This window comes from Vicugna pacos, chromosome 11 (assembly GCF_048564905.1).
Source record: "Vicugna pacos chromosome 11, VicPac4, whole genome shotgun sequence".
NCBI lineage: Eukaryota > Metazoa > Chordata > Mammalia > Artiodactyla > Camelidae > Vicugna > Vicugna pacos.
Window position 1 is genome coordinate 16,876,608 of NC_132997.1, and position 72,089 is coordinate 16,948,696.

The 72,089-nt window shown below is 42.3% G+C and overlaps 1 protein-coding gene and 1 pseudogene across 1 annotated transcript; both read right to left on the minus strand.

The window, feature by feature from the left end:
* Window positions 1-11,020: 11,020 nt before the first annotated feature.
* Window positions 11,021-34,465, minus strand: LOC140699550 (acylphosphatase-1 pseudogene; annotated as a pseudogene).
* Window positions 33,824-53,175, minus strand: LOC107035183 (probable methyltransferase TARBP1). Its single transcript, XM_072972209.1, has 8 exons — window positions 52,242-53,175; window positions 49,071-49,168; window positions 47,576-47,645; window positions 45,322-45,470; window positions 44,271-44,323; window positions 41,738-41,873; window positions 39,395-39,484; window positions 33,824-34,765 (listed from the first exon to the last, which is right to left on the minus strand). The coding sequence occupies exons 1-6, from the start codon at window positions 53,173-53,175 to the stop codon at window positions 41,834-41,836; spliced, it is 1,344 nt and encodes a 447-aa protein (XP_072828310.1). The 3' UTR covers window positions 33,824-34,765; window positions 39,395-39,484; window positions 41,738-41,833.
* Between the last annotated feature and the right edge of the window lie 18,914 nt (window positions 53,176-72,089).

Below are 72,089 nucleotides of genomic sequence, written 5' to 3' on the forward strand. Positions count from 1 at the left end.
AAGAAATCAACTACTTGATGATCGTGAGCACATGGCCCCAGACCTTCTGGCACCTCGGGGTTGATAGCATTGACCACCCTTTTGCCCTGTTCCCTCTACACCAGCCAGTCAGGACTGTGCATGAGCTGATCGCACACCCTGCGGCCCACCTCCCTCACCTGGTCTTTAAATATGCTTTGCTGAAAGCCTTCGAGGACTTCTGGGTTTTCCTGGGCACGAGCCACCCACCCTCCTTGCTTGGCCCTGAGGTAAACCTTTCTCTGTGCCAAACTCAGTTGTTCCAGTTTGTTCAGCTTCACTGAGCGCTGGGCACGCAAATGCATTTGCTAACAAACACTTGAGATCCCTCCTACCTCAGAGGCTAGAGAGGCAGGAAAAGAGGCTTGGAAGGCTGCCTGGTCTGGCTTGCGAAGCGCCATTAAGGACTGCGAGAGCTCTGTGGCGTATCAGTCTCCTCGTGGCTTCTAGATGCTTCCTGGCTAAGGAAACATTTTCTAAGCATCACTCCCTCAGCCCCAGTAAAGCTCCTGGGACTTCATTTAAGGCAGATTCTTGTGAATTTAAATTTACAAAATTTAAAAATGACAACAAAAATTAAAATAACAGTTGAACAGTTGAGTGGTTCTTTTCACAATTTAACATGTCCCTTCCCGGGACTTTCTGGAGTTGTTGAACATGAGGTGCCCGGGGAGAAAGGCCCAGGGTGTGCCAACTTGTCCCCACAGAGCCAATAGCTTTATTAGCCTCAGGCAATGACAGGTTGGAGTGCGTCCTGCTGAACCGCTCTCAGTGGCAGATTGAAGCCAGCGGGCTGCGGCTTGGCTCCTGGGTACCCGGCGGCCTGCTGGTCTACAAAAGGCATGAAATTCCAAAAAGCAGCAATTCGCTGCTGAAGGGGCTTGTGAGCTGGTATGGAAGCAGTCTTGAAGCGTGACCTGTCTTACTGCTGATTTTCTTTTTAACAGACTTGCTCCCTACTCTCAGGAAATTTACAGTGCAACGTGTGGGGCAAGGCAGACACTGAACAAGCCAATAAATGACATAGTTACAAACTGTGATTGCCTGTGGACTTGGAGGAGGAGACCAGGTGCTTTGTCTAAGAATGGGAATAACCCGCTTTAAAATGAGGGGAGGGGTTTGGGAAGGCCCCTCCAAGGGCCCATTATGCATGACGAGAGATGGAGGTTGAGAAGGGTTCAAGCAAGCAAAATGTCTGTGAGAAGAGAATTTGGGCAAAGGAAAGGGTGTGAATCAGGATTAGGAAGCCCAGCAGTTTACTGATAAAAGCAACTGGTGAGGCAGTTTCTGGCCCCAGCATCTTTGACTTCCACAGCGCCTAAGTTCCTGGGAAGTCTCTTAACATTTTTTATTTCCACTTATCACTTATCTTCAATATAACAGAATGGAATATTAATTATTTAACATCTTTTAAAAACTAGCTGATCCTGAGATTATTTATGTAGCTCAGGGATGTGACAAACAATGGCACAGAATGGGGGCACAGGGGTGAGTGGAATCACCTTGGAGGCACCATCAAATGGACTCCCATCGTTACTATGATTCTGACAGGTATCCAGCCTCTGTCCTTTTTCTGTCCCGCAAACCACTGGAAAAGATCTATTTTAACCATCTCCGACCTCCTCCCTCACCATTTTACCATAATCAATCATCTCCCCTCCTTTCTTTAATATTACTTGCTCGAAGGAGCTTTTAGTGTGTAGGGAGAATTGACCTTAGAGAAAATGGATTCAAATCTTGACTTTACCATTTAACTTGAGTGATTTGGGGCAAATAATCTCTCTGAGGTTCAATGTCTCCATCTGTAAAATAAGTTTAATAACATCTATTTTATAAGATCATTGCTAGGGTTGAATTAGATATTGTATACAAGTGGCCTAGCATATATTAGGGGATCAATAAATGTTGAACAAAGGAAATAAAAGAGAGTTATGTAATCCAAACATCCCGAGACCTTTTACAACTTCTTCCAGGCATCCTAGAAACACAGCAAGGCAGAATTGTTAATTCACTGATACTGAGGAAGCCTGCCAGGCATGGGAAGCTGGACATCCTCAGGTTTTGTTGCTAGGTGTTCTGAACTGTTGTCATCTTGTCAACAAAGACCTTTTACTTATGCCACCCTCAGATGCGTACCAAGGGCTGAGTGTTTTTCTGATTGGCTCAGGGTTCTCCTGCCCCTAAATGCTGGATATTATCTACCGCAGCCTCAAAGGCATGGGTTAGGAGAGCCTGAGTCCTGAGTCAGTGTACCCAGGGCTCCTAACCAGAAGACAGTCTGAGCCAAGCTTTGAGTCCACACCAGGGGCAGAGTGTTTAACCAAGAATTTCCAACCGGACAGGACAGTACCCCAGATCTGACTACATCTGGGAGTTCTTTGGAATATATTTTCTGAGCTAGAATATATTTTTGTGATATAATAGTAAAAATGAATAGTTTTAGTAAATGGATAGACAAAAGTGGACTAGCCATACAATGGAATGCTTTTTGGCAATAAAAAGTAAGGAAGTACTGATACCTGTTAGCATATAAATGAACCTACAAAACATTATATTAAGTTAACAGCCAGACAAAAAGGCCACATTTTTCACAACTCCATTTATATGAAATGTCCAGAAAAGGCAGATTTGTAGAGACAGAAAAGTAGATTAGTGGTTGTCTGGGGCTGGGGAAAGGAATGGGGACTGACTGTAAATGGGGATGAGTTTTATTTTGAGGGGGATGAAAATGTTTTAAAATGATATTGTAGTGATGGTGACACAATTCTGTGACTATACTAATGTAATCAAGCAGGACCCTGTGGGACCTTCCAGGGTCAGACCCCTCCCCCATATCTTCTGCTGCAGCTCCTCTCTGAAGTACCCAGAAGATAATGGCTGATATATATTTCCTGAGTTTTTCAGATGCTAAAAACCACCACCAAAGGGAAGAAATTAACTATTTGATGATCAAAAGCACGTGGCCCCAGGCCTCTGGCTCCTAGGGGTTGATTGTGTTTTCCGCCCTGTTCCCTCCACATCAACCAATCAGAGCACTGTGAACGAGCTGGTCACATACCCTGAAGACCCCTCTCCCTCACCTGGCCTTTAACTGTGCTTGCTGAAAGCCTTCGGGGTTTGGGGTTTTCCTGGGCATGAGCCAAACAGTCCTCTTACTCAGCCCTGCAATAAGCCTTTCTCCGCTCCAGACTCAGATGTTTCAGTTTATTCAGACTCAGATGTTTCAGTTTATTCAGCCTCGGGTACACCAGGCACACAAACTTGCCTTCGGTAACACTGAGAAATCATTGAATTAAAATCGGTGAACTTATGGTACATACGTTACACTTCCACAAGCCATTAATAAAAAGTTAATTTAGAAAGTTCTCACTGTGGGCCACAGCTTAGAGGCAGTGATTTCCAGATAAGAAATGGCTTATGTCCCACGATTCTGCAGCCTTGCCCTGGGTCCCCAAATTCAACTCACCTCTCCTGTCCAAAAGGAACCTCACAGTGTGTTCCAGAGATAATGCTCCAAAGTCCTAAAGACCAAGGCGGCTGTGGGATGTGTTGTTTCACTTAACAAGCTAAGAAAGGACTCTAAGAAAAGGACCCTAGCTGGGTTTGTCATGTTATTGGCAGTGACAGGTTGGCTGGTTCACATGTTATGAATTTGATGTCCTCAGCTTCCAAATGCCATCATATTTCTTTTTAACAACAGCTGACCTAAAGAAAATAAAATGTTTTTTAAAAGTGCTCAAAATGGACTGAAATATGTGTTAACTGTCAGTGAGAGTGGCAGGAGCCATTGGACAGCTCAGTCCCCAGTGAGAGAACTTTTCTGAATCAGTTTTTAATTGTTTTCTTCACTGATCCCAAAGAGATACCGATCATAAGAAGAGAAAGAATAGGGGGCTTGGAAACTGTATTCAAGCCCAAGTTTTGTTTTCTAATCCCTGAATCAGTGCTTAGGAATGGCAATAAGTCATGAACATACAAATAGTCTCAGGGAACATGTTGTTGCAAGGAAACAAAATCTACCCGAGGTCCAGGTAAAAGGGCTTCTCTCAAAGACACGGGGGGCATCTGCATGGCCTTCTAAGGATGGGAAACAAAGCACCCTGGGCTGTGAACAGTGACTTCAAAGGCATCACGCAGCTGCTTTCTCTGTTTCCCTGCACTGTCTCTTGCCTCCACTTCTTTCTGTGTATCTGCAGTCTCCAGTTTCTTCTGCTTACTAAACAGCCCGCTCATGGCCTGAAATGGCTGAGCAGGGCCAGGTTCTACACAACCTACAGTTCAAGAGCTGAACAATGTTTGACGAACCCCCACCAGGGACTGTTCTAATATCAAGTGTCCATTTGATCCAGCCAGCAGAGGAGAGGAAGGTCACATGGTCTGTCCTGGTTACAGAGGCCCACTGCGGTAGGCAGCAGGGTGGCCCCCCGAGAGTCCATTTCCCAGTTCCCAGAACCTGTAAATATATTACATGTGGGGGGGGATTATGGTTGCTAATCAGCTAACTTTGAGATGAGGAGATCGCCTTGGATTGTCCAGGAGGGTCCAATGTCATCACAGTCAGCAACACAGAAAGAGATATGAAGACAGAAGCAGTGGTCAGAGTGACATGAGGAACGGGCCATGAAACAAGGAATGAAGGCAGCTGGAAAAGGCAAGGGAGTGAATTGTCTCCAGGAGCCTCCAGGAGGGATGAAGCCCTGCTGATTTTAGGACTTCTGACCTCTAGATCTGTAAATTAATACATCGATGCTATTTTAAGCCACTCAATTTGTGGTAATTTGTTACAACAGCAATTAGAAAACTAATGTAGTGTTTGAATAAATGAATTCCATATTGTGTGGATTATCCTCAGGAGGATTTAAAATTTAGCCTCCAAGACTTACTCATCTGCAAATTTTCTTTCTTTTCTAAAGTTTGATGTAGATTATTATTAATATTATTTTTTGTTGTTTTAAACCTGATTAGTTTATTTATCTATTGGTATATCTATTTTTTTATTGAAGTATAGGCAGTTTAAAATGTTGTGTCCATTTCTGGTATATAGAATAATACTTCAGTAATACAAGAATATACATATATTCATTTTCATATTCTTTTTCACCATAAGTTACTAAAAGATATTGAATATAATTCCCTGTGCTGTACACTATGAACTTATCTATTATATATATATCATATATATATATATATATAATATATGTATATCAGTATCTGTAATTCTCAAACTCCCAACTTATCCCTTCCCACCCTCTTTCCCCTAGTTTGTTTTCTATGTCAGTGAGTGTGTTTCTGTTTTGTAAATAAGTTCATTTATCTTTTTTTTTAAGATTCCACATATAAGTGATATCATATGGTATTTTTCTTTCTCTTTCTGGCTTACTTCACTTAGGATGACAGTCTCCAGGTCCATCCATGTCACTGCAAATGGCATTATTGTGTCCTTTTTATGGCTGAGTAGTATTCCATTACCCATAAATATACCACAACTTCTTTATCCAGTTATCTGTCAGTGGACATTTAGGTTGTTTCCATGTCTTGGCTATTGTAAATAGTGCTGCTGTGAACATTGGGGTGCATGTATCTTCTTGAATTAAGGTTCCCTCTGGATATATGCCCAGGAGTGGGATGGCTGGATCATATGGTAAGTCTATTTTTAGTCTTTTGAGGAATCTCCATACTGTTTCCCATAATGACTGCACAAACTACATTCCCACCAGCAGCATAGGAAGGCTCCCTTTTCTCCACACCATCTCCAGCATTTGTCATTTGTGGATGTCTGAGTGATGGCCATTCTGACAGGTGTGAGGTGATATCTCATGGTAGTTTTGATTTGCATTTCTCTGATAACTAGAGATGCAAATTTTATTTCTATAAATACTGAAAAAGAATAAAGTTAAGAGATAGACACTATCAGATTGCAAGACTTACTATAAACTATGGCCATTAAGACAGTGTGATATTGATTTTTTAAAAAGACATATGGATTATTGGAAAAGAAAAGAGTTCAACAATAGATCCATGTAAATATAGGCAACTGATCTTGGGCAAAGAAAAGAAACAAAGGCAATTCCGTGGAGAAAAATAGTCTTTTCAAAAATAGTCTTTTCAGTGTGCTGGAGCACTTGAACTTCCATATGCAAAAAAGGAAAAAAATGTAGACACAGACCTTACACCTGTCACAAAAATTAACCCAGAATGGATTATTGTAAAGAAACACAGTTTTCCTCTACTCATGCACAGAACATTTTTGCAACCAGATGTGTGGGTTTTCCACACCAAGCAATTCTCCAACACATGCTGGGTGTCCTCCTATTCAATTAATTCTGACACTAACCCAGACTTAGCCCAGATCCCATGAGATTGCCTGGCCCCACTTTAGATGCTAATTGCAAGTCCCAGTTGTCACCTGTGCTTCTGACCTACTGGCTCTAAATCAGTTTCCACACCTCTCTCCTAAGGTTCAGCCCCTTACTAGAGCAGCTCACAGAACTCAAGGAAGCACTTATGTTTACAGGTTTATTATATAATAAAGGATACAGGTGAGTAGCCAGGTGAAGAAATATGTAGTGTGAGGTCCAGAAGGGTCCTGAGCACAGGAGCCTCTGTCCACCTGGAGGTGGGATGTGTCACCCTCCAGGCATTTGGATATATTCACAGACCCAGAAGCTCCTCAGATCCCATATTTTGGGATTTTTGGAGACTTCATCACATAGACATGTTACATTGACTTCATTTCTGGTCCCTCTTCTCTCTCCAGAGAATGGGGGGGTGCACTGCAAATTCAAGCTTTTAGTTGTGGCTTTGCCTTTCTGGTGACAAGCCTCCCCATCCAGGAATCCACCAAGAGATTTCTCATTGAACAAAACATGTTCTTATTATCCAGGATAGTATAAAAGTCTCAAGAGCTCTGTACCAGAAACTGGGAAACTGGAGATTATAATATATCCCTAGTCTCCCCGGGTCTGTATTTAACAATTATAGACCTAAATATTAAGCACAATACTATAAAACTTCTGTAAGAAAATATAGGAGGAAATTTATGTGACCTTGGGTTTGGCCTTGAGTTTTTAGGTATAACCTCAAGAGTACATTCCATGCAAGAAAAAAATGATAAATTATACTTAATTAAAATTAAAAACTTCTTATTCAGTTAATTTATGATTAAGGAACCAAGAATATGCAATGGGAAAAGGATAGTCTAATAGAGAGTGCTGGAAAAATTAGACAGCCAGAAGCAAAAGAATGAAAGCGGGCCACAACCCTAACACCATGCACAAAGAATTAACTCGAAATGGAGTAAAGACTTGAACATGTGACCTCAAACCGTAAAAATCCTAGAAGAAAGCATATGCAATGAACTCCCTGACATGGGTCTTGGCAATGATTTTGGACCCTCACACCAAAAGCAAAACTAATAAGAGCAAAAAAAAAAAAAAAAAAGTAGTGGGACTACATCAAAGATTCTTCACAGCAAAGGAAACCATCAAACAAATGAAAAAGCAACCTACTGAATGGGAAAATATTTGCAAATCAAATATCTGATATGGTGCTAATATCCAAATTATATAAAGAATTCATATAACTAAACAGCAAAAAAACAATTTGACTAAAAAATGAGCAGAAGATATGAGTAGACATTTTCTCAGTGAAAACATACAGATGGCCAACACATACATGAAAACAATGCTCTCTACCATTAATCATCAGAGAAACACAACTCAAAGCCACAGTGAGATATCATCTCACACTTAGAATAGTCGGAATGTAAATTGGTGCCATCACTATGGAAAACAGTATGGAGTTTCCTCAGAAAATTAAAAATGGAAGTACCATACGATTGAGCGATTCTGCTTCTGGGTATTTATCTGAAGGAAATTTTTTTAAAATGGAAAAGATATAGGCAACCCCATGCTTATTGCAGCATTATTTACAATAGCCAAGATATAGAAACAGCCCAAGTATCCACCAGTGGATGAATGGATAAAGAATCTGTAGTGTGTAGTGTGTGTGGAATATTAGTCATTCATAAAAAATAAAACTTGCACAGACCTCAAGGGCATTACGCTAAGTGAAATAAGCCAGGCAGAGGAAGACAGATACCATGCGATCTCGCTTATATGTGGTACATAAAAAGAAAAACATAACTAAGCTCCTGGATACAGAGAACAGACTGGTGGTTGCCAGAGGTAGTGTGGAGGGAGGGAGAAATGGGTAAACTGTTTCTGTGGGTTCTTTTTTTTTTCTAATTTAAATAAATTGAATTATAAAATTTCAAAACTTTTACTCAGTGATTCAAGAGACATATCACAGCAAGAAAATACTTGCAAAATACACATTTGTTAAAGAGCTTTCATCAAAAAGTGCAAAGAACTCTTAAAACTCAACAAGTGGGAGAACAGGTAGCCCACTTAAAAAATGGGCAAAAGATCTGAACAGTCAGCTCACTAAGGAGGATGGCAAGTAAGTGTACGAAAAGATGCTCACCATCATCTGTCAGAAGGGAATTTCATACAACGAGATACCACTTCATGTCTCTTAGAATGGCTAAAATCCCAAACACTGGCCACGCCAAATGCTGGGAAGCTTGTAAAGCAATAGGCATTCTCATTCACTGCTGGTTGGGGATGCAAATGGCACAGGCCCTTTGGAGAACAGTTTGGCTGTCTCTTACAAAGCTAAAATAGTCTTACCATGCCAGACAATCCAGCGATCTTATTTTTCCAATTTATTTGAAAACGTAGGTTCACACGAAATCCTGCAAACAATTGTCTATACCAATTTAAGTCTTAATTTCCTAAAACTGGAAGCAACTAAGGTGTCCTTCAATAGGTGCATGGATAAACAGACTGTGATACAACCAGAAAATGGAATGTAATTCATCGTAAAAAAGAAGCTGTGAAAAGGCATGAAGAAATCGTAAATGAATATTGCTAGGTGAAAGAAGCCAGTGTGGAAAAGCTATGTATTGCCTTGTCCAAATGTATGCCTTTCTGGAAAACAAAAACTATATGGGTTGCAAAATGATCAGCTGTCCCCAGGGGTTCTGGGAGGGGAGGAATGAAGAAATAGGTGGAGCACAGAGGATTTTTAGGGGAAGGAATGGGTTTTATTTTACTGTAAGTCAAAATCCATAACCCTACCTTGTGCTTTACACACTAGAACAACCAAACTAACATCTTTGAGCATAAGCATTTTACGCTGTATCCGTTCACAATTCATGTATTTATTCATTTACCCAGGAAGTGATTATTGAGCACTATACAATAGGTTAGGCCAAAATATTCTGCATGCACTTGGACTTGCTTCATTCTTACTGGACTTTCCCCATCCGTTGCCAGGCATTTGCCTGTTTAACATTCTAAACTCTTGTCGGTCATCAAGTGCTCTGAACACGTACATAGTACCCCGGCCCACCAAGAGGCAGTACGTCCTCTGATATTCTCGTTTATGTGAGCTTCTTCTCTGCTTGAGTGTTGCACCATACAGACCATTATTTAGTTACACCTCTTCTCTGGAGGCTTTACAGTTGGGGGAGCGTTGTTACTAAATGACTGTAAATTCACCACCACCAGTCAGTGAAAACCTCGTGAAACACTGTGTTTAAAGAAGGATACTTTTAATATCTGTTTTCTGTGGGCCTGTAAAACATATAAAATGAAAATAATGCAGATTTTTAGTAAGTTTCAGAGATCTTTACATGTAAAGAAGAAACATTATCATATCTTAAAAGCCAAAATCATGCAAAATCCAATCAAGAGATCAACTTTCATGGACTGTAGAGTTCTGGACAAGACTCAAGGTTTAGGTGATGAGTATGACTTGGATCCAGAGACAAAGCCTACCTCTTGAAATTACAGTCATGGACATAACAACTACAAATGGGGTTGAGGATTGTGGACCAGAACGTAGCATCTCAACCAAAATCTTCTTTTAATAGAGATGGTAACTGTCTTTCTTTTATTTTTTAAAAAGTGAGTTAATAGATTATATTTTTTAGGGTGGTTAGATTCACAGCAAAATTGGGCAGAAAGTGTAGAGTTTTCTCATATATTCTTTGTCCCCAAACATACAGCTTCCCCCACTGTGGACATCCTGCTTCCACTGGTCCTTCTGTCACCACTGAGGACGCTGCCCTGCAATGCCAGGAGTGGTTGTTTTTCCTAGTAGGTAAGCATCTCCTTAGTTTCAGGAAGATTCTAAATATTTAAGATAATCAAAATCATAGCAATAATATTATTGTGTTAAAGAACATGTGTGCATTTTTAATGTAGAATATCTCTCATCAGAACTAAAACTAAAATGTGAGGTCGAGCAATTGATTTGAACTTGTGAACTTAAGTTGAAATCTTTCTGACTTGGGACATTTATGTGACTTGAAACTTCACTGTATTTACATTTGTAAGAATTATCTAGTACTTAGTCAGGTTTTGTTTCTTAGGTCAAAATACTTGTAAAGGAAATGGAGTGTATTAAATTTGCAAATGCAGTTAAAGGTATAAAAATGTGTATACAGATATAAAAGCATAAAATATGAAAACAGGGCCAGATTTAGCAGGAATAATAGCCCCTCTACAACTGACAGTTAATAATTGCTCAAAATAAAATGATTATTGTAATATGGACTTTAAAACTTCGGGAAGAACTAGGATTCTGAATCTGTGACTTTAATTATTTGAACATTTATTTTAAAAATCTCAATAGACTTTTTGGAATAGACGCAACTGCCTCTGAGGCAAAACAAAACAAACCTCTTGTATGTAACACCTTTTTTTCCCTAGAGTAAATCAACCTTCCTCTTATCTTTTTTTTTAAGTTTCCTACACAGAAGCTTCTCTGTTTCTATTGATTAGAACTGTGTACAGTTGTAACCCTTCCATCATACACATAACATACAGTAACTATCAAATATCTGATTGACCGATTCTAATATTGAACACAGAATAGCTCTATCTCTAATAACAATAAAAAAACAAAACCACTGGGTATCTTAGAAAATTTCAATTCAGACAATTATTTCACAATTTGGAAATCTGAGTAATCCAACTTTAAGGTGACTTTCTCATTGTTGAAGCTTGCGCTGTTGATGTGCGATCTGGGACTGCCTCTTGTCTCATGCCACGTCTGCATATGTTGTACCTGGGAGGTGGGATCTTGCAGTTGTGCTTGCACTGTGCCCTGGTCAGTGTTCTGGACCCAGCTAACTCATCCAAGCACCTCACCCTCAGCCTGAGTGTCCTTGCAGAAGAACACCCCACGCCCCTTCCCCAAAGCTTCACAATCCACTGATACCAGGGTGTCCCCTTCTGCCGTTCTCGTGCTCAAACCCTCCTCCTCCCAGGTGGCCGGGACCACTGGGAGACCACCAGGCCAACGGTTCCCCAAACTGCGTAACTGCCACGCCTGGAAGCCAACCCTTCCTTGAAACTTTCAACCTTCTGTAATTGTATCGATCAACAGATAGGCTTTGGGTTTTTTTTTTTTTTGCATTTACCTCTTTAATATGTTACAGAGAAATTCCAAAGCACAGGGAGAATGTCTCATTTATATTTGATTCTGTAGTGTCTGGCAGAATGCTTTGGCACACAGTAAGTGCTCAATATATGCTGAATGCAATACAAAGTTTCTGAAAAAGGTGGCAGAGTCTGACAAAATGACTCACATTTCTATTAATTCATTATTAAGATACTTGTATCAAAGCAATGCGCCTCACACTAAAAGTGCATCTGAGATGGCCTGAAGCATGGTTAGGATTTTGGTCAAGTGTCAAAGTGAAAACAACATGTAACAGCTCACCTGTCCTTCCCACCCATTCTTGCATCAGTTAGATTCCACGGGGCCTTTGTACGCCCTGTGCTTGAGTAACACTGAGGCTTCTGAATTCATGGGTTGTTTCTGCATCTTGATTTTACACATTATCTTTGCTGTAGTGAAAAGAAGTTGGAAAGAAGGAACTTGAGCTCAAGTCCTGATCCTGACATAAGCCAAACTCAGCTGAGCAGCTGTGCAGCCTGGGCCAGCTGCCCACCCTCTCTGAATGTCACTTTACTCATCAGTAGAAGAGGATGATGCCAGAATCTACCTCATGGCAGCTCTGTGCTTATAAAATACAATCACAACATGTAAATTTGGGGAGACTAAGCAGATGAAAGACACAGGCCATGTGCTCACAGGAACTATTTCTCTCTTTGGTCTTGACATTGCCTTCTGGATCCTTCCTACTCAGAGCGTGGTTCCCGGCCAAGCAGCCCCAGCCCCCTCTGGACACCTTCCAAAGGTGCAGAGTCCCAGCCTCACCACGCCAGACCCACTGAATCAGAGGCTGCATTTTAACAAGATCCCAGATGGCTGCACATTGCAGTTTGAGGAGCACTGTCTACATAAAATGGAAAGAGTGAGTGTGTTCATGTCTTATTGCTACTGTAATATATTACCACAAATTCAGGGCTTAAATCAACAAAAGCATATTATCTTACAGTTTAAGAGGTCAGAGGTCCTAAAACCAGTGTATGGGCAGGGCTGCTGCTTTGTCAAGCTCCAGGGGAGAGTTTGTTTCCTTGACTTCTCCAGCTTCTAGAGGCCACCTCCATTCCTTGGCTCATGGCCCCTTCCTCCATCCCTCCCACCACTGCTTCTGTCCTCGTGTCTTCTTCTCTGACTCTGACTGTGTGGCCTCCTGCTTTCACTAAGAAGGACCTTCATGGCTACACTGCACCACCTGAGTCATCCAGGATACTCTGCCCATCTCAAGTCCCTTAGACTTTAATCACTTATAAAAAAGTCCCTTTTGTCATGTGAAATACCATATTCACAGATTCTGGGATTCACATGGGCATCTTTGAGGGGCCATTATCCTGTCTGTAACAGATACTGTGTGACTCAACTTAGCTCAGTTTATCAGAAATCTGTTTCAAAACAGTGGCAAGTAACTGACATGCTCTCATTCGTTCTTTGATGCCATCATCTGTATCTTCAGTATTCCGGGGTCTAAATGCTGCCGAACCATTTATTTATGCTTTTTGTCCTCACTCTCTTCCACTCCCACCCTCCAAACTCCACTCCTTTCAATGTGCCCCCCCCCCACCATTTCATCTTTACTCTCAACAAATGCTTTGGCCTCCTAGTTCACAAAGAAATTACAACCCACCCAATGGAAATATCCCCAACTTCTTGACATTCTTTTCTTGACATTTATTTATTCAGCAAATATATATTGGATGTCACACTACGAGCTAAGCCCTGTAACCAGACTTGCAAGGTAAAGTGGCTCCTGCAAGGAACTGACATTCAAGCTGGGAAAAATCAACAGAGAAATAAGGAGATGAGAGGGAAGAGGAGGGAGGGAGGGAGGAAAATCAGACAGTAAAAAATGCTGTGCTGAGAATATACGACAATGGACTAGACAGCGACTTAAGAGGGAGTGGTCAGGGCAGCTCCTCTGTAGAGACGGCTTTTCAGTTGAGATGTGAACTCAAGGAAGAACCCTGCTTTGGGGGGAGTGTATAGCTCAGGGGCAGAGCACATGCTTAGTGTGTATGAGATCCTGGGTTCAATCCGCAGTCCCTCCATTAAGATAAATGAATAAATATATAAACCAAATTACATCCACCTCCTTCCCCCCCAAAAGTGAAAAATGACCTTATTTTAAAAATTTGAAAAAAAAAAAAAAAGAAGAAGAACCAGCCTGCTATGGAAAGCACAGCAGGCAGAGAAGACCATGACAGCTCAAATAGACATGCTGACTTGCAAGGACCCCCATGCTTTTCCGTTCTCTCTCCTCTGGCTTAAGGGAGCCCTCCACCTTTGCTCTAGATTAGTAGTCTTCATTGTGGCAGCCTGTCTTCGGGAATAACTGAAGACTTTCCAAAGGCTTCTGGGGCAAGTGCGTTTTTAGGAGCCATCTTCCTGATCTTAAACTTCCGTGTGTATTCCTCTCTAAGATTATCCGTCTGAGGCCACACTTTGGAGTCAGGATGTCCTCCCTTCCCCTCCACCTCCCTTTCACAGTTACCCTTTCCTCTCTTTACAAAAGACAGCAGAGCTCTTACCCAGCCTAAATCTTCATGTGTGGCTTTGCTCCCAGTGGGTAACAGCCTTGGCACGTCCAATGAGGGACAATTCCAGATGTGGCTGGTGGAGAAGTGAGTGTGAAGATAAAGAACATCTGAGATGCTGGTTTTGTGTCACCTTGACTGGGCTGGGGGACTGCCAGGCAGCTGGCAAACATTGCTGGTGTTTGTAGGGGTGTTTCAGGATGGGGTTAGCATTTGAATTAGTAGACTTTTGAGTAACGAAGATCACCGTCAGCAGTGAGGGTGGACATCATCCAAGCCTCTGAGGGCAAGAATAGGACAAAAACGGGCAAGGAAGGGTGAATTTACTCTCCCTGTTTAAGCTGGGACATCCATCCTCTCCTGCTGTGGGACCTCTGCACTCCTGGCTCTCACCTTTGGATGTGGATTAAAACTACACCACAGCTCTCCTGGGCATCCAGCTTGCAGACGGCACGTGGTAGGACTTAGCCTCCATGCCTGCATGATCCAATCCTTTATAATAAATCTCTTTCTATAGAGTTATGTATGTATCTCCTTTGGTTCTGTTTCACTGGAAAACTCTGACTAATACAGCATCCAAGTGAGAACACACAGGCTATTTTTTGAGAGCTTGCTCTGGCAAGGGACTCCGTCACATGACTTGCATTTGGTAGAGACTGGAAGTCAGACGAAGGAGAGGGAAAGCTTCGTGGTGGAAAAGGAAATCTTCAGGTGTGCTCTGATTAGAGGCTGTCGGCCCCAGGGACACTGGAGATGGGCATCTTATGGGACTGGTGTCAGGGGCAGACAACCACACCTCCTTCCATGGTGCTTCATTTTATTGTGCTCTGCAGATATTGCATTTTCTACAAATTAAATGTTTGTGGCAACCCTGCATTTAACAAGTGTCATTTTTTTCCAACAGCATTTGCTCACTTTGGGCATGGTGCCACATTTTGGTAATTCTTGCAATATCTCAAACTTTTTCATTATTTATGGTCATCTGTGATCAGTGATTTGTGGTTGCTGTGGTAATTCTTTTGACATCTTTGGCAATAAAGTATTTTTAAATGAAACTATGTGCTTTTTTAAAAGACATAATGCTATTGCACACTTAACAGACTACAGCATAGTCTAAACATAACTTTTATATGTACTGGGGAACAAAAAACTCGTGCAACTCACTCACTTTTTTTTGCTTTATTGAGGTGGTCTGGAATTCAATCCACAATATCTCTAAGGTATGCCTGTACCTGACTCTCCGGTTAGCCCTGAGTTGAAAGGTGAGCAGGGGTGGCAGGAATAGGGAAGCTGAAGTCGCTGGCCACTGCACAGTCCTGATTGTTCTGGGCCAGTTGCTACAGAGGTTGTGGTTTGGTTTCTTGGATGGGTTTCTGCAGAGGTTGTGGGTCAGAGTACTGTGGTCACATACGGTCTGGCCATTGTCTGTTTGTATACTCAAAATGTCATGAAAAATTCTGATAACCTCAGAGACTGAGTTGTAAATTCCATTGTAAGTCAGGGAATTTCTACTCCTTTGCTTTCAAAAGAATTGCAGAGGGGAGCTACAGCACTAAACATTTTTGATGCAAGGTTATTCTGTGATATTTTGGCACACATCCTGGAAAGAGTTCAGAACAGTTAGGCAGAATTTCTATAATAAAACTCATTTCATTACCTCTATTTATTATATGAATAGGGTGTTCGGGTTTTTTTTTAATTTGCATTAGAAAAAGTCAGATATGAATTGAACTGATGCTGACGTTTGTCTTACTAATATGTCACATTTATCTATAGATACATGAATTAAACTGTAAAGTTCTACTCATCTCATTAAGAGATATGTTTCAATAATGTTTTACTTATTATGTTTAATAGTTACTATCAAAATTATAAAAGGTTATGCTCTTTTATCAACTACATAATAAAACAGTTATATCTAGATTGAGGATGAATATTTTATTACAGTCATATTTTTGTTGCAGATTAGTATAGTAGATTGACTAACAGAATGTAGTATAAAACTCGGAAATTAAAAGGGTATGAATGTTCGAGGAATGAAGCATTTTGAAGTTGCTAAATTGTTTAAAAAAAGAGCTTGTTCATTTCTTGTTTTAGCTGTTTACCTTCTCAGTGTGTGGAGGTGGGCACCAAACTGCTACAGTATTTTGATTTCATTGACTGTATTTAAAAGATACAATATTTTTAATATGATGGAAATTACATCCTTTGCAACTACTATACTTAAAAAGAAAACATCTGGATATCAAATTTAAAATACATCAATTGTACATATTTTTGCAAACATTTTTCAGGATCCTGAGCAAAATAGTTGGAAGGCCCATGAGCTAAAACATTGCTTTTCAAACGTAAGCGTGCATCAGGATCACCTGACCTTGTGAGACACAGAGCACTGGTCCCCTCCCCACAGATTGCTCATTCTCCTGGTCTGGAGTCAAGCCGGGGAATTTGCATTTTCCATCAGCGCCCAGGTGGTGCGAATGCTGCTGGCCCACACCTGAGGACTCCAGCACTGCTCTAGGATTGTAAGCCTACATCCAGTTGACTAAGCTGTAAATGAGGGTACCCTCTTGACCCGCCTCCTTCCCCCATATCCTGCACAGATAAGTGCACCATCTTTTCCACTTACGCCACATGCTGCATAAGAAGCGAGTGAAACCAATTCTCTCCAGGCCCCACCATTACCCAGTGCAGGCCTGCCTGCTTTCCCCAGGGCCGCTGCCACCCCTGCCGGGCCTCCCTCCATCCACCTCCCCACAGTGCAGCCACAATCGATCGATCGTCACACACTAGCTTAGAACCTCTCCCAACCCTCCCTTCTCCTGAAGATGCCAGACCAAATTTCTTCTTGTGTCTCTTGGCCTCTGCTCATTTCTTAGAATGTCATTCCCCATGTCCAATCCACACCGCCTCTACAGACTCCAAATATACTGAAGTATTTATTGTTCCTGTAATGAAACTTACTGCCTGTCACACCAGTAAACAAAGGATGCTGCAGCCATCAAGCCATCAGCCACTCTCAGCGCCCCTGAGGGTGAAGCAGAGGGAACGCAGGATGGAGACAAGCAGGCCACATGCTGTCATGCTGTCGGCCACTGCAGCAGCCCACAAGGTGCTCCCTCAGGAAACGCAGGATGGGAAGCTCGGGACACTAGTCCTGGATGGCTAAGGTGTACATCAAAGGGATGGTTTCAATGAGCCCAGACTCTTGCGCCTTCCCATATATGGATAAGTTAAATTCCTTAACTTGAGATATCTGGTTTCCTTTAACTAACAGTAATTCTTTGATGTTCCAAACCTGGTCTTAGTGGCAAAACTCCTGGCTCCTCCCCTGCCTCTTCAGAGCAATCTCTTAGAGTGATCTGAGAGGCACCCTTCTGGGCTTAAGTCCTCAGAAATGGCTGCCTAGTAATACATCATTCTCAGCTTTTAGGTAGTGCATTTTTTTCCCAGTCAACATTCCTTTAATGTGCTCTGTTCTTTCTCACCCCTGCGATGCAAGTTAAACTCTCTGGAAAAGTCCTCTGCTTCCCCCAGCCCTTGTTTACTGAGCTAAGTCTTCCTCATCTCCAGATGCTTCTTAGAAGTCACTTCATCCAGAGCTCATCCTGGACTCTTTCCAACGTCACTGAACCAAGCTCGGGACCACCCGCCCGCGTGCAGTAAAGTCCATCTACTGACGCGGGGCAGCGGTGAGGGAAGGTGCCGTGTTTGCGGGAAAGGCCCCGGTACAAGGAGCAGGGGCGGCCCCTGCTCTGAAGCCATGAAATCCCCAAAGGGTTTCACTAAAACATTGTTAAAGGCCGGATGAGGGAGGTCACAGGGCAAGTGATCAGCTTGTGCACAGTCCTCTGATTGGTTGCTGGTGAGGTCACAGAGCGGGGTCACCGGGGTTAACATCATCCATTCTTAGGCTCCAGGAGGCCAGGGGGTCATGTGCTCATGGTTGTCAAGTAGTTAGTGTCTTCCATTTAGTGGGAGGGGGGGATTTCAGTCTGTAAAATGCCTCAGGGAAGCATCAGAGACTATTCCCTGGGTCTTCCGAGAGGAGCTACAGAGGGCAGATGGGGAGGATCTCGCTTGGTTACACGACCAGCTCAGACCCCTCTGAACGTGCCTTAGGCCCCCGCGCTGCTGCAGTGGTCACACACCACATCTTAAGCTTGCCTGTTAGCTTGCCTGTCTGTCTCCCTCTAGATTTCAGTTCTCTGGGAGCAGGACCTTGTCTTGTTCAGTGCTGTGTCTGTAGTTACAGTGCCTGGAGCATAGGAGATATGAAGCAGTTTTTTGTTGAACAAATTCACGTGCCTCCCATCTGCACTGCACTGATGTCCTGGTCCCTGCACCCAGCAATGCACATAAAACTGTGGCAGGAAGACACAGAGAAAGAAAAGACTGTGCAGTGAACTGCGTGAGTGTGACTGAGTGTCATGCAACTGAAGTTTAAAGAGGGGAGATCATGCTTGATGGAATATTTGAGGAGACAAAATGAAGACCTTGAAACCCCACATTTTCTTTTCATGATTTTTGTAGTTGAGGACAAAGGGCCTTTTTTGAGACTTTAGGCAATGCAGTGAACTACTTATTTAGCATCAATCTTTTCCAAGACTGGGAGCTATCATACGTCAAGAGCTTCGGCAGCCTGCCTTAGGACCTTAGTGCAGTGAGTTCAAAGCCTGTAATTTCTATGGATTATTGTTATTTTTGCATCAGGCCATATCTGGTCACTGGGGATGTAGACAGATACAGAATTTCAGTTTTTGGAAACTGCATGAAGTTTTATCACACCAAGGAGGTGACAAATGGTTTCTCCAAAAGCTAGTTTAGTAAAATAGTCTCGTTGAAATGGACATCATAATAGTGTTTTCCTTCAGAGATATTTAAAAGCATACATTTTCATTCAGTTCAAGTCTCATATACTATACAGAGTGAAACTACTTAAAGATTCTAAAAATCATGTATTCTGACATCTATGATAAAGGCAGCTTTAAAAAACCTTTTTAACGAAGATTAACTTTAAGCATTCTAAATGTTGACTTGGCACCTTTATTAAAAAGTTCAAAATTCCTGATTACAGTGTTAATTAAAATACTATATAGCAAAGATGTAAGTTTGTCTTGCAAGAGAAACAATTTTGTTCTGCCATCATTGCTCCATATAATATAATCATCAGGCAATAGTATTATTACCCCTGCCCAAGGGTCTGCATAATTTAGTTAAAAATAAATATTACAGTGGGGAGATACAGCTCAGTGGTAGAGTGCATGCCTAGCATGCACAAGGTCCCAGGTTCAATCTTCACTACTTCCATTAAAAATAAATAAACCTAATTACCTCCCCTCCAAAATGAACAAATAAATAAAAAATAAAATTAAAAAATTTTAATTATGCATTTATGTTTATTATTATGTTTATTTAATATATACTGCTGCAATTTCCTTGAATATTTCTATAAAGAAAGTATCCAGAAAAAAATTAAGGCTCCAAATAAAATCTTCCAGGGAGAAAAGTGAGTTGCTACAAATAAGCCAGGAACAGTAAGAGTGTGAGAGGCAGACACAGAAGTGGGGCTGCCTGCAGCTTAGGAAGCCCTGCTGGAGAAATGACCCGAGGGAGTATAGCAAGGAGGTTTATGAATGTTCGTGGGAGGCAGTTCTGGACATAAAGGTCAATAAAAACAAGGGAGGGTTTTTGTAGTGGGCGAGGGAGACAAAGCGCGCAGTCAGAGGATGGGCTTGGGCAGAGTCATGCATGAGCCGCGTGCAGGAGGCTGGAGGGTCAGAAATGCACACAGATGCCAAATGAGTCAGGTCAATGTGAAGCTGGGGATGCCGAGAAAAGGGAGCAGATAAGAATGGAGCAAAAAAGGGCAGAATTACTGGAGAAGGTGATTTGTCGCCGAAGAGGAAGGGGCAGAGGTGAACAGTGAGGATGAATTGGAGAACATGTCACAGTACTTCTGATGCACAAAAGTGAAGTATGCACATTGATTTTGTAAGATCAATGCTGTGTATTCCTCTAAGAAAATAGCCATAGCGATTCAAGAGGAGAAATCAACTAATTTGGGGGGGTGGTAATTACGTTTATGTATTTATTTATTTATTTGTTGGTGGAGGTACCGGGGATTGAACCCAGGACCTCATGCATGCTAAGCAGGCACTCTACCACTGAGCTATACCCTTCCCCCTCAATTTATTTTTAATGCTGAAGAAAACCCACAAAGCTTGCAAATGAGAAACATAAGGATTTGTTTTTAATGCCATTAATAGGTTGTTTGATACTGAAGGAGGTACTAAGGACCCACACTAAACCATAGCAAAGGGAAGAAGAATTTCAGATGGATGAGTAGGGAAAATATGGTACCATGTATCAAACAACAACTTTGGCATGTATAAATTTATTAGTTGGACTGACCCTGTTAAATTTATAATTATTTTGCGTATCTGTGCAGCACACATCTAGGTTGATTAAATACTGCATAAAAACATTAAATGTACTTTGGCATCAAAGTTAAAAAGAGCCCATCATACATAACTGAGTGCATTCCCCGAGTAAGGCATGTATAAATGAACACTCTTCATAGCTTCCACTCAAGGACCATATACAGACATGAGTGGATAAGCAAAGGAGTAAATACTAGTTTCTTCCACCAACTCATTTGCTTCTGAGGCTTAAAATATTGACTACATTTTCACTTTTCTACTGTGCTTTGTAAGGAAGTTAGTTTCAGAGCTTAAAAGACTGAAAAACAATGGACTCAAACAGAACTATTGTTTCCAGGAAAACCTGTGTTGTAATTTATAAGAGGAATAACAGGATTTTGTTTTGGTTTTTGTTTCACAATGTTGCAAAAGGTTGTATTCAGCTAATGGTGCTTAACTGTCATTTTTAGGTTTCAGAGAATGCTGATAATTTTGGCAAAATTCATGGGAACTGTCCAAATGAGACAGAGTTTAAATTACAGACAGAGGGTACCCCAAATTCTTGAGTCACTTTTGGGAAGGGAGTTAACTGTATTAAATCCCTTTGGTTAGCTCTTCTCACAGCAGCTTAGCAGGTGCTACCTTTGTATTGCAGACCCAGCTGCTGAGGTGAACTTCTGGTTAATGACCTTATTCAAGGTCACTGAATAAATAAGTTTCAGTCCTAGGACCAGATGTCTAACTTTAGACTCAATATGTGGAGCCTGCCTCCTGAGCTGAGTTGCCATTAATAGATTGTTAAATACTTTGAGTTTTCAAATCTGGTTTAAAAATTTAATGTGATTAAACCACAAAAACAGGTAACACATGTGTAATTTATGTACTTTTTGCAGCATTGTTTAGTGCTGATTAAAAATCTAGATGCCCTCAAATTCAGCTTTAGAAATACTGTTTGTTGGCCAACAAACTGTTGAAAACTTTGGCTTTAAATTAGTTGCCAACACTGAAAAATTAGAAGTTTTGTGTAGCTGGCTTTCTGGCTTCTTAAAGTCTTAAAAATCTGATGTGATGTATAGTGTAGTGGATGTAGACAATATTGTATTTTAATCATCGAACTTGCTAAGAGACTAAAAATTATTCCAACCATTAAAAAGAAATGATAGTTATGTAACATGACAGAGGTGCTATATTATCACTACAATGGCAATCATAAAATGTGTCAAGTTGACATGTTGTACACCTTAAATTTACACAATGTTATATGTCAGGTATGTTTTCATAAGATTTTTCTTGAAGAGCTGAGAACATTGGCCTATATTCTCAAATGATAAAAATCCCCTGGAGCTGGGCAGTACGGCCCCCTTTAGATGTTGTAGTTCATCACCATCTTCAAGGGGCTTCTTCATCTTTCACATTAAGAGCCTGGCTCTGCAGGCTCACGATTAGAGACCCCTGCTGTGGACGGGGTCTAGTCCCAGCACCAGGTTAGAAGCGGTCAATAGTTCTAAGGCTGTTTTCCTGTGCATGCCAGTCAGAGCCTTTACAAGGAATTAGCCTATCTTTTTTTTTTCAGGAACATCCTTATTGCATTACAGAAGAAATGCCTATAGCTATGTTTCAACTGACTTTTAAAAAATATTTTATCGAAGTATAGTCAGTTTACACAGTGGTGTCAATTTCTGGTGTGCAGCACACTGCTTCAGTCATACGTGCACATACTTCCATTCGTTTTCATACTCTTTGCATCACAGGCTACTACAAGATACTGAATATAGTTCCCTGAAAGGATTATCCTTCCATCTTATCTTTCTCATCATCTTATCTTTCTCCACTTATCTTTCTCTACTCCCTACCATCATCCTCCTGTTTCTGTTCCCAAACACTAGCCTTTCCCCAAATATAAAGTACACTATTCTCTGTCTAAAATACTCATTGTGCCTAAATACAATGTATACATGTCGATATGTATGAGTTTATGCATACTACTGATTCGCCTCACCCAAAGGGCCTTCTCAGTAGTACCAGATACTCCAGGGCAACTGTCCACATCCTTCCTGTCAGTTCTAATATCACTTCTCTAGTTGACTTACATACAATGTGTCAGGTATACAGCAAAGTGATTCAGTTACACATATATATATTCTTTTCCAGGTTGTTTTCCAAGTTATTACAAGATATTGAATATAGTTCTCTGTGCTATACAGTAGGTCCTTGTTGTTTGTCTATTTTATATATGGTAGTATATATCTGTTATTCCAAAATTCCTAATTTATCCCTCCCCCACCTCCCCTTTGGTAACCATAAGTCTGTCTTCTATGTCTCTGAGTCTGTCTCTGTTTTGTAAATACATTAATTTGTGTCATTTTTTTTTAGATTCCACATGTAAATGATATCATATGATATTTGTCGTTCTCTGACTTGCTTCACTTAGTATGATCATCTCTAGGTCCATGTATGTTGCTGCAAATGGTAATATTTTATTCTTTTTTATGACAGTAATATTCTCTTGTGTGTATACACACACACACACCCCACATCTTCATTATTTCATTCTTTTTGATGGCTGAGTATTATTCCAGTACCACTTCTTCCATGAAGACTTCTCAGATCATCCCACTTCCGTCCTCTCCAGTGTTCCTCACTTCCTCCTGTTGGATCCTCTATACATGGCATCTTGCCTTATGGTAATATGGCTATTTATCTACCCAGCCCACCCCTACCCTGTTCTGTGTTATTTGCATCTTTGACCTCAGGACCTGGCTTTCTTCTCTACCTTCTTCCACTCCAGATTACCTCTGATAGGAATCCCCTTGCCCTGCAAGGTCTGGGCAAGCACTGCTGTTAGCCGAGCATGTTGGTCCAGCCAGCTTGACCTACCAAGAAAGGGGAATTGGACATTTCCCTCTAAAGTGCTGCTTCAGGGACACTTCCACATGTCCTTGGCAAAAGGGATAAGTTTGTAGTGATGTATTAATCCCTGACCTTGGGAAGTATGGCACGGACAAAAGAAATACAAATTCCTAATATCTGGAGCCCAATGTGTTGTCCAACCGATTGGATAATTGGGTGGAGCCACTTGCCTGCTATTCAAAGATGCTGTAAGATCCCACTTTCGTTCCTACTGCCCACAACCAAGAGCTCACATGCAACCCAGCAAGCTGCCGTGCTTGGGTTTCCGGTTTTGTTTTGTTTGTGTTTGCACTTTAAAAAACAAACACACAGAGCCTTTGATTTATGTGGAGGCCTAAAAGCACGGTGTTTCTGTTGCCTCCCTGGTTGTGCAGAGGCAGAGTTTTCATCGGGACCATTGACAGCACAGTGGGTCATTCTGGGCACAGGTAGGGGAACTCTGCATTTAGCTGGGGTGGTCCAAAGAGGCTTTTGCAGAACAAACCCTTGCTTGAACATGGAAGTACTTGCTTTAAGGGAGGGTATACACCCTTTTTGGTTCTTGATTTTCCCTAATGAGCAGATAGAGGATTCAGACAGTGTATAGCAGATTTACTTGGCATAAGACCCAATCACTTTCCAGAAGGGGTGGCACCACCAGGTAGCACTGTATCATCTTAATTTAAAAAGATATGTAAATTTCTGGCTCAAGAGCTATCAAAACTGCTTCCGGGCGATGTCACAGTGTGTTGATCATGGGGAGTTTGGGGCCCTGCTTTTGACCTTTGCTAAGTCTACAACCTTAATCAAAATGATATGTTCTGGTTTCCAGCTAAGGCTTGCCTTAAAATCTTTACTGAGGTGGATTATGGAAAATTGAAATGTCTAGACGAGGCCCTGGTTCGGGGGCCCAGCTGTAATTCAGCCGAATGCATTATCTACGGGAGCCTGGTAATTAAGACCCACATCACAAAGAAAACCCGCCTGCCTAACTGCTCTCACCCCACTCCCCGCCTCGAGGAGCTGATGCGCTCCCACACAGACCGCCCGCTTCTGGCGCTGAACCTGGGGTTTCCGTGAGCCCGCTGTCCCCGCGGACGCACCCACGGCCCAGTAACACCACAAGCGCTGCCCTTGGTTCTCAGGGTCTCCCATTCTACAGCGACACCCCCAGTCCATGGAATACTGACCAAGCATGGCGCCCGCTGGGAGGATCGTTCCCAGGAAAAATCAAAGGGATTAAAATCACAAAGGAAGTACAGCTGCGTACCTGCTTGGTACCGAGATTTATAGTCAATGATCCTCTGAAAGTAGCTTATTCATTATAGTACATCCTTCTAGGGTACTTCCTAAACAAGTATCAGAACACTTGATTGAAAGCTATTAAACTCACACAACAAAAAGCCGAGAAACGGCATCGCGGATTGATTGTCTCAGAAGTACAGCAGCGCCACCCCGCGCCTGGCTGGATTCCGTACTCCCGTTGTGCCGTCCTTGACTTACCCCTTCTGGTCTCAAGGTGATTGTCACACTTCCAAGGATCAAATAAAAACAATGTCTTGCCATAACACTGTTCATTTTTTCATGATTTTTTTTATTCTATTAGGGAGGGAATCTGTTCTAAGAAGTCGCCCAGCAATCTCCCACCAGGTCACCTGGCCGTGGTTGGAGCTCATGCTTAGTCCTACCGGGAAGAAGGAATGGGAGTATAATATCTTGCATTTTCAGAACGATACTGAGCCAGAAAGGAAGAGGGGGTGTGAGCTGTGCAGGAGGGAAAGAGGGAGATGAGTATTTTGAAGGCAACCAATAATGTCTAACATTTCTCCAAGAGCACAAGACTTAAATCAGTGGCAAAGATTCATTGGCCCTTCGGTGTCTCCTACCTAACCTACATTCTAGATTAAGACTATCAGAACACACTGGCTAAGACTGTGTACATTAACTGCTTGTTTCTTACCTACTCTTACTCTGGTCTGATTTCTGTCTAAATGCTGATTTCTGTCTAAACACGCTGCACCATGACTCAGCCTTGCTTTTTTGTCTACTTCTACTTGATGTGGAATTAATTTCTCTGCTGTTTGACTCTCAAAACTTTCTTATGGCCTTCTGGCTTGCACTCGCACGCCTGGCCCCTCTTGCAGAGCACCTTATCAGGGGGCTAGATTGCTGGGGACCCCGCAGGCAGCCTGACAAGAGCAGACGCACTTGCGTGCCAGGCCCAGAGAGCCAGCACAGAGTAGGCACCTTGGACAGCAGGACACAGGGTCTCAATGTTGGGAAACACCACAATCAAACCAGAACCAGCCTCCCTTCTATTACCAGCTGTGATGGAAATTTGGAAGATAATATTTAGGGACAGAAAGATTATGAATAAGACAAGAAATTTACAATAATAGAAAAGCAGAACATTATTCTTTCCCTACCGCTTCCCTCAAAACAAAAAGATCCTACATATTATATGACCCCATTTATATAAAATGCACAGAAGAGGCAAATCCACAGAGACAGAAAGCAGATTAGTGATTGCCAGGGGCTGGGAGAGGGTGGGGGAAAGTGAGGAGTGACTGCTAATGGGTATGGATTTTGGGAGCACGTGATGAAAATGTTCCAAAATTGATTGTGGTGAAGGTTGCACAGCTCTGTGAATACACTAAAACCCACTGAATTGTACACTTTTAATGGATGAATTGTATAATATGTAAATTATATCTCAATAAAGTTTTTTTAACAAAAATAATTTATATGACATTTTAAAAAGTATTTCATTGAGTCTCAATAGTATGCTTGTAGTCTCACAACCCACTTTGCCAGCCAGCCAATTCCTGGAAAGTTACAGAAGAAGGTGTGAGAATATCCCCAAAGTCTGTTGCAGCAGAGGCATTTCTGCCCTTCAGTGTTCACACCCAGGTTTGCACATCACTCGAGTGAGCAGAATAGACACTCTGTCTTGAGCAAAATTGGACACACCGTTACCCTTAGCTTTTTGGTCCTCATTGATGTCGTTCATGGGATAAAAATAATCTCAATTCCTAGACTAAATCAATGGTTTTTACAACATTATCATAGAATATAATCCACTAAGTGCTTAGTTTGTGGCATATTAACAATCTGTGTACACGGGGAGCTTCCATTCTATGATAGATCAGGAAACATCACTTTAACCAATGCCTGAATGTCCCAATCTAGTTTTTGTCTGTGAAAATCATGGTGATCTAACTCCAGGGAAAAGTTTCTGTTTTCTAACAGATAATTCTGTCTTCAATATATAAAGGGAAAGCATTATTGTTAGGGATAATTTGTAACATTCTCAGTGGTTTCCCAGAGTCTTTTCAGCAATTACCCTGGGTGCGTGCCAGGATACCACCCTTGCACCTCCAAGCTTCTAATAGTTTTAACTTCCTTTACAGTAGAATGGAAAATGATAAACGTTCACTGTGTAGAGCAGGGTCTCTAATTCTTTATTTACCTTATTAAGTTAGAATAACACCAGGCTGTTTACTTACCCTATGCATATCTGCATATGCATCTTTTGGCCCCAAATTTGGGAGGGTAAGCTATGAAAAGCAGCATTTTGCTTGATTTTATCTTCCCCAGAAACTCCCTTAAAAACTAAAAATTTTGTAAATTAAAAAAGACCTGGGAGATATGAAAAATGTATTTAAATGAAAACTGAGGGATATGGGGAAAACAGATTCAGAAGGAGAAGAGGAGAGTTGGCAGCACGGTGAAAATCAGACAGTAAAGAGAAAGGCTAGCCACGGCTATTACCAGAATTGGGAATTTTAAATTCCTTAAATAAATCACAGGTTCTTAGAACCATAAAAAAGTATAGGGCAAAAATCTGTCATAGTTTAGATCAAGAAACAAAATTCCAGCAAATGTAATGGCTAACCAAATTTAACATGCCAAGATTTGTTTTGTGATTCAGAAATAACACAAATCTTTCATGTTATCTCTCTGTCCAGCTTAACCTAACCGGTTTGAACGTTGCTATAAAATTGTTTTAAAAGAAAGATACTCTGTTCTTTATTCACCATAGAAGTCAAAAATATGTTTGTAGACTTACTGCCATGGATCTGGTGCCCTTCCTTCCCCCAGTCCATGTCCTGTTTTCCATAAGGAGTGTCCCCACTACCCACCACATGGTCCAACACAGAATTCTGGTTGTCTTCCCCGGCCTTCAATGTCCAAGACTTACCAAGTCTGGTTGACTTGCTCTGAACACTAGCCTTACTTTCTCCTTTACCTCTTCATCCCAGGATTAATATAGGCCCTGGTTAATTCTTGAATTGACCCAGTTTGTAACTCCTTAACTGGTCTTTCTGCCACCCATGGCCTCCGGTCCAGCCTGCATACTGTTGTGGAAGCTTCTTGTGTTACTTTTCTATTTAAAAATCTTCAGAGGTTATCATAAAGTGGTAACATTGTCATGAACTGAAATCCAAACACCTTAGCAGTACACCGAGTCTCTTTGCCATCTGGTGGCCTTCATCTCTGCCACGGGTCCCGTGTCCCCTAAACCACTACTAGACCGGAACTTTCTTTAATGCTTCATGTCTCTTGCTGCTCTTTGCCTGCCAGCCCCCTCCCTGCAGGCCCTGTTCCTAACATGAGATGCCCTATGGAGAGGCCTGTGCGGCAAGGGCTCTAGGGGAGGCTTCGGACAACAGCTAGGAAGGAATGGAGGTCTTCAATCTAACAACACCCGAGGAACACAGTCCTGCCTGCAACCGCCTGAATGAGCTTGCAAACAGATCCCCCCCCACTACAGGTTGAATATTTGTGTCCGCCCTCCTCATCCATATGTTGAAACTTAATGTGATGTATTAAGAAGTGGGGCTATTAGTAGGTGGTTAATGAGATGGGACTGCCATGAATGAGTGAAATTAGTGCCTTTGTAGAAGAAACCTGAGGAAGCTCCCTTGCCCCTTCTGCCATGTGAGGTTATAGCAGAGGGCCAGCTAGGAAGCAGGTCTCACCCGACATCAAACCTACGAGCACTGATCCTGGACTATCCAGACTCCAAAACTGTGAGACATGAATTTCTGTTGTCGTTGATAAGCCACCATTTGTGTGGCATTCTGTTATAGCAGCCTGATCAGACTGACGCATTCCTACAGTCACCCCCTTAGATGAGACTGCAGCCCCAGCCAACAGCATGACTGGAACTCCATGAGCCAGAAATAACCCGCTGAGATGCACACAGATTTCTGGACCACAGAAATGGTGAGAGAGCACATGTTCAAACAAGACTAAATTTTGGGGTAATTTGTTATACAGGAATCGATGATAAATACACCATTTTACATTCCACCAATTTCACAAAATTTGCAATTAAAATCACAATTTAAATTAAATAAATAAATATTATAAATGAAAAATATTTGTGACACAAATATCAATTTAATTAATTTATTTATTGAGGTATACTCAGTTTACAATGCTGTGTCAGATTCTGGTGTACAGCACAATTTTTCAGACATAAATATACAAACCTGTATTCATAGTCATATTGTTTTTCATCATAGGTTTCTACAAGATATTGAATACAGTTCCCTGTGCTATATATAAGTGATACATATGGTATTTTTTTTTCTTTCTGGCTTAATTCACTTAGAATGATCTCTGGGTCCATCAATGTTGCTGGAAATGGTATTGTTTTATTACTTTTTATGGCTGAGTAGTATTCCATTGTGTAAATACACCACAACTGCCTTATCCAGTCATCTGTTGATGGACATTTAGGTTGCTTCCATGTCTTGGCTATTGTAAAGAATGCTGCTATGAAGATTGGGGTGCATGTATCTTTTTGAATTAAGGTCCCCCCCTGGATATACACCCAGGAGTGCGATTGGTGGATCATATGGTAAGTCAATTTTTAGTCTTTTGAGGAATCTCCATTCTATTTTCCATAATGGCTGCACCAAACTACATTCCCACCAACAGCGTAGGAGGGTTCCCTTTTCTCCATAATTTCTCCAGCATCTCTCCTTTGTAGACTTTTGAATGATGGCCATTCCGACAGGTGTGAGGTGATACCTCATTGTAGTTTTGATTTGCATTTCTCTGGTGATTAGTGATACCGAGCAATTTTTCTTGTGCCTATTGGCCATTCCTATGTCTTCATTGGAGAGTTGCTTGTTTAGGTCTTCTGCCCATTTTTGGATTGTGTTGTTTTTTTTTTTATCACTCAGTTGTATGAGCTGTTTGTGTGTTCTGGAAATTAAGTCCTCATAAGTCTCATCATTTGCAAATATCCCCCCATTCTGTAGGCTGTCGTTTTGTGTTGCTTGTGTTTTCCTGTGCTGTGCAAGAGCTTGTAAGTTCATTTAGGTCCCATTCGCTTAGTTTTGCTTTTATTTCTACTGCCTGGGTAGACAGTCCTAGCACAACATTGCAGAAATTTGTGTCTGAAAATGTTTTGTCTGTGTTTTCTTCTAGGAGGTTGTAGTGTCTTGTCTTATGTTTACGTCTTTAAGCCATCTTGAGTTTACTTTTGTGTATGGTATGAGGGAGTGTTCTAAGTTCACTGGTTTACATGTGGCTGTCCAGCTTTCCCAATACCACTTGCTGAAGAGATGGTCTTTTCTCCATTGCATATTTTTACTTCCTTTGTCAAAGATTAACTGTCAGTAAGTCTGTGAGTTTATTTCTGGGCTCTTTATTCTGTTCCATTGATCCATATTTCCATTTTTATGCCAATATCATGTTGTTTTGATGAATGTAGCTCTGTAGTATTGTCTGAAGTTGGGGAGGGTTATTCCTTCAGCTTCATTCTTTTTCTTCAGTATTCCTTTGGTAATTCTGGGTCTTTAGTGATTCAGATTGTCACTATATGTGAATGACATGATTCGATATATAGAAAACCCTAAAGGCTCCACACAAAAACCACTAGAGCTGATAAAAGAATTTGGCAAGGTAGTAGGATACGAGATTAACATACAGGAAATCAGTTGCATTTCTTTACACTAACAATGAAATATCAGAAAAGGAAATAAAGAAACAATTCCTTTTAAAATCACATCCCCAAAATAAAATAAGAATAAATCTGACCAAAGATGTGAAAGACTTACATGTGGAGAACTACAGAACACTGACTAAGGAAATTAAAGATGACTTAAAGAAACAGGAAGATATCCATGTTCTTGGATTGGAAGAACTAATATTGTTAAAGTTGCCATACTACCAAGAGCAATCTGCAGATTCAACGTGATCCCTATCAAATTACCAAGGATATTTTTCACAGAAATAGAACAAATATACTCCTTTATACGGAATCACAAAAGACCTAGAATTACAAAAGCGTTTTTTTTTTAATTAACTAGGGAAAACCACATTACAACAAAGAACACGTGTAAACATGAAGCCCAGTGTGACATATTCTTATTACATAGGGATAGGGACCACTTTTCCAAGTATGATATGAGAACCAGAAACCTTAAAAGAAATGTCTGGTCAATGAGACATTTAAGAATTCTTGTACTTTCCTGGATAGACAATGCTTAAATTTTACTAATGTGCATATTATAAAAATATTAAAATCATATATCGAACGTTTCAATTTATGTCTAATGTATTAAGTAATAAAGTACATACACATATTGTTAAAGTTATAGACAAGATACTTAAGGTTTATTTAGTAAAATAAGAATTTAAATATGAAGATGAAAGGAAGATACACTCCTTCTACCAAAAAATAATTGTCCTCCTTTTCAATCCAAATACAAAAATAAATTTAAAATGGATTAAAGACTTAAAGTTATGAAAGCAATCTAAATGTCCACTGACAGATAAATAGATTTAAAAGGATATCGTATATGTATATGATGGTCTATTACTTTGCTAAAAAGAAAGAATGAAATCTTCACATTTGTGACAACATGGATAGACCTAGAGGGGCTTGGTGAAATAAGTCAGAAAGAGAAAGACAAATATTTATTTTATTTCTGTTTGGAATCTAAAAAACAAAGCAAATGAGAGAACAAACTACACAACAGCAACAGACTCATAGATACAGAGAACATGCAAGAACTTGTCAAAGGAGGGTTGTATGGGGAAGCCAGAAACAGGTGGTGAGGGGGACCTAGAGGTACAAACATCCAGTTGCAAAATAAATAGGTCGTGGGAATGAAGTGTGCGGAGTGGGGAATATGGGTAATAAGAACGTAACACCTTTTATGGTGACAGATGGTAAATGGACTCATCAAGATGATCATTTTGAAATGCACAGGAACATCATGGTGTGCTGCACCAAGAACTAACATAGTGTTGTAGGTCAATTATGCTTTGTAAAACAAACTCTTAGAAAAAGAGATCAAATTTGTGGTTACATGAGGCAGGAGGGGGAATTGGATGAAAGTGGACAAAAGCACAAACCTTCAGTTATAAGATAAATAAGTACTAGGGATGTCATGAACACCTTGATAAGCAGAATGAACACTCCTATATGTTATATATGAAAGTTATTAAGGGAGTAAATCCTAAGAGTTCTCATTGCAAGAAAAAACATATTTTTCTTTTTCTTTTATTTTGTATCCATAAGAGACCGATATTCACTAAAGTCATTGCAATAGTCACTTCCCAATGTATACAAGTCATGTAACAATGATGTAGGCCTTATATTTATGCAACCCTGTCTGTCTATATCACTAAAACTAGAATAAGATAAAATCAAATAAAATCCTGAAACAAAAGAATTGTCCTTAACAAGCAGTTTCCATTTCTCCAGTCTTTTCCCTTGAAAAGTACAGTGGTGTGCGTATGTGCATGCATGTGTGTGTGTGTGTGTGTGTGTGTACATGTGTGTGCCCAAGAGGGGATGGGTGAGGAGGCTCCTGGGCTGTGCTCCTCGGTAACCTGATGTCCCCACAGGTGGACATGCAGTCGTCCCTTCTCCCTTAGGCTTTATCAGTGGCCGCACACCACAGTCCGCTCTGCAGCCCCAGCTGTGCACAGCTGGGCCATTTCCACTTGTTTACTCTCATAATTATACTGAAGGGTTCATCTGCATCCATACATCTCTCTAGTTTTTAGGACTGGTCCCTATAAGTGGAAGTTCTGGAACACAAGTTAAGCATATTTTAAAGCATTGGCTGCAGTTTCTAGATTCTGCGCTCTCTTTATCAAGTGTGAGCTTTGTTTGGGAAGCAGGGCCTCCAGAGAGACTGGAGCTGACACCTCAGGCAGGGAGGAGGCCAGGTCAGGAGTGGAGGCCTTCAGGGCATCTAAGAGTGACCCATGGGGCCGGGAAGGGCCACTCGAGTCCCTGTCCCCCAGGTTTCCTGCCACAGCATCCCCTGCTCCATTCCCCGGAGCACATGTCACCCAGGCCTCTTTATGTGACACACCCAGGCCCTGCCCCTGGCCTCACCCACCGGCCCCTCCAGCTCCACAAGTCAGCTCTGAGAAAGGACACCAGGCCCTGCTTCCAGGCAGCGGAGGCTTCAGGCTGAGTCGCTCCTGCTCCCTCCCCCTCCAAGCCGGGGCTCCTCCTTCCCGAGACAGCACCTCCAAGGGCAGGTCATTGAGGTACAGCCATGGCCTACCATCTGTCACTGCATCCCGGAGACACTGAGTTTGACTGGTCCTCACACACAGTGTGACCATGACAATGCCTTCAGAGCTATCACCTGTACTGTCCCCTCAACCCACAGAGCTTCTCTCCAGGTGTCCCTCATGCTCAGGTGTCCCTTCCTGGAAGAGGGCTTCAGGACCACTTCTGCCAAGACCAGTCCACATTCCCCTGCTTCTGCTTCTCCTCTTTGTACTTATATGTGTCACCTCTGAAACACCATCGCTTCTGTTTCACCTGGAATGTGTTTGGATCACCCTGTCCTCCCCAACAGGAAGACAGGACTACGTTTTAGTTTTAATTTCTCTTCTCCAACCCAAGCAGAATTTTTTTAATCAATTCAAGGAAATGTCATACACCTCATCACGGTGCTCCCTCTGTCGTTTATTCACGTGATTCCCTCCATTAAAAAAGTGTTATGAGCTCCGTCCCTTCTGTCATGATCAAAACCACTCTGCGCCCACTCCACAGGGAGAGCACATCGCCTGTGAATAAGGTACTAAATGCGGGCCTAAAACTTAGTTATGCGTGAAAAGAAAACCCCAACCCTGCCCTGGCTTTCCATTGAGGTATGAGTGCACAATGGCAAGTGAGACAGGAGGGGCAGGGGTGTGGAGGTTCCCGCAAGTTGTCCAGGTGGATTACTTCCTGGTCAGAAAACTCATACTGCAGCATTACTGCAGGAAAAAGAAACAATCTCCATGCAATTTAACAGATTTATTTTTAAGTATATCTGTCATTACAACAGAATATAACTATTCAATAAAACTCTTACAAACATACTCTATTATCATCTCAAAGACATTGTCTTTTTTTTTTTAAATACAGATCTCAGGAATAAACATTTCTTTAGCTTAAACTGATGACTTTTAAGATTTTAACTCTAGAAAAAATACCATGGCCAACTAAAAGCAAATACTGAGAAACTACACATATTATCAAATTACACTGCAATATTTGTGTACAGAAACCTGTATATACATTTCTCTTATACAGCTGATGTATAACAGTTACTAAACCTGCCTTGAGAAATGGGGTGCAAGGAAGGTTCAAACTGAGTTAAAGATCAGTCTCTTAATCACATTTCTTTCACTGCCAATTAGAGACAATCCAAGCAGTCTGTGAATACCGAGAAAGTCCCACGTTCCTTGGTGTGTTCTGGGAATTCGGATACATTGGAGATGGAGAAGGTGACCATGCAGGTGTTCACGGCTGTGCTCACGGGTACAGCTGGAGGGACTCTGGTCCAAAGGAGGGGACTGCCCTCCATCCACTGGCCTCAGGGCAGCGCAGGAGGAGACCTGACCGGGTGAGCGCACGCAGCCCGGCAGCCAGGGAGGCCTGGGTGGAGGGGAGGGCGCAGCGTGGCTTTGGCATGAGGGCCCACTCCTGGGAGAGGGCCCAGCAGGGCTTGGTGCCGGATCTCCCGGCTCGGTGGGAACAGCCCCTCGCGATGTGCTGCCTGTGGTGACCTCCTCCAGGAACGCGAGCATTCTCCGCACCTCCGCCATCTCCCCTTGAATCGACTGCAGGGATCTCCTTCCTCAGTTCTTCGATGACACAACGACTTCCTTCCTGGAACTCAGGTTGACGGACACCATGCGTCTGTAAGCGGCAGCGAGGCCGGGTATGTTTGCTGGCTGCTTCTCTCGCCCGGCGTCCTTCAAAGCTGTCTCCACCCTGGCACACTCCTGTCTACCCGCGTAAAGCCGGTCAATGAGCTGCCACTTCATTCGACCTGGGCAGCCAGTCTTTCTGCCAGCTGCTTTTCGTGTCTGTGATACAGGCGACTTCTAACAGAGTGAGTGAGCCTGCAGCCAAATAAGACAGCCAGGAAGGAGGTGAGGACAGGGAGACTCAACAGTGTCTCCCACTGGAGGCTCTGGAGCATGAGCTGAGCAGACAGGCCATCGGGGAGCAGCCACACCAGACCCGCGCTCAGCTCCCTCAGGATCAGCCCAAAGCCAAGCTCCATGGAGGACAGCAGCCCCTCCATGGCACGGACCCTCCCAGGGCTCTGCCTGGTTACCGTGGAGCCCCAGCCACAACAAGCCCCAGGGGGGGCACCCCAACATTCCACCCGGAACCCAGCCAGCAACTGACATCCTGGATGGGTCAGTTACCAGTGTGGGGGGGAGGGGCTGCATCGGGGGAGGGGTTGTAACCAAAGTGTCATTCTCTCCCTTACTGTCCAATGGTGATTTTTCGTACCTCTTTCTTTTTGTGTTTATCTCTATATAGAATAAATATATAGTGAAATGTATCGATGTTAAGTTTATGATTTCACACAGTTTTCAAATTCCTAACCCTCAACAGTATCCAAAAGTCAATGTATGAACCATGTGTTTGAATGACATCCATGAACACGGAATATACATCTCTGTCACATTTCATCGGAAACATAAAACTCTGACAACATGTATCCATCAACTGGATGGTGGCTGAACTTGATAAAAATGAAATAAATCAGACTGTGCACTTTGATGTCTGTCTCCTTTGCTCTAAGTAATGTTTTTAAAGACACATGTTTTTAACTGAATATGCTATTCAATCTGTTTATAGGCCTGAATAATTTGTCCTTTAAGATTATATCACAAATTAATCCATTCTCTTTTTTTAAAAAAGACTTTATTATTTTAGAGCAGTTTCAGGTTCACAGCAGAATTGAGCAGACAATACAGCGTGTTCACACACAGTCCACTGCATCCAAACATACATACTCCCCAAGCCTCAACATCCCTCATCAGTGTGGCATGTTTGGTAGTATCGATGAACCAGCATGGGCACAGTATTATGAACCAAAGTTCATAGTTTACAGTAGGGCTCACTGTTTATATTCTATGTTCTGTGGGCTTTGACAAATGCATATGACATGTAGCCACTATAGTATCACACAGAATAATTTCATTGCCCTAAAAATCCCTTGTGCTCCATCTATTCATCCCTCCCTCCCTCTATCCCTCTCTCCATGATCTTTTTATTGTTTCTGTAGCTGCCTTTTCCCGAATGTCATTTGGTTGGAATCATACAGTTTGTAGCCTTCTCAGACTGGCTTTTTCCATTGAGTATTATGTCTTTTAAGTTTCTTCCATGTCTCTCATGGCTTGATAGACCCTTTTTTTTTTTTTACTGCAGATATATTTTGAAAACTTACCTATATGTACTGTTCATTGTTTCTGAGAATGCCTAGAGCTTTAGCTTTTTAAACTTACATAGTTATCAAAAGAATAAAGCCAACCACAAAATAAAAATTAATTCAAAAAGATATATACACCCTGCTATTAGCAGCAACATTATTTATAATTGCCAAGAAATGGAAGCATCCTAAGTGCACATCAATAGTTGACTAGATAATGAAGATGCAGTATATATATATATATATACACACACACACACACACACACACTATGGAATACAATTCATCCATAAAAAAGATATGTTGCCACCTGCAGCCCTTCATTCACTTTTTTTTTCAGTTCAAAAACCAGACATTTTTAACTCGCTGAGACATTTCTACTACATCAAAGACAACAAAATACTAGAAATAAACTAGAAACAAACTTAACCAAGGAGGTTATCATACTCTGAAAACCAAAATGACACAAAGAAAGGGAAAGATCTCTTGTGCTCTTGGATTGGAAGAATCAACACTATCAATATGGCCACACTCCCCAAAGCAACCCACAGATCCAGTGCAATCCCATCAAAATACTCCCAACACTCCTCCCAGAATTAGAACAAACAACTATGAAATTTACAAGGAACCAAAAAAGATCCTGAACAGCCAAAGCAATCTGTTGTAGGTCTTTTTGTTGTTCTTTTTGTTCTCTATTCTCATGGTTTGATGACTAGAGAAGGTCCATTAACATTTGTTGTAAAGCTGGTTTGGTGGTGCTGAAATCTTTTAGCTTTTGTTTATCTGTGAAGTTTTTGATGGAAAGAGTATTCTTGATTATAAGTTTCCCCCTTTCATCACTTTAAATATATCGTGCGACTCCCTTCTGGCCTGTGGAGTTTCTGCTGAAAAATCATCTGATAGCCTTATGGGAGTTCCCTTGTATGTTTTTTGTCGCTTTTCTACTGCTGATTTTAATATTTTCTCCTTATTGTTTATTTTGGTCAATTTGATGACCATGTGCCTTGGTGTGTTCCTCTTTGGGTTGATCCTGTGTTGATCCTGAATATCAGCAATTCTCCATGATTCAACATTATACAGTAGAGATTTACACAATAATGGGAATATGACTCTAAAGCAAAATTTACAAAAAACAGCCATATCTACAGTCACACACCTGTCTATCTATCTGTATATAGATATGCTTGTATTATTAAACAAAGAGAATTAAAGTCTGGGTTCAACTATAAGCTTCCTGGGGACAGGGCATCTTTATCTGCTGACCACTGCATTCCCAACACCTGGCACAAAGCCTGGTGTGCGGAAGGTGTGCAATTGAATTTTCAATAAATGATGACAGTATGATATCAGCAAGACATATTAAAAGAAGGTAAAAGTAGGGAAAATGAAAACAGATATGAATGAATGAGAGAACTGAGAAATTAAGAAAGAAAGAAATCTAAGGGCTGGTTCCTTAAAAACAAACAAAACAAGCAGCTGCCTGATGAAACCAAGGGGAAAAGACAAGAGTCTTAGTGGATACTGAACACATGCTAAGCACAGTCTGAAACATTTACACACATTGTTCTTCATTTACACCTCACGGCTCACACAAGATACCAAGATAAGCTTTGGATGGATTAACCACAATGTGCAAACTTTATGTATCACTGCAATGAACAGACCCTGTTTAGGTACTTTAACAAAACTGAATACCTTAACACACAAAATGCAAAAAACAAACAGAAAAAAAATTAATTGAACATCTGGAGAAATTTAAATACTGAATATTTGACATCAAGAAATGAATTAACATTTTTAGGTGTGAGAAGGGTCTGTTTCTTAGACCCATTAAAATCCTTATCTTTTAGCTGTACACATTTCTAGATGAAATAAGGCTTGAAGCAAAAGTCCAACAAATGGAACTGATTAAATAAACTCTAAAATAGTTAATCAACTGAGTTTTTATTTTTTTATTTTTTTAATGGAGGTACTGAGGCTTGAACCCAGGACCTTGTGCATGCTAAGCATGTGCTGTACCACTCAGCTATTACTCCCCCCAACTGAATTTTTAAATATCACATACTGGAAAATTCTTTAGCAACATGCTGTAAAATACTCAAATGTATGTGAAGATGAAAAATAAAATTCAAAACAGTATAATCTTAATTTGCTTAGAAATACAATATGTATTAAAACATCATTTAAAATAAATGTATATAGTGAGAAAACAAGAGTGAGAATATACACATTCAAAAAATTAAGAATTAAAAAAATATGGATTTGACGGTTGGCATTACAGGTGATTTTTACTTGCTTTCCACGGTTTCAAATTTTTCAGATTCCATCTAATTAGATGTACTATGATCAAGAAAATAAAGTGATATTCAAATTTCTAAAGGCCCCAGGTAGCCCCTTCTTCACCCCCTCTGCCATTCCGCTAACTCTACACTCTCATTATTTTGTGCCTGCATTGTGTTAACAGAGTTCAACCTGATTTCTCATTTCTCTCTGTGCCCCCGAAGCCGGAGATGCTTTCTATAGGAAATAATCACATCCCAAGTCACAGTGGTCTCTTAGGCACTGGAGAAATACAAAATTAAAGAGAAAAAAAAGGTTCCTGTCTTCAAGAAGTATATAACCTATAGAGGACACATTAGAATTCAGCCGAGTCTGTAACAGAGAAGTGCCAACCTCAGTAGCATGAATTGAGTCCCCCACCCCCTGTTCAAAACCAAGCAGAGGAGGAGGAGGGGGACTTGAGGCCCTGCCTCATGCGGGGAGCAGAGGAGGCTCTTGGGGAGGAAGAAGCCCCCAGAGCTGAGGCGGCACCAGGGGAGGGGCTCCACTAGAGCAACGGCTGGAAAAGGGGAAAGAGACTGACGGTTTCATGGTGAATTCGATGCAAAAAGTCAGGAAGAATCGCGAATTTGTCAAGCGTCAGGCTTGGGACCTTGAGCAGATCAAAGTGCAGTGAACGAACGGAAACAAAGAAAGACGAGTCTGCACTACTCACTGTTTCTGAGTCTAATACCATCACCATTCCTAACGCAGACCTCACTCAGAAGCGAGATCTGTGCACTGACACCACCTTCTCCTCTAGACAGGGCTCTCTCTGTCCCAGACAGTTCCTGTCTCCCATTGTCTGCCAGACTCTTAGCAGCATTATTAATTAAGTCCACTCAATGAAAGTAAACAATTTTTTAAAATCGCTGTTGATAGATAACAAAGCAATCACTATATTTTATGTGAAATGAATTCTAGTAGAAAGAGTTTTTTCACAAAGTTTTCAAAGACCCTATCATTAAATTATTTGCAATCTTACCTCTGTCCACAGTGAAGTCCATCATCCTAAGGGGTCCTCTTGCCTCACAGACATGAGAAAAGTTGAGATGTCTGACAGTGACACTCTCTCCTGGGGACAGTTTGAAAAAATTAATCATTTAAAATTCTTAACTGTATAAGAAATCAGTGTAAAAGTAATCTAGCATACTATTTAAAGTAGAACACTATTAGTTAATTGAAAAGCTATTTTTTAAAAAGAAAATGTTATCCAACTTTTAAGGTGAAGATACTGATAATAAATGACCAACCATTATTGAAAATGAAAGATGAATGACTTTGTCAATCTGCTTCCCTTAAAATCAAGGTTACCATCTTAGAGACAAGATGGTCACAATCTAAAGGCAAAAACGAAAACATCCTGTAAGAAATTACTTATTCCTTAAATCAAAAGTGAATTTGTGGGAAGGGATAAATTTGGGAGTTTAAGATTTGCAGGTATTAGCCACTATATGCAAAAATAATTAAAAAAATTTTTCTGTATAGCAGAAGGAACTATATTCAATATCCTGTAATTAACCTTTATAGAAAAGAGTATGAAAATGAATGTATGTCTGTATATGCATGACTGGGACACTATGCTGTACACCAGAAATTGACACATTGTAACTGACTGTATTTCAATAAAAATAAATAAATTTTAAAAAGTAAATCCTACTTTTCAAAGCCACAAAAATGACCCCTGCCTTAAGAAACCCACCTACACCTTTTCATTCACCTAAGATTGCACATCCACAGTTAAGATACCTGGCTGTAAGCCAGGGGCTGTGGTTGGCAAAGCCACTCACAGCCTGTCATGTCCAAAGTTTTACTGGGACAAAGCTATGCCCATTTATCTATAAATGGTCTGCGGCTGCTTCTGAGTCGTTGTGACAGGGACAGTATGACTGAAAGTGCTCAAATGAATGCCAGTCCAGCTCTTCACAAAAGAAAGTTTGCTGAGCGCTGTTCTCAGCAATAATGGGCTCTGTAAAAATTGCAGACTATAGTACGCATTCCTTGAATGTCAGTTTACTGGAAGATGTGGAGAAAAACACTGAGGAAACGAGATGAAAGCCACCCACAGCCCTCCCCCAGCACGTTCCCTAGTTACCCCACCAGCTCGCACAGTGTCCACCAGGGGAGCTCAGAGACCCGGCGCCCAGGGGTTTTGGGGGCAGACGCCCTCTACATAGCACGTGCCAGGGTCCCAGGCGGCCGGGAGGGACACGGCTGCTGAGCACAAGCCGCACCGATCGCACGAGCACTTGGGGCGCAGAGCCCGCTCTGCCGTGGGCTGGGCAGCGGGAGCCCCCCCTCGGAGGCCCAGGTCCCGGATGCCGCCCAGGGCCAGCCCGACGCCCCGGGCTTTCTAACGACAGCAGCACAGCCCTGTCGAGCTAACTCTTTCATGAACACCCACCCACTGAGAAAGACTTGTAAACTGAAGCTAAGACGAGCGAAAAGACAAACTCACCACATCCACCAGACCCACGGCCGTCTGAAGGAGACGGCGCTGGGCCGCCCGTCTCAGCAGAATCTGACGTGTGACCGTGGTGCCCTGGAGGGCGTCCCTGACACCAGGAAAACACAGGCACGTCATGGCCCCAAAGACCACTCTGAGCACTTGTGAGCACTGACACCTGGGCTGGTAACGTCTACACTTTCTAATGCAGAAGGTCACCGCCAGGAGTGTCTCAAAGCTGCTATTTTCCACTGAGGCCTCGAACAGAGCTCAATTTTAATAGGAAACAAATCTCTTTTAAAAGTAAGACTATAAATGAAGATACTTTCAAAGTAAGAATTTTACATTTTTTCAAATACTTTGTAATTAATATTGCCATTGGATATTTTATCTCTAGTTTCCTACATATTATAATAAAAACAACTTACTATTTTAAAGTGGTCAAAATCCAACAGTATATATTTATATAAATTTAATATATTTAAATTAGTCTTTAATAATTTAAATTACTGCTTTAATTTATATAAATATATTTAAGTTGGTATGTTTAAATTAGTATGCATTAATATACATTATTCTACATTAGTTTATATATTTTCCTTACAGCTTCATATATTATATATTAGTACATATATTAGTATATATGTATAAATTAGGCACATATTTAAATTAGTAATTCGTAAAACAAAACAAGTTCAATTATACAAGTAATAGTTTTTTTATTTACTTTTTTTTTATATAAAATTAAGAGCTAAAAAAATGCCAATGCCAGTCTTAACTAAAACCACTCACTATGGGTTAATAAAGCAGAAGAGAAAACAAAATTTACTAATAAAAAGTTTTGACAAATAAGCATATGTGAACACACTCAGAGTAAATTACCTGAAGGCAAGAAGGCCTTCTATACCCAGAGTTTTACATCTTGGGATGTTTGCCAAAGCCTTAGACAGAAGCAGAATGGGGACAGCACACCAATGTCTACTTGTTGTCCTCTGAATAAACTTTAACAGGAAACCACCTGAAATAAAAAGTTTTAAGGAAACACTGTTGCCAATAAGCACATGAAAAGATGCTCAACACCATCAGACATCATGTGGGGAAATGCAAATCAAACCCATAAGGATGTAACTGCACAGCCACTAGGGCGGCGCTAATCCAAAGGACAGACAGTAATCACTGTCCTCAAGGACATGGAGAAACTAAACACATCCACTGCCGGTGGGAATGCAAAACGGGGCAGCTAGTGTGGAAAACAGTTAGGCAGCTCCTCTAAAAGCTAAACACAGAGTTACCATACGACCCAGTAATTCCACTTCCAGGTATATAACCAGGAGAAGTGAAAGATTATGTCCATACAAAAACTTGTTCTGTGAATATTCAAAGGAGTTGTTCATACCAGTTAAAAGCAGAAATAATCCAAACATCTACCAACCGATGAGTGGATAAAGAGAATGTGAAGTATCTCTGCAGTGGAATATTATTCAGCCACAAAAAGGAATGAAATATGGGCACATGTTACAAAACAGATGAATCTTAAACACGTTATACTACATGAAAGAAGCCAAACATAAAACAAAGGGCCACATTATATAATTTCCCTTATATGAAATGTTTGGATTATGCAAATACACAAATCTTTTTATATGAAAAATTTAGAATACAGACAAAGTAAATTAGCTGACAGAAGCTGGGGAAACGGAGAATGTGATGTGACTGTTTATGGGCACAAAGTTTCCTTCTTGAGACGATGACAATACTATGGAATTAGTGGTGATGGGTATACAACTTTGTAATTATATGAAAAACCATTGAATTGAACCATTTAAAAGAATAAATTTCGTGGTATGTGAATTGTATCTTAAAAAGGCTGTTGGAAAAAAGATCCACATTATTTCAATTTCATTCCTTTTAGTAAGATAAGTATTCTACTATATTGTAGAGATTCTGATAACCATGCAGCTATATATATTTTTTTAAAGTTAAGGTAAAAGATATACTTTTTACTGTTGGAAGCCATTCTTTTGTTGCAGATTTAAAAAAAAAACAAAAACAAGATAAATACCAAGGGTAACTGGCCTCTGGTATCTGCAAACAATAATCTTAGATCTTTCTCATAGACTATTTCTTCCCTACCCTGGATTTAATCAACATAATTAAACCATTTTGAGATAACAAAGGGGTGGTGCTTTATTGTGCATTCTCTGCTGATGTGTGGTACCTTAAGGACCTTCATGCCATGTAGTTAATGAACATCTGACTGCTTCCTCAGATCATCACTGTAGGATGATTTTAGGGAATCCTTGGGAGCTCCTGGAAGGGTATTACCCGTATTTTATATCTCCCAAAGTGACTAGCACAGAACTGCATATGATTAAGATAGTCACTGGGAATTGTTGACCGAAAAAACTACAAAGTAAAAAGTGTAAGTAGACATCCCACTTGCCCTCCCTTCTGGTGGCCTAACACCTCACTCATGACACGAGCAACATGGTAACAGCCAAGCTTCCATTTCACTGTTCATGTGGACCAGGGTCTACCAGGTGCCCAGCACTGCCACAGACACCAGGCCCTCAGCCTCTAAGGGGCGCTGACCACTATCCTCTCACTCACTGTGCTACGGGCAACGGGATCAGCAAATTCATCCCCAGACTGTAAACTTCCAAGCTCTAGCAAGCCACAGAACAGCTCTTCTCATTATCAACCTTGACAAAGGGTAAAGGTGGGAAATAAATGCTGTGTTCTGTAGAATGGCCGCCCCATCAGATATGGAAATGTGCAAGTTAGAATGGGCCATTGGTGCTGCTCTGGAAGTGGGTGCATTAATGGATGGTTTTTAACATGGATGGATGAACAATGGAGAGACACTGAGATACAGATGGGTACATCTGCTCGGGGACAGAACTAAGAAACAGATGTACACACATACCACATACACACACAGAGGGAGAGAGGTGATGATTAAACAAATGTGATAAAACATTATCATGTAGGGAAGTGGGTAAAAGGCAAATGAGCATCTTTATATTATCCTCACAACTTTTCTATGAATCAAAATCAAAAGAAAACGGGGTTAAGCGTTGGTTAGCCCAAACCACTACAATTTCCAAGAGGGAGGAAACCAGGCAGGAGTGAGGGAAAGAAAGGAAGCTCTGTGAGATACTCATTCCGGAAGCCCAGGAACAGAAGGGTTCCAAGTAGGAATGAAAAGAAAAGAGGAACACCTGATATAAGTAAAAGGCAAAAGGAGTAACAAACACAGAAGGGATGACATGACAGGGAAGAGCTGGACGTCTGTGAGGCAACGTGTACTTATGCACCAAATGCATTAAACAGCCTTGTCACTGTCACACTCAAGTTACCTTTGTCTATGAAACACATATCACTGCACGGCTGCTTGAAAACTATGCGTGTTTACCTGCTATACAGAGAGCTCTCTGAAAGTGCGTCCATCAATGGTCCAACAATAAACTAAAAAAAGAAAAAAAAAAGGGAAAACAGTATTTGGTGTTAAGTTGTAACTGTAATTTTGCAAAGTCAGCCTGCCCCACCCACACATCCTACACAGGCTACAGAAGAGCCGTTATAAGCAAAGCTCATCTCTTCTGCTGGAGGTTAGCTTGCGACAGCCTTAATTCCACCAGAATGACAAAATACCTAATTTCCCCACCTGATAAAAACCTACGGAAGACTGAGAAGAGAATACACATGTTAAGAAGGAAGGAGGGAATCCAAAGGAGGAACACATGGTGGGAAATGTGGAAGTCTATCCTCAAAACCATCACTAGACAAAAGCAAGCTCACAGGAGAGCAAGAGGTGGGGAACGGAGGGAACGATGCCTAGTCCAGCACTGTCCATGCAGTGGGACGATGAGGGACGTTTACTGAGGCTCCCTCTAAAGGGGGGCTCAATTACCATCCCCAAGTCAGTGATCGTATGGCTCACAGGCACCATAATATAAAACGTGAAAGCACAGCTGTGATCGTCACAATCTCTTTGCTTTGGGTGCTGTCTGACAAATGGAAGTGTAGACGCTAATAACACAGCTCAAAAGGCCACGTATGCTCAATACAGTGGATAACAATTCACTGACTCAGAACTGGGGGAGCGGCATCACTTGACAGGCAGCAAGACTTCAGAGACTCAGGACCGTGGAACAGGACCACCGACAAGCTTCTGGCCCAGTTTTCATGCTGTTGACTTCTGCTCAGAACACTGACACCAAAGAGCTGCTTTTTCACACTGGTCATGAGGCCAGCAGCCTGTCGACAAACTACATTACAGGAAGTCTTTCCAAGTACGATAGCTGAGTTTAGAGAAATAGGATTTGATGTATGCAAATCTGTAAAATGTTACTCATAATGTTAGAGCCCTAGTATTTATTCTGAAGATCTCATCTGCTACAATGGATGCCTTTGCTTTTCATCCTTTGACAGAGGCAACGCGTGGAAGGCATCGCTGTCATTACCTCAGAAATATCTGATGAAAATGGGAGAACCCTTGTTTCATACAGCTCCAAAAAATGGGTAATGCCTTCTTTGGTCAGGATTTTGTTTTCACTTTCAAACATTCTTTTATAAATACACAGGTGCCAGGATGGGTGGAAGAGCCAGCAACCTGCAGAAATAAACACACAGCACTGACATTTGATTCTCACACAGTGTCCCTTCACAGTGGATGATATATTCATAAACAATCAAACACACAAACATTAATTTCCCCACACCGCTACGAACTTGAGTTTCTTTTTAATCACATCCAAGAGTATCTAATTACTAAGGGGCCAAAATAACTTCAGTATTCCATTTTCAGATAGTTTTATTTAGAAAGATTGCAAGCAAATGCTATGGTAGCTACAGGGTACAAAAGTTAAATGTTACCCTACGTACGCAGGTTGGAACCTTAGATCTGGGGTGGTTTCAGTCCACTTTTCTCTCACCTTACTTCCTATTTGTTTCTCATATGGAAACCTGAAACTCTCTCCCCTCTGCTGAACACCCTTGAGTGGCTTCTCAAACCTCGTAACAGAATCAGAACAAGGCAGGAACTGACCCTGACAATTGTCCCAGCCTTACACTCCCCACCCCACACCACTATCCTGTGCCTCCCTGGTCTGCTCCTCTGGTCCGGTCTCAGGGCTCCTGCACCCAGATCCCTCTCCTCAATTTCCACGTCATTCCTCAGGCAGGCCCTTCCTGCCTGCCCTCTCCAGGGCGTGGCCTCGCTCCCTGGAGAGTTCATTTCAGCCTCTTGTATGGGACTTATGATCAAAACTATTGGTTCATGGAAAACAGACAAAAATCCAGTGCAGAACAGTACGTCTGTCTCACCACTTTAGCCCAGTGCTTAGGATGCTCTGGACACTAAAGTGAACATCTATTAAACAAATACATAAATGAGTGAGGAACAAAAAATGAAATCTATATGCACTTTAGAGATACTTTAACTCTTTTGAAATATCTAGTTCTATTTTTGAAAATACAGCATTTTTTTCAGCTCTCGCATTCTATGAATAAATCAATCCATTTGTGTGTGTGTAACTTACAGCAAGATGCCTGTTCAGTTCTTCGGCAATGGTTAATTTTTCAAAATCTGTCACTGCTATTTGAGTTGGTTTGCCAAGAGTTGAGGGCAAAACATGGTAATAAGAGAATCGTTTTAATAGTACATGCGTAAGTGAAGTCACAACAGGATTGAATTAAATTCTAGCCCCAGGTGGGACTGTAGATTCTTACGGTCTGAGAAAAACCCCAGTGTATCAGAAAACAAGTACAGCAATCAGCTAGTAGAGCTCAGTCCCTAAGGGCTCAAACCGTTACAGCTGTAATTACCTAAAGCAGGCCCTACAACCCACTTACCTAGGTTAATCTCATGTGTAAACACGATCATGAAGCACTTTATCATTCATGTAAATACAAGACACCGTCAGCCTGCATTTAGCTTTTCCACTGATCTAAACCTAATTTCATAAAATAATTTTAGGAAGCTCTCCGGGCTTCATTTTATTTCTCCTAAAATGCTCACATAATACCGTACTGGTTAAGGACCTAAAACCAAATTTAAAACAATACCTTGGAATGTTCTCTTCCTAAGAAGTCCAACCTATAGAACAATAACTGAAACCCCAAGAAAGCAACTCGAACAATGAAACAGAGATATGGAGAATAAGAATGGAAAGCAGTTAAAATATAAAATTAAAAATGCATAATATGCCATCATTAAAACATTACCAAAGAGTCCTTACCCCTTAAGGCTATATACTGAAATAATTTCAGATGAAATGATGTGCTGTCTAGGAATGTGCCTCAGAATCATTCGAGGCAAGTTACGTGTAAGGCAGAGGCTGGCCACAAGCCGCTCACTGTGGAAGCTGGGTGATGAGGGTTCATCATATCAACTCGTTTTCTATAAATGTCTGAAATTTTTCATAATCAAAAGCTTATAAAATTACCATACCTCTAAATTATAGAAAACTCTGCAGCCACTTGATATTAAATTCTCAAGGACTATTTAAGGATATAGGTAAATGCATTTGGATACACCGCTGAGTGAGAAAAAAATATTACAATCAACCCACAAGGTATGTATCTGGAATGTCAACAGCTGGCTCTTGGTGGTGGCAAATTCATTTATTCATAAACATCCTCCACAATAAACAGCGTTTGTTATAAAATCAAGGGGAAAAACTGGAAATGCTAGAAAAAGCAAAATGGAAGTATTACCATTTTCCTCTGACACTGCATATTCAAACAGATTGTTTAGCTTTGGTAAAACTGGCTTTATAACATGTATCTTAAAATAAAAGCAAAAAGCCATATGAAATGAAAATTCACCTATAAAAACTCAAAAGAATTTTTCATCTATTTATATAACAGTAGCTCTTCTGTTCCCCGCCCCCCACCTCCCCACTATGCATAAGAAATACGCAGAAGGTGCCTGATCGCCCAGTTTTTCAACTGTATGAATTCAGGGCTGTGAGACAGAGCGTGGCAAAGCTAACAAATGTAACCCAGAACACAGTTACAGTCACGTCACAATTAGGGCCTGAGCATAAAGGGCATCGTGTAATCATCAATGGTCCCAGGAAACAGGCAGGGCTGATAATACCACTACACAAGGAGGAAAAATACTGAAACAATTTAGTCACTCAAGTCATTCAGGGTCACACATTTAGAAGCAGAGCCACTCAGAGTTCAGTGCTCCTTACTCTTAGACTGCGCTGTAGATGCCAGAGGCCAATTTATACGTCCTTCCAACTAAAGGGAAATCGGAATTTCTGAACAGTGAGATCTTAAGAGATCTACGGATTAAGGAAAACCATAAAATTCCGTACGACTTTAGAAATGCTTTCTCTACTCCTCATCCAAGCATCTGCATATATATTTAGCACATGTGAGTAATTCCTCATTTCAGGCCACACTGCGCTCAGTGTGCGTTTGCACTGACACCTGGTAACGACTCCACAGACGGCTGGCCCCAGAGTGGCCTGCAGCTTACAGACTGGGAACCCCTACACCAGGGCTTCCCCTGGGAACATGTAAAATATTCAAGTTCTCAGGTCCCGTCCCAGACCTACTGAATCAGAAACTTGGGGTACCAGACCCAGCAATTTATACTTAAGCCACCTGGGAGACTTTAAGGACTGTTACAGTTTGAGAACCACCACACTGCATTAGGTAATCTTAAGAGATTCCTCTCAATTAAAAAATTCCATGATGCTAAAAACACGAACTCGAAGTCAACTGAAAATGATTTTTCAACTTTCCATTCTCAGGACCACATATGCAAAGACAAAAAGAAACCAAAAAAACTAAAAAGAAAAGAAAAGCAAAAACAAACTCAAAGGACTAATAATTACTTAATAATAATTTACCTTTGACTTTAAGTAATATTTTCCTAAGTGTGTATTTCTTTTGTTGATTACTCATAACATCAAGAAACTAAAAACTAACAAACACTTAAGAAGTAAATGTCAGAGAAGATCGAATACACCAAATTCTCTGAATGGTAATTTAAGTCAACTGAAAGTATTCTTTAATTTCCTGAGCTTATATTCAATTTTAAATTGCATCTACGCCAGGAAACAAAGTACACTTGTATTCTATTATGCTATATCCAAGCTGGTCTTTTTGTCTTTTTTAATTTTACAAAATGTTTGAAGAAAAGAAAATAAAAACCTGCATCTACATAGGACTGTTAATATAGGAAAACACTTACCTGATTTCCTTGAAGAGTTTCCATAATTAAAATATAGTTTTCCCAAAACTTTAGAAGCTCATCTTTTTTCTTCTCAGACCACCAAAACAGACTTGGGCCTAATATGGTTTAAAAAAGAAAATTAGTTCCAAGATTTAGTTCCTAAAGTAGAAAACTTCATTAAGTTTCTAAATGACAGTAGTTCTTAAAATTGCGCCACTATTACCAAATACTGCATTCTCTAACAATGGAGAGCTTTAAACATGACTTTTGGTTCTATGTTCTTAAATACAAGCAGGTATCTAAGGGTCACTAGACATCCAGAGAAGCCTCCAAAGATTGAGACTAAAACAAACAAACAAGGAAATCCAGAAAAAACAAAACTATGCAGGAAAAAGAAAACCTAAACAAGAAAAAAACTTTTACGAATATTTTAAGGGGAGGTAAGAGAAAACAGTGCAGTTATGATATAAGAAAAGACACTATTAAAAAGAGGAGAATCCAAGAATGAAAAAGATCACATGAGAACACAAACTGATAGCAAAAACAAGAAACTCAAAAGAAAGGACTGGAAATAAAGTTGAGGCAATCACCCAGGAAGTGGAGCAAAAAGGCAAAAGCATAGAAAATCGGAGAGGAAAGATGCCTTGAAGACCAGTCCAGGCGGTCCAATATCCAAAAAGAGGACAGAAAGTGAACAGGGAGGAAGGAAAGCAAAGTCACTTGGGAAAAGTTCCCAGAACCAAAGGACATGATTTCCAGATCGAAGAGGTCCACCAAGTGCCCAGCACAAGGATGTACACAGGCCCATGCCTAAACTGGAACAGCGGAATCCCAGGGACACAGCCTCCACTGAGAAAACATCACATCTAAACAAACACGATTCAGGATGGTTCCAGACTTCTACCCAGTAACATCTGAAGCTCTAGCTTCTAAGACAACAGATCAACACCTTTAAAATCTTGAACAGAAATGTTTTCCAAGCTAGAACTCTACCCCAATCAAACCTTCGATCAAATGATCAAATGTGAGAGCAAAACAAAGGCTCTAGACATGCTTGGTCTTGGCCCCGACTTGGGACATAGAAAGCCACACGAGAACAGGACTGCCATACCAACGAAGAGAAAAGGCTGGATAATCTACAGAAGCCTAAGCTTTTGGGGGTGCCCGTCAGAGAGCTGAGGTTGCAGTGCAACCAGGTGTTGTGAATTTCAAAGGGCAGGACGCCTCCCAAGAATAGACAGGACACACAAACTATTCTGCCTCTGGCCAAGCAGAAGAGGAAGCGATGGCCACTAAAATAAAAAGCAGTTAAGAAATAAAATAAAATTTTGACAAGTTTTCAAAGGTCAAGTGGTCCTAATGCCAAGAGATAAAATAGAAAACAATACCAGGCTTAGTGATGGTCCAGGTATAGAACTTGTACATAATCAAGATTATTAGTACGTTAAAGAATCTAGCAGAAAAGATACACAACATGCACGAACAGATGGGGACTTTCAGGAGATGAAAACTATAAAAAAAAAAAAGGGTCAGATGGAAAGGGCAGAAATAAAAACATCAGAAATTAAGGATCCTTTGACAAAATTATCAGATATGCAAGGTCTTAAAATTTTTTATCTCAGAAAAAAATTATCTTAGGAAACTAATGGAAAATGAAGTACAACAAAATAAATGAGTAAACCAAAAAACAAGATATGAACTCCAGGAAACAAGAGCTCCAACACAGGACTCAGGTAAAGGGAATCCCCCGGATGATGGTGAAGGCAGATCTAAGAATGTCATCTGTGCACCAGGCTGAGCTTGTAAGAGGACACTAGGAGAGACTTTGGGAAAACTTATAATGCCGGATGATCTGACTTTGTACAGCAGATTTAGACAACTAAGAATTTGGGGCTGAATTAGTGATAAGGATGGAGATAACCAAACAAATTTTAAAATGACACAAATCTAGGAAAAACCTGCAGGAAGGAAAAAATCATCATAGTTTACTACATACATCACCTGTGAACAGTATTTTCATGGTCATAATTTTGTAAATGTTGAACCCACACTTAACCAAAATGATAAGTATGACAAAGGATTTCATGATATAACTAGATTATTTCAAGATAGAGGGGCAAATACCAAAATAATCAGCTAAAAGAGGTAAAAGTGGTTGATCTCTCTGAAAGGAAGGAAACTAGGGGGGAGGGGCAAGCATGGAAAGACCATTATCTTTAAATCTGCAGAAGGATTGACTCTTTAAAATAAACGCATGTTTAACTTTGGTAATTTTAAAAATGTTTCCAGTGACAACTCTTATTGGATGATCACCAACTTACGGACCATTACAATATTACTATCTCATGTTTTCAACTTACATAAAAATCTAATCTCACAATTTCAACCAAGCAAAAATCCTTTACCAGTATAAGTAAGTAGGCAGCTACAGGTGAAAAAGTAGAAATTTTGTGTCTACTGAGGCAGTTTTGAATCACTTAATCCACTTTGGATTTTGACAGCTCAAAATGAACTTAAGATGACTTTCACATATTTCAACGAACAAACCAAACTGAAAGGCCTTGCTATTTCATCTGCTCTTGTTCTGCAATAAAGCGGTGGGAATTTATTCCTACACAGGCTTAAAATGTTAGAAAAAATTAAAACTTCATTCTTTTCAATGAATTGCAAAAATACCCTCAAAAGGTCGACTTAAGGCCCATATGCTGAACAAATCCTGTTTAGAGAACTACCAAGAGAAATTTCAAGAGTGTGATGGTTTCCAGGACAAAATTCTAACATTCAAGAGTCAATTCACCGACCAGTACTTGCAAATAGTTTTCCTACCCCTCTGATGGGCTCTAGCCCTTCATTAGAACGGACCTCCCACGACATAGGTACAATTTTGTCTGTAAAATCCTGCAGGGGCTCAGTCCCCTTCCTATATTACCCCACTGATGCAGTATCTCACTGCTGTGGGTCAGAAAGGTGAGGAAATGCAGACTATTGCAGTGATTTGTTATCACTTCAAAGAACAACATTGAGATGAGGGTCCCCAGGTTTTTCGGGCTTTCTGGGAACCATGAGAATAACCAAATTCTGTATGGATCGCGGAGATGACCCCTGGAGCTGACTGTCGGCAGCAGAGGAACTCCCTCCCAGAAAGTCAGGCAGGGATGGGCCCTTGGGGTGGGGGGAAGGGGCGAGTACCAGTTCCTTCCTGGGGGGCGCACGCGCACTCCGCCCCCAGCTCCGCCGACACCTCCACCGCGCGCTGCAGCAGGTAGCGCGCCCGCTTGCGCGTCAGGGCGTCCTCGGCGTGGGCCAGCCCAGCCTGCACGGTCCTCCAGAAGCGCCAGCAGCGCCGCGCGTCCGGGCCGGCCTCGCGCGCGGCTAGGGCGCGCACCACGCCGGGCTCGGGCAGCAGCTTCTCGGCCAGGGCGCTGAGCACCAGCAGCTGCGGCCCGACGCGACCCGGCCCCGAGGGCGCCCCGGGCGCGACCAGCCCGCCCCACACGGCCCGCAGCGCCGCCCCGCCGCACTGGCCCAGGGCCGGCAGCAGCCGCCCGGCCACCAGCGCCGCCGCGTCCTCGGCCGGCCCCGCCTCGTCCCCGCCCAGCGCCAGGCCGAGGGCGGCCTGCGCCACCCGCTCCAGCAGCGCCGCGTCCTCGTGGGGCCGCAGGCAGGGCCCCACGGCCGCCAGCACCTCCACGGCCGCCTCGGAGGCCCCCTCGAGGCCGGGCGCCGGCCCCACGGCGACTAAGTCGCGCAGCGCCTCCTCGGCCAGCGCGGCCGCCAGCTGCGGGCCCCCGGCGAGGCGGGCGCACGAGCGCAGGGCCGCGCCCGCCGCCCTCAGCAGGCGTTGGCGCTGGCGGGCCGGGGAGCCGGGGTCCGCGCCGCCCGCGGGGCGCCCGCGCAGGCTCCGCAGCAGCGGCACCAGGTACCCGGCCGCGACCTCGCGCGCCGCCTCCGGGAGCGCGCCCGCGCCGCCGGCCCCGCTCGCCTCCTGGTCCTCGAGTCGCTGCAGAAGAAAGCGCAGCGTCTCCACGCGCTCCGCGGACGCCTCCCCGCGGCACAGCGCCCCAAGCAGGGCCCGGGGGTCCCGGCTCTGCGCGAGCAGCGCATCCGCGAGCACCCACTCCATTTGCCCCGCGCATCCGCGAGCACCCACTCCATTTGCCCCGCGCGCCGCCGAGGCCGGGCGCCCAAAGGAAGGAGCGGGCGTGCGCGGCTGGCCCGGGCGCGCGCCCGCAGGTAGGGGGCTTGGCTTCCCGCCTTGGTCCTCTCTGCGCGCTTTTGACAGATTCCACCAAGCGCTACCTGGAGTCTGATCCGCTCCTTACGTTTTTAAGAAGAAAGGAGGCTCTCGTTAAATTAATATACAATCTACACTAACTTCATCGATTCCTAATTGGCGGTTGGCCTGCTCGAAGACACTAAATCAGGCGTGCCTGTGAGGATGGGCCAAAGGGAGGTATGTAAGTTGTGCTTAGGATCACCTCGAAGCTCATTTTGACAAAGGTGCAGGCTGGCACCACCCACAACTGACACAGTGGGTCTGAAATGGGTTCCCGACATCTGCCTAAAAAATAAATAGCGAAACCAAAAATGATTTAGAGGCCATGGGAAGTACTGCAGCTATGAGCTAGGGGTTGGGCTGAAAAAAGGATGCCCACGCCAGCGCTTGCAGTCAGATGTCCAAGCTGTGACTCTAGCCATAGGTGTTCTCACACATGCTTGTGCTCCCACGTGCAGTCCCCAAAATAGTCCACGTGTCTGTATTTTCTGTATTTCTGACAGCATCTACTGCTAAACACAGAAACAGAAAACCTCACCTGAGCATGCAAGGCACTGGTTTGGTTTCTGGTTCAATCCTAGGCAAACTGAATCAGTGACGTGGGTTTTCTTTGCCTTCTAACCAAAAAGATCTCTACATTGGTCAATGGAGAAGTCATAATCGCACCTTCAAAGTGGTTGTGTAGTAATCATAATGGATAAAGTGAAATTTAAACTTATTGAAATGTAAGTTTATTTTATGTAATTTAAAGTTATTTAAATTTTGTATTTTTGGTTTTATATAATTAAAAGTTACTTGACATCATATGTGCAAGGTTTTTTTTTTTCCTATTTCAGAGTCGTTCAGATTTCCATTGACAGAATGCATTAAAGGATTCCACTGTAAACCCATTCTGGATGTGTCAGTAAATATCCATTGCCTTCAGAATTCAATGTGCCAGTAAACTTGTTTCCTTCAACTTATATTCTTCATATATCTATCAAACAAAAATGAGTAAAAGTCTTAAGCAGACACTTAACAAATGAAGATATAAAAATAGAAGCATCTGAAAAGGTGTTCAGTATCATTAGTCATTGGAGAAATGCAAATTAAACCCTCAAAGAGATACTGCTTCATGTCCACTGGAACAGCTAAAATTTAAATGATTGAAAATATGAAATGGTAAAGATCAAGGAGGTGGAACTACTGAAACTCCTTATGTTACTGGGGAGTGTGTAACTGGCACGATCACTTTGTAAGATTGTTTTTAGTAAAGTTAAAATGTATCTACTTTATGATTCAGCAATTCCACTTCTATATATTTGCCTAAAATAAACATAAACATATTACAACAAAAATGCTTGCGCCAGAATATTTTTGGCAACATTAGTCATAACCAAAAATGTGTTACAACCTAAATGTCCATCAATAGACAAATGGAGAAGGAAATTGTGATCTATTAATATATTGATACTATTCACCAATAAGAGAATGAATTACTAATCCATACAACAATATGGATAAATCTCAAAAACATTGTGTTGAAAAAAAGAAGCCAGAGTCACAAAGTTAACACGCTGCATGATTCCATTTATGTGAAATTCAAGAATGGACAAAAGTGATCTGATGGATAGAAATGAGAACAGTGGTTGCCTATGGGGAGTGGAGACTGATCAAAACATGGCACAAGGGAACTTTCAGAAGTGATGGAAATATTTTATCTCGATTAAGGTGCTGGTTAGCCAGGTTTCACATTTGTTAAAACTCGAATTGAAGGAACACTTAAGACCTATGCATTTCATGGTGTGTAAGTTTCACCTTAATTTTTTTTTTAAATTGACAGTGAAAAAGAGTAAGTTGGCTTATGGCTTATTCATTTGTTCCCTGTTACCTACAAAATAAAGCCCACTGTAGAATGTGCACTGAAGGCTTTTCAGGATCTGGTGAAAGCCAGCCAGCCTCATAACCCAGTTCCCCTACTCTGCTCTGTGTCCCAGTGGCAAGGAACCCTTTTCTCACCACTTGTTTACATTGGTCACTTTCTCTGCCTGAATATTTCCCACACCCTCGCTCTCCTGGCTCACCAAGCTGGGCAGTGGTCTCCTAATTGCAAAGCTGCCCTCTTTTGTCTTCATCACACTTGACGCTGTTGAGAATGTCCTTGTCTTGAAACCCTGTCTTCCTCCGGTTTTCATCAGACAGCTTCTTCCTGTTTTTCCTTCTGCCTATTTCCCCAGCTGTTTCTTCTCCATCTCTTCGGGAATACTCCTCTTTCTCTTCCTGACCCGTTCACATTGATGTTTCCGGAGTTACATCTTCAGATCCCCATTCTTCTCACTCTATAAATTTTCCCTGAAAAACTTCATTAAAACTATAGATTCAACTACCATTTACATGCTAAGGATGCAAGAAATCTGTATCTCCAGCAGAGATCTCTCTCCTGAGTTCCCAACCTACGTACCTACTGCCTCCATTTGAGAGACGTCTCCATTTGAATATTACTTCATTCTCAATCTTCACTTCTATCAGTGTAACCTCATTATCTTCACCTCCATCATCATTACCCCCCCACCCCACCCCCTGAGATTACACTTCTTCCCAGGTATTTCCTGTTTAGGGCAATGGCCATCAATCACTGAGAAGCCCAAGTCAGACAGCCTGGGAGCCAAAAGACTTCCCATTTTCTTCCCTGATTCCCACCTCCAGTGGCTCCTCAAATCCATCCAAGAAACTTTCTAAACCTCTTAGTGTCCCCATCTCTCTGCCCCCCAATAACACCTTAGTATTAGACTCTCCTCGTTTCTTGCTAGGATAACGGAAGTTACCCCCTGCCTGATTCACTCTCTCCTGCAACACCCGTGCCATGTTGCTACCAGGATGGTCTTCCTAAAATTAAACCACGGCTGCCCAGAGCCCTCAGAACAGTGTTTGAATTTCTTATCATAGCATCTGAGATGCCTCTTGAGGTGGCCCTGCCAACTTCTCCAGCTGCATTCTCCTCATGCTCATATACATCTGGATTCTGAAGTCCCTCAAACATGCCACGTGCTCTCACTTGTTTTTTTTTTTTCAAGAGCCCTTCCATCTTCTGGAAAGCCCTTACCTCCACTCCACCTGACTGGTTCTTTTCCTTTCAGGACACAGTTCAAATATTATCTCTCCAGAAAGTCATTTCTAAATATCTTATACCTCTCACCACCACCCACCCTACTGAAGTGAGGTCACCCTCTCCCAGATTCTGCAAACATCTTAGCATATCCCTAACGTGGCTGTGTTGTAATTGCAGGTTTACTTCTCTGCCCCCATCCCTCCCCTCCCACAGGCAGTCTGAGGGCTGAGCAGGGTTTGTGGAGTCACGGCTTTCATCACACTAATCCCGGGGCCGGCATCTCTAGCTATAGCATGCCCGAGATATGCTTACCTCCTACTCCTCACTGAAGACCCAGATTACCAGGCATCTCTGAGAAGCCCCGCACAATGGCCCTAATCATGCTTCTTCTGCCTTCCCCAAACTTTCAATTTGGGAACGATAATGGCTTACAATTACTTATCATACTTATAAATAAGACACAGTGATCTCTCTCTATATATATTATTGCATTTAATCCTCGAAACAACTCATAAATGAAGTGTGGTTATTTTTCTCACTTTACAGATGAGGAAGCTGGGAATGGGAGAGGGTAACCTGCCTCAGCGTCACACAAGAAAGCCGCAGAGCTGTCCCACTCACAGCTGTGCCCTCTGCTGCTTTATCTCCGAAACACCGAGAAAGAAAAGTACGCAATTAATAGGTCAGGCTTCCTGCCTACATAATCTGCACTCCCAGTGCACACAGTAGGCACTCAATAAATCACTGCTGTATGAATGAGTGAGTATGTGTGTTTCTGCCACAGCTTATGAGCTCCTTGAGAAACAGGATGTTGCTTTTCATTCCTTGTCTCCTCCACACCAAACATCGTACCAGAAACATGGTAGTTACTCAATAAATACTTCAAACTGGATGAAAATGAATTCAATATTGTATAGAGAGCCTGTTATAAATGGATCAATTGGAGAATTTCCAGTGACATAACTACTCTTGAAACATGAGCCTTTGAAATTTCCAAGTCCTTGTCAACATGTTTGCTGCTTTGAGGGACTGACGAGGCCCAGTGTGAGAACAGCCAGCTACCCCTCTTCATCCTCGTGGAGATGAGGGCTGGCTTTGCAAGGGGTATGTGAAGAGGGTTGAGAAGGACTTGCTCCCCCTACTCCTTGCAATTTTTTCTGTTTCATCCATCCATGAATTAAAGTTTATGCCTAGTTGTTACTCTAACATCAAAAACAGCTGCCAGGGGTAGGGGTGTGGGGAAGATACAGCTCAGTGGTACAATGTGTGCTTAGCATGCACAAGGTCCTATGTTCAATCCCGAGTACCTCCGTTAAAAATAAATAAATAAACCTAGTTACCTCCCCACCCCCCCCCAGAAAGGTCATTGTAGACAAGCGTTAGAGCTGTTCTTACCTTCTGTTTAGCCACTTTATTTTAGCTCATATATTCTCTCTGCCACCACTTACCCCCAGCGCCGGCCCCGTGCTGTTTCCTGGGGAACACGTGTGGCGTGCTGAGAAAGAAATTCTGCCTGTGCTTTGTCTCGTGGATGGGAGTGTCCGGCTGTGGCGTGGAGGACCCCCTTCCAGGGATGTGCTCCCTCCTTCACCTCTGGCTCCCACAGCTGGCCAACCGTCTCACCTGCTTGGACCCTCACAGTGCTGGTTCCAACCTACAAAGAACTCAGATGTCTGGGTGTTGGTTGTCCACGCTGTATACCTTCCATCTTTCCACGAGATCGCTAAAGGAGGGTACCCTGGATTCCCTTCACCCATAAGTGCAGTTTCTGGGAAGCACTTCTGAATTTTCATCCTGCCTCTCCTTATGTTCCTAATTTAAGTGGACTCTGCTTTAGGCTCAGGAAGAGGAGAGGAGAGGAGTGAATGGGGAAGAGGAAGTGTGAGCGAGGGAAAGTGGTCCAAGGAAACACTCTCTCATGTCTCCTTCCTACAGGAGTGTTTGCATAAACCCACTGTCCGCAGCTGTCCAGGCACCCTGCAGGCATTTGCCTCGGTCTCCACGGCGCTGCCAGGGAAGCAGTGGACCGGAGCGTCACCACCATGTGAGTGCTGCAGGGCTAGGAGGTATCCACAGAAAACAGCCGATGATGGACACGCAGACGTGAGACAGGGCTCAAATCCCTTGGAAAAAGTTCTCCAGTGCCTGCGTCTCACATGCATTCGTGCTCTGGAAGGAGTGGGCCGTGGCATGGCCCAACACCCTGCTCTGTTTAGAAGCTGACATTTCGCTGGACAGAAGATGGTGCTGTTGTCAACGCAGTGTGCTTTTTCCAGCCTTTCCACTTAGTGTCGGGTAGGTGGGGGGAGCAGTGACAAAGCAAGATTTCAGCTGGAGTCTGCAGGTTACCTCTGAGGGTCTGAGAACTGGGGGGAGCTGCCTGATAGGGCTCCATCTGAGATTCTGGCCTTGCGATGTCTCCCACACAAGTCCTCAGAGAATATCCACGGTGATGACTGCTGTTACAGTATTAGTAATCAGTTTATGTGGAGGACGACATCTAGAAAAGTCAAATTCCCAGTGGGGACCTGTGTCAGACCCCAGGTTATTAACCCAATACCTAGCCTCCCTTCTCGCTGGCTCACAAAACCCTGGGTTTCTCCAGGCTGGCAGTAAGTTGACCCCTGGGGCAACGTCTCCCGCTCAGGCAGCCAGCAGGACCATGTTGTTCCCAACTTTTCAGCCTTCCTTCTAGTTAGGGAATGCGGGCCGGGTTTGTGTCTCCGTCCTGGACAATGGGACTTAAGCAGAAGTCAGCTAGGGTATGTCTGGAAAAGCATTTACTTTCTGATGAAAGGAGAGGGCCTCACTGCCCCACACACAGTGTGCTCAACATCTTGAACCCCGGAGAGGACAAACTCTTCATTAAAGGGAACAGCGAAGAAGGCTAGGCAGCAGCCTGGTCCTTGGAGCTGCTCAGCCAACGCTCACAAGAATCTGTGTCTGGGCTCACGGTTCTAGGAGGGACATCGGCCCCTGTTGGCTGAAGCATCTTTTGCAGAGTTTTCTGTACTTGTGGCCACCTATTCCTGCTGGATGAGAACTCCTTCCCAGGTGTATTCTATGTAGCAGTATTCGCTCAACCCAGTGTGAGCATCTTACTCCTTCCAAGCTTGGGGGCCACTTTCTGACCACTTAACACCATCATTCCTGCCTCGACACATTCACTGGGCCAAGCCCTGCTGGTCCTGGAGGGCCCAATACAAAAAGAGCAGAACACACAACTGTCCCTGGCACCCACGTCCCCAGTCCCTTTTCTTCAACTCCTACTCAAGTGACCGGCAAGGTAAAGTGTTTAGATACTGTCATTAGCATCGCATGGATACGCACATGTGAGCGCTGCCCTTCCAGGAAATGAGATCTTGAGTCATGTCGGCCTAATCGAGTGGTTCTCATCTCTGCCGAGTAGAATCACCAGGAATCTTAAATCCTGGGAGCAGAATGTTCACGGAGAATGTCTGGGCCTCACCCTGGGCCAGTGAAACTGGAAACTCCGAGTGCAGGGCACGAGCGTCTGTATTTTTTCAGAAGCTCCACAAGAGGCTTGGGAACTGCTGGCATTGCTGTCATGGTAGACATGCACAGAAATTCAGGGAGGAAGGGATGAACAAAGCTTACATATCTGGGGACAAGCCATCCTTTCAATACTCAGCAAATCAACCAATTGTAGATAGATGCCGTGTCATCTCCACTTGGGGTGGCCTCGCTCTTTGGAAGATGCACAGAAGGAGAGGTATTACGGGGAGGGAAAGGGTGGGACCCCCATCCCTCCCATCCCCAGGAGGGACAGTCTCGGGAACTGGGTGCGTGTCTCTCCTGAGACCCCAAGGAAACCATGAACACCAGTCAATTTTCTACCAGCCTATCTTTATTTTTTTTTTAATTTTAAAAATTGCGGCACAGCTTATCTTTTTAAAAAATGTTTACTGTTTTATTTTTATCTAATTTCTACATGCTTCTTTTTAAAATTGAAGTACAGTCAATTATAATGTGTCAACTTTTGTTGCACAGCATAATGTCCCAGCCATGCTTATCTTTTAAACACAACCTAAGAGTTTTTATGAAGAAAAAAACCAATCACCCTTACTCCCACCACTAGCTCCTTTCTTGTCCTTCTCGGTTTTTCTGCAAACAAAAGGGGTCCTGCCTGAGGGCGCGTCCCTGGCACAGTAATGGTGGCACGACCCACCCACAATGTACCTGGATCCGGGGTCTGTGTTCCAAGGTCCCGAGTCAGATCCTTAAGAGTTTGGCAGGCGGGGAGGGGACAGGACTCAGTCCACTCATCCAGTCTGTTTCTGAGGCAAAAATCAGAATTCTTAGGCTTCCTGTTGCTGTCAGAATCTTTCCCTCTGCTGCTTCTGGCCCAAGGAGGTGGTGCCGGTATATTCAGTCACACACGGGTTCCTGTTAAATGATGAATTGTGCAGAGGGGAGGGCATAGCCAGCATGCATGGTGTCCTGGGTTCAATCCCTAGTCCCTCCATTAAATATATATATATATATATTTATATTTATATTTTATATTAAATATATATATACACGTATTTTAAGTGTAACCACTATATTGAAAGAGCAGCACTGCAAAGGTGCAGGAGAAATCACTCACAGTCTCCTTAACTGAACATTTAACATTCAAACCCTCTTTCTTTCTTTTTAAAAATTGTGATGAAATACACACGACATAAAATCTACCATCTTAACCCTTTTTAAGTGTACAGTTAAGTGGCATTAAATATAGTCACACTGGTGTGCAACCGTCTTTCAAAATTGACACTATCCCCACTAAATGGCTCCCCCTCCCCTGGGAACCAGCATTCTCCTTTCGGTCCCTGTGATCTTGACCTCTCTAGGGGTCATACAGTGCTTGTCCCTCTCTGACTGGCTCGTTTCACTTTGCAGAGTGTCCTCACGTCGCATCCACGTTGTAAACTATGGCAGGATTTCCTTCCTTTTTAAGGCTGAATAATACTCCTTTGTGTGGACAGAACACCCTTTGTGTGTCCGTTCATCCACTTACGGGCACTTGGGCGGCTTCCGCCCCTTGGCTGCTGTGAATAACGCTGCCATGAACATGGATGTGCAAACGGCTCTTTGAGTCCCTGCTTTCATTCTTTTGAGTATATACCCTCAGAGGCATTTCTTGAACCCCCTTTTCAGGAATGACACTACACTAAATACCATGAGGGTTAAAAAAAATGAATATGACACAGTCTTGGCCATCCCAGTGTCGACAAGAAAATGCCTCCCCTCTGTCTGCAGGTGTTGGTGGGATAGGTAAATGGGAGGTGGCTGATGTAGTTAGAAAGATAGGACTGGTTTAAGGGTGTTTGAGTTAATTCAAGAAAAGGTAGAACATCACTGACAGATTTGGGGGCTTTTTTACCTTCTTGGTTAATTGGTTGTTTGATTTGTTAGAAGTCAAATTAAATTAAAAATAGAACAACCGGAGCTGAACTGAGCTACAGAAAAATGCCACTGGAGTCCATGTGTACTGTGAATTGGAGGGGGCAAGCCTGGAAAAAGGGGGCCCAAGTTGGAGGCTATGGTATCAGCCTGGATAAGAAAAAAACCAGGGCCTTCACGAGCACGGTATCAGTGAAGATGGAAAAAAGGCCATGTTAGTCATGGCCAAAGCCCAGACTGAGCTCAGAATGGCCAGCCTCGGCCCACACGGGGCCTCTCTTTTAGGATCCATCAGCCTCTGTGGGAGGTAGAAAGTCTCTTCCCCTGGGATTTCCTTCAATTAAGGAGTATCTCCGTCCACTCCAGCCCCTGCTTCCTCGTGACCAGATGAAAGGCAGCCCAGGAATGTGCATCATTTCTCAGGGCTGTTTGGAACCCGGCTTTGAAGGGCAGAGTCTCCAAGCAGGAACTCCCACCAGGCACCTCGAGGAGCCTCTGGGCAGCTCGGTCCCTTTAGCTATCTTTAGTGTGCCTTTTAGATTTAGAAACAGCAGCATCCTGCAAAAAAAAACTCATCTTTTCTGCTTCCTTCAGGAAGAAAATTTCAACCTAAACCTTCATCCCGAACGACACAGTGTCTGAGAGCCCGGCTTGCTCTCTTCCCTCATTATTTCCTTGCCAATCATCCCTTGGAGTGTAATAGAGGAGAACACATTTGACTCTATAATAGATCAGTTCCTTTGGCTTTGACCGCTGTGCCCTGTTTCCTAGGCTTAGTCTTGAGCTCTGCACTCTCATAAAGATAAGTTGCAGATGAGAGAATAACCTTTGTTTTGTTGGGGGTTTTGAGGAGCACTGTGACCTGGCCCACGTGGACGGCTGCAGGAACAAAGAATTCCTGCACTAAGAAGTTTGCAACAACCAACCACAACCCCTCTCCTGTTTTTTCGTATAAAAGGAGCCTGTATTCTGACTGGAGGAGGATGGTTCTCCAAGACATTAGTCTGCCATCCTCTCGGTCGGCTTGCTTTCCGAATAAATTCGCTATTCCTTGCCCCAACACCTCGTCTCCCAATTTATTGGCCTGTCATGTGGTGAGCAGCATGAGCTTGGACTCAGTAATAGAAGGATGTGAAAAATCTCCCAATCTTAACAGTCCCAATGCAAGCAGCAGACAATTGCAATTCATGGGGTCCCTAAACTATATTAAGACTGTGGTGTCAAGCTGGGGGGAGGCTGTGCAATGATTGTGCAGTAATTGATACAAACTTCAAAGTAGCTCCCTAAGCTTGAACATGAGCGTACTTCAAGTGGTCCTAGGATACTGGGTACATCTTAAAAGATTCATTTCTTCTAAATGACACTCTTTAGGAGAATGAGAAATCTAGTTTAAAAAAATCTTCCTTATATTGTTCACTTGGTACCACTAAGACTGCTAAAAGAAAAAAACTTTGAGTCATATGACAATAGAAATATTGACATTTCACTTGCTTATTCTTTTTTTTAATTCTAATATTTTATTGATGTGTCGTCGATTTACAATGTTAGTTTCAGGTGTACAGCAAAGCGATTCAGTTATATGTATATGTAAATACATACATATTTTTTCAATTTCTTTTCCATTAAGGCTCATTACAAGAAACTGAAGATAGTTCCTTGTGCTGTGCAGTAGGTCCTTGTTGTTTGTCTAACACAGTGTGGTTACCAGAGGGGAGTGGGGTAGGAACGGATAGATTAGAAGTTTGAGATGAAGAGATACAGATTACTATAATGCCATATGACATCATTTATATGAGGAATCTAACAAATAATAACACAAATGAACTAATTATTATTCTGATTTCTTGAATATGTGTAAGCACATTTGACTGTCCTTTATGATTGGATTACTGCATTCTGTTGATTCTTATTTTGTAGTTGGCTTTATTCCTTTGACAACTATGTAAGTTTAAAAAGCTAAAGATCTAATCTGGTCTTAGAAACAATAATTAGTACATATATGTAAACTAAAAATGTGCAGTATATTGTATATATGTATTTACATACAATATAATGTGTATGTGCAGTCAAACTGTAATAATTCTAGCTAATAAAACTGAAAAAGGAGAAAAAATATAAAAAATTAAAAAAAACATAATAAGAGACACTGCAGATCTGTGAACAATGATTCAACAGTTAACTAAGCATCATAAAAGGAAGTAATCCTTTGATATTTTGGCCTAAAGTCCATGCACAACATAAGTGAATAGCAAAGCGTGATGTAAAAATCATCTTGCTAGGGTTTTCCTTATCTTCTCGTTGTATTTGCTCTTCAGTTTTTTCACCTGTTCTCTCCTTTTGATTCTTTCTCTTCTTTTCTCCCTTCCCCCACCTTTAAACATGTTTCTCCTCTTTTCCTATATTCTCTTTCTTCCCCCCTCTCTCCTGCAGTCCCCCTTTGCCTCTGTCTCTAATAACTTCTTCTCTCTTCTCCCCCTGCCCTAAGTTTTTAACTGCCAAGGTTTTAACTTCATGGAGCTGAAGTATTATTTGTATAGTAATTGTGAAATAGAATTTCACTGCTTGTAATTTAAAAAATAGTCTGAGGACAGTGTTTATTTTTCCAGGAAAAAAAACTGTGCTCCACTTTTTCTGATCTTAGTTTTATTACCTAATATAAAGCACTTGAATAAAATCTGGCCCAGAACAGGCACTCCATTAAATCTTTGAAAAATATTATATATAAAATAGATAAACAACAAGGACTCACATTCATATTAGTGGGACCCACCTTGAAGAGTCAGATGACTGGCAAGTGTCTGTAACTGGCTACTCTCAGAAGTACTGAGAAACATCCAGAAGTCGAGGAAAGGGGCTGGCTCCAGGCTGAGCTGGGAATATGGCAGAAGCTGACCCCTCCAATCACTAATTTTGAAAATTTTCAGACCTACAGAAAAGTGGAATGAGGTGCAGCATTCAAGGACATCGCACAGCTGTCACCTAAATTCACAGGTTAATTAATATTTTACTGTCTCTGCTTTCTCTTTCTCTCTCTCTCATGTATACACACATGTATGTACATATAATATGTGTTAGAATGTACAAACACATATGCCAAACCATTTGTAAATAAGGTGTAAGCATCACTACCTCATCCCAAATGCTTCACTATGTGTCTTTTAAGGACCAAGACACGGTCCTTCCTCAGCCCAGTGCTGTCATCACACCCAAGGAGAATAACATGGAAATGTTAAAGAAAACTTTTCAAAAAGGTGAAATGATGACACTCATCCAAATATAAAGCTAACACATGTCAAAGATTTTACTGAAGTTGTGATCAGTGAGGGACCTGTTAAGATGTCACAACCAGTTCAGAAGAGAAAGAACAGGCACATTTGTAGGTGAGGAAGGTTGAAAGGAAGGAGCCAGTGGAGGCCAGGCTGGGTTCGAAAGGAAGGAGCCAGTAGATGCCAGGCTGGGTTCTTCATGTCCCAGGGCAAGGATTATTCTGCATCACTAGCCATCACCTACAACTGGGTGGCTGTACAATAGCTCAAAGGCAACGGAAGGTGCAGAGCCCTGTAGAGTCAGAATGAGAAAACCCAGCAAGGAGGGGGTAGCTCAGTGGTAGATCATGTGCTCAGCATGCACGAGGTCCTGGGTTCAATCCCCAGTACCTCCATTAAAAAAAAAAAAAACATTAATTACCCCCCACCAAAAGATAAGTGTAAAAATTTTTCTTAAAAATTAGAATTAAAAAAATGAAAAACTAGGTAACCCAGGGGGAATTGTGCTCTAGACCAGGGGTTGGCCAACTTTTTCTATGAAGGGCCAGAGAGTAAATATTTTAGGTTTTGCCAGCCATGTTAGAGTCACTGTTACAACTACTCAAGTCTACTTTTTAAAAAAATTGAAGTATAGTCACAACAAACAATAAGAAAGATGCCATAGATAATCTGTGAAGCAATGAGAGTAGCCTTGTGCCAATAAAACTTTATTTATAAGCCTGGGTGGCAGGCCATGTCCAGACTACTGGCTGTAGTTTGCTGACCCCACTCTATAAAGAATGCGTAGTTTTCCACGGAAGCACAAATGTTCTCCAAAAGATGCAAAAATAAGATTCTCTTATGAGTTGAATTGCATCTCTTTCGAAATTCCTGTATTGTAGCCCTAAGACCCAGTCTCTCAGAATGGGCTGTATTTGGATATAGAGTCTTTGAAGAGGTGCTTAAAAAAATGAGGCCATTAGGGAGGGCCCTAGTCCAACATGACTGGTGTCCTTATAAGATAAGGAGATTTGGGCTCTAGACCCACACACGGAGAGGACCAAGTGACCACCTCGGGAGGAGACAGCTATCTACAGGCCAAGGAGAGAAATCTCAGAAGAAATTGTGGAAAAATAAATGTCTGTTGTGTAAGCCCCCAGTGTGCGGTGCTTTGGTATCGGCAGCTGAAACCAACTACCACTGAAGTCTTTCCCTTTTGAAAAGACAGTATCTAATCATGGATCAAGTGAGTGGGATGGACCAATTTCTTACTAAAGGAACTTTGCCAAATGCGCTGTCTTCAAGAAGCACTTGAAGGTGGAGGCGGGAGAAAGATTTCGATGTTAAACATGTCTAGAACTATAGCAAACCAGAGCTCCTTCTTCAATAGCATCCTCGGATTCAAGACTTTTGAGATGTCTGTTTTAACTTGGGTAATCCAGAGTTTCCCATACTTGGAGTACCTTTTTTTTTTTAATTTTTTTTTTAATGGAAGTGTAGCTGATTTACAATGTGGTGTTCGTTTCAGGTGTACGGCAGTGATTCAGTTATACATATACGTGTATATATATGCTTTTGCATTTTAGATTATTACTAGATATTTAATATAGTTCCCTGTGTGTACAGTAAGACCTTGTTGCTTATCTATTTTATATAAAGTAGTGTGTGTCTGTTAATCCCAAACTCCTAATTTATCCTCCCCAACTTTTCCCTTTTGGTAACCACAGTTTGTTTTCTATGTCTGTGAGTCTATTTCCGGTTTGCAAATAAGTTCATTTTGTCTTTTTTTTCTTTAAGATTCCACATACAAGTGATATTTGTATTTGTCTGGAAGTGACTTTAAAAAAAAAGATACAAATTTGAATTCTGTACTACTCAAGGCTCGCCTCCCAGGCATCTTTACATTCTTAGAATATCTGCTCCATTTTTTGCTCACACTAGTGTTTCCAAAGCATGATCCATTGGTTTTATTATTTAGAATTTTATTTTAAAAACAAAAAACATGGTGCTTGCAATGTCAGCCCTAGGTCACCAGATGGCGCGTGGAGCCCACAGTGCAGGAGCTCCAGCCTGTGGTTCCTCCTAGCGCTGGCCTGAGGCCAGGAGGAAATATGTTACCGTGTCTTCTCTGCCCAGGGCCCTGCAACGTTTTTGCACTGTAGAAAGCTCATGTGTAGAGGAGCATGTGAAACACCATGCGGCACAGCTGTGCTCCTCCCATCCCGTCCCTCTGGGGCACACATCAGCAGCGTTTCCCCGGGTCTGAAGAGTTTCAGAGCCCAGTCTCTTGCACAGTTGCTCTCGCTGGAACTGGAAGACGGGAGTACTTAGCTTCCATCTTGAAACCCACAATCCTGCTGAAAGAGCATCATTCGGAAAAAGCATCCCAAGGCTCGCTGATGCGGGCAGGCAACCACATTCCCAGAGAGAACACGGACTCTGCAAACACCCTGTTGCTCTGGCGTTCTGACAGTGAACGCAGTGGGGTGTGAGATTTTTACGTAATCACAAACCTCAGCCCTGAGGAGTTAATGATGTTACTCATGCCACTGGGGCATGAAGGCCACCTTTTTGGGTGGTTATTGCTTACCTGGAGCAGAGGAATGAGCCAGAAGGCTGAGGGATGAGGGACGAGGGCCAAGGGACTCGGGCCACCCGTGAAGTGAAATAATCCCCCAGAAACGCACTGCCTGGGGTGGGAATGAAAGTCAAGGGAGCGGCCATCTCAGGGCATGTACTAAATATTACCCACAGACGTTCATCTGAAGTTTGCTGGTCTCTCAACACTGCAGACCTCACATTTGGGATGTATTACGTAGATACCAGGAAATGACCAAAATCCAACAATTGTCAAGCTCTGGGCCCTAAGCAGTGAGCCCTGTTCTGATTTTCAGTTCCAATAGCAATCCATAATTAATAAGCTAGTTTTTGAATGGAAAGAACATTTCAATAGACGGGTGATGCTTTCAGAGGGCCTCGGAGAGTTACGGTTCATTTCCTTCTTTCTCTGTCTGAAATAGGGCCCTGGAAGGGAAGACAGAAGCAATATTCCAGCATATTGTGGCCTACATTTTTGACCCAATCGAAGACTTGTGTGAATAAAGAAAAGCAAATTCTCATATCTACTTTGGCACCTACTACTTGCCAGGCACTCTTCTCCATTTCTTAAAAGCCCTTTATTATTTAACCCTCCTGACAGTAATTTAGCAGTTGGCATTGGCCCAGATTTTCAGCTGAGCAGTCTAAGCTCAGAGAGGTTAAGCAGTTTGCCTGAAGTCACACAGCCAGTAAGTGTGAAAGTGAGGAGGTGGGCCCAGGGATGTCTGACTTCAAAACCTAGGTTTGTTCTCCTTCACCAAGGCATTTTCTAGACTCACAGAACTTCCATGTTAGGACAGACCTGGGAGATCGTTTAGATTAACCCACTAAATAATGCAGGAATCTTTTTTTCCACCATTCTCCATAAGTTGTAAGTCTAAATGTGCCTGAAATCAAAATGTAAGGCCTAGAAAGAAATAAGAACAAGACTTCAGAATGAAGACAGAGGGCCTAAATAAATGTAATAGATTTTGTTTTGATTTTATTTAAAAATGAAATATATATTTATTTATATATACAGTGTGCGTGCTGTAATTAAAAGAGATTCAGAGGAATGCTACTACCTTAAAACCGCTTCCCAGACTGGAAAGGTAAGTTCTGGTAGAAAGCCCTTTCTCAGTACCGGAGACAGTGGACCAGGTGGAGTGAGGGTGGGTGACCGGCCTCAGCCCCATGACCGGTTGGCGGTAGAGCTGGAAATGGACCTGAATACTGTGTGTCTGAGCTGTGCCTCCGGGCTGCTCATCCTTGCTGCCAAACATTCAGGCTCTGGTCATGACTAGCTCTGTGTGAATCTGGTGAGGGAACCCAAACCCAGGTTTCCATCGTGTACCGGAAACTTGGCCTCAGGTCACTAAGAAGTTCCCTGCGGTCTGTGAACCTCCCAGGCAGGTGGACCCGGCTTCTGCCAGGCACCTGCCCCGTGATGCCAGGAGGGATCTGTGGGTCTGAGCGGGCCCCAGGTACAATTCCGCAGGCTCAGTGTCGCTGCGTTCCAGGTGCACGCTGGCCTCGAATGACACGGGGACACCAGGAGCCTCCACCAGCCATAGTGCTGTGGAGTATCCCCCGCCCCGTCAGGGAGAGAGAGAAAAGGAGGGGATGATTTAGGAGGTGTGCGTACTCATTTGCAAACGACGTTATGGAAGTTGCTGGTAGATTTATATTGGTAATTAAGTGATAATGGCTGTGTGAAGCTGCTGGAGTTGGAATTCCTGTGAAATACCGGCAGGACTGAGGCCCTTTGGAGAAATGTCTTTTGGTTTAGCATTTTCAGAAATGATGTGGGTTTCTCTAGAACTTCATAACCACTGACTAGAAACTCCTGCAAGCAGACTGCTGGGCTGGCCCATCCTTGCAGCCCCCAGAGAAGGACCGTCTCCTGCCCTGTGCTGCTGGGGGAGGACAGGAAGATGTCCTTGCAATGGCATGGCCAAGTAGCGATGCTTGGCTTGGTTGTAAACCATCGAGATGCTCTGTACAATCAACTTGAAATGATCCAGTTTAATTAAGGGACTTGGAGGAATTTTGAAGAAACCAGCTTCAAAGACAATCCAAAGATCTTGCAAGAATCCAAGTTCAAATGATTACGTAAAATAGAAATAACTCCCGCCCCTTGCTGGCTGGCAGTGGTGGCCTGATTATCCGTGAGGCTGGGGAAAAGGAACAGAGGAGAAAAATACTCTCTTAATATCCCATAAAACATTAAATATATCATAATATGTAAAAATAAATATATACTTTTATGTGTTATATTTTAATTATATCTAAGATCTATAAACTATGATATATAAAATATATTGTATATAAGATATGTAAGATACCTATTACAGATTTTTTTATTTGATCCCAAATATATTTAAATTTTTTACTTAAAAAAATTTAATGATGTGTAGTTGATTTATGATGTTACTTTCGTGTGTACAGCAAAGTGATTCAGTCATATGCATAAATTTGCGCATGTAATTTATAGTCATATAAATTATCTTTGATTTAGGGAGAGGCTTACTTATTCACATGTGCGCTCTGGTGAGGTGCAGCTCTTTAAAATAAATGGGCTGTGGTTTCCTAATTTTCTCCTTCCCTTGATGGTGGAGGTCTTGATCAATACCTAGTCCTGGGACTAGGAGTGCAGGAAACAGTGCCCACTTACGATGGTTCCACTTAACAGTTTCTTGACTTCGTGATGGTTTGAAAGTGATATGCATTCAGTAGGAACTGTACTTCCAATGCTGAACTGTGATCTTGTTATCGAGTCCAAACTCGTTCTGCTCACTGCATGACAGGCCAGTAACTCGGGAGATGAGGTGTTGGGGCAAGGAATAGCAACTTTTTTGGAAAGCCAGCAGACCGAGAGGATGGCCAACTAATGTCTTGGAGAATCATCCTGCTCAAGTCAGAATATAGTCTTCTTTTATACAAAAAAAAAAAAAAATGGGGAGGGGGTGTGGTTAGTTGGTGCACACTTCTTGCTGCAGGCATTCTTTGTTCTTGCAGCTGTCCACGTGGGCCAGGTCATGGTGTCCCTGTAAACTTCCAACAAAACAAAGATTTTCTCTATTTTGCAACTTGCCATCTCCACATGAGTGCAGAAGGGCTAACATCCTTAAAGGTCAGAGCCCCAAGAATAGGCTCTCCTGTCTATTTCAGGCTAAAGGCAACGTTGTTTCACAAAAGGGGCAGAGCTGGCAAGACTGAGCCTGGAAAACAGGGCACAGTGCTTAAAACTAAAGGAACAAATCCAATATAGACTCAGGTTTGTTCTCTACTACAGTCTTTTCTCCCAGGCTAGCGCTATGGGGTGCTTTCCTCGACACTGCTGTGATGCTGGGCGGTGAGCCTCGGCTCCCAGTCAGCCCAGTGATCCTGGGGGAAAGGACTGATACACATACCATTCTGGACCCAGACAAGCATTCTGTTTTTCACTTTCAGTACAGTGTTCAGTAAATTACACGAGATAGTCAACATTTTCTTATAAATCAGACTTTGTGCGAGATGATTTTGCCCAACTCTAGGCTAATGGACGTGTTCTGAGCATGTGGATGGTGGGTAGGTCTAAGCTATGATGTTCACTAGGTCAGATGTGTAAATACATTTTCTACTTAGAATATTTTCAATTTACGATGGGTTTATTAGGGATGTAACCCCATCATAAGTCCAGGGAGATCTGTATTTTGAACATTCAAGGTGCAGCTTGCTTATAGGAAATACTGAAAAGCTCAGCTTCTTCTCATGTTTGTCCCCTTTCAGAGTTTTAAAATGCTCTTTCAATGCTTGTGGTCACAGGTGAGAGGGCTTGGGGGCTGTATGTGTGTACATCCCCTGCGGGACAGGAACTACCCAGGCCTGGGTTTTAATTGATGGTGCACCTGGATTCAGCGAGAGAGGCTAAAGGTGGATGTCTCCCTTGTCTTGGGGTTGGTACCTGCTGCCAGCATCTATGGACAGACCTTGTAATGCAGGGACCCAGTGAGGCACAGGAGCACGGCGGGGGCCCGGATCAGGCACTCACTGTCCATGTAGTTTCAAGAGGAAAGAGAGGGCCAGACAAGTGGCACCATTGTGCCCTCAGAGGGGCCCCTTTTGGAGGCTGTGGCAAGTTGCAGAAGTTTAGAGAAAAGAGGAGGTTGTCTTCTGGGTCCTGAGCCAACCTAGGACTAAGGTCATGAGAGAGAGGAGACGAGGTCTGGGGATCAGAGCTTGGATAGGTTGATGCAAGGGGTCAGCTGGGAGAGGGGCATGAAAGAGTGATGCCAGACATGCTCATAGACTCACAAGGATACCTACTGTCCTCAAAATTGGAAGAGAAAATTGATAACTGTTCTGTCACATGTCTGAAAGTGTAACACGCTAACATACCAGCCAGGACTGAACTCAGCTCCTATGTACTCATTGGTCAGATGGAAGGTGGGAGCTGTGAATAT

What these genes read in the sequence shown, in the direction of transcription:
- LOC107035183 (XM_072972209.1), bottom strand. Translation starts at nt 53,175, where the DNA reads ATGGAGTGGGTGCTCGCGGATGCGCTGCTCGCGCAGAGCCGGGACCCC. An exon ending in TTTCATCAGATATTTCTGAG is followed by an intron (nt 44,324 to 45,321) that starts GTAATGACAGCG and finishes TTCTTTTTTTAG; the next exon opens with TTTATTGTTGGACCATTGAT. An exon ending in GAGAGCTCTCTGTATAGCAG is followed by an intron (nt 41,874 to 44,270) that starts GTAAACACGCAT and finishes TTTTTATTTCAG; the next exon opens with GTGGTTTCCTGTTAAAGTTT.